Below are 72,089 nucleotides of genomic sequence, written 5' to 3'. Positions count from 1 at the left end.
CTTGAAAATGACCATCACCCGCAAGTGCTACTTCTTTTTGAAGATCTCATAGAAGACGATTGGCAAGCAAGAGCTGAGTGACCTACATGAATTTGTGGTGGAGACACAAAACCAACTAGAGATGTGTTTACCTCCTGCTTTTTTTGATATAATGCCACATCTCATGATTCACATGGTTCATCAGATACAGGCGCTGGGCCCTTGCTACTTGCATAAAATGTGGTCCTACGAGTGGTTCATGTCGGTTCTAAATCGATACATGCATAATCGAGCATACCAGAGGGCTCCATGATAGAGGGTTATAGTACTAAAGAAGTCATCGAGTGCTGTTAAGAGTACCTAAAAGTATAGAAAGAGATTGGTAAACCCGATTCTCGTCACAAGGGTAGGCTGGCTGGGAAGGGCACCTGTGGTAGAAATGTGTTCATCGACCATCATTACAAAGAGATGAGTCAGGCGCATTATAGTGTCTTGCAGAGTATACAACTGATGCAACCGTACATTGATGAACACTTGACTATCATTATGACAGAGAGAAATGGTCGTTCGGATGATTGGGTCATGAAACAGCATAAGCAACGACTAACTACATGGTTGAAAGACCAAAACATACCGTCTCAAGAAACCATAGACTCTATTACCATTAGTAGGTTGGCAGAGGGGCCATCGAGACAAGTGACATCTTGGAATGCTTATAACATCAATGGGTATACGAACTATACCTAGGCAAAGGATAGTAAATATGTGAACCAAAACAACGGCGTTCGAATAGAGGCTCTAGATGGATTGGGGCAAAAGATCTAATACTTTGGCATCATTGAAGAGATATGGGAACTTGACTATGGAAGGGATATAACGGTGGCTCTGTTTCGATGCCGCTGAATCAAACAACACTAACTGAACAAGATCGGATTGAGAGTCCTGGACCTCAAGAATCTAGGCTACCAAGATGACCCTTGTGTGCTCGCTTCACGTGTCGCATAAGTTTTCTATATGTCTGACCCACAAAGTAACCTCCCCCTAAAGAAGAAGACAAAGCACATGATTGCCTCCAGGAAACAGCATATTATCAGAGTTGATGGCATGGACGATATTGAAGCTTACAATAACTACAATGAGATTCCGCTATTCACAGACTTTTCTAAGAAGATAAGTGTTGTGGAAAAGAACCTGCCCAAAGACATATTGCCGTGGGAACAAAAATATGTCAAGGAGAAAGTCGTTACAGCGGGCTAGCTAGTTGTTGAACGTGGAGTGTTTGTGTAAGTGTGTGTTTGTAAGACTTCATTTATGCATGCGTATAAGACTATATATTTATGTTTGTGTATAAGACTATATATTTATGTATGTGTGTGAGACTACATTTATGCATATGTGTGAGACTACCCTTTGCAACATCTAGATGAATATATTTCAACATCCACTCTATTACTACTAAAACTTTATGAAATCACTTAACACTTTATGAAATGAAGAAATAGCCAAAATAAAAGTAGGAGATCTTGATGAGTTATACAACTTTTATATTCATCACCTTGACAGCTAAAATCATTTAGTGGTTTAAAATCAGGTTTTAAGCTATCATTTTCTGAAATTCTAAATTTTAACTGTTCAAATTTTATCAAATAAAAAGATGACCAAAATAAAAGTTGTAGATAGTGATGTGTTCAACAACTTTTATATTCATCACCTTTATAGTTGAAATCATTTAGTGGTTGAAAATCAGGTTTGAAGCTGTCATTTTCTGAAATTCAAAATTTGAACTGTTCAAATTTTATCAAATAAAAAGATATCCCAAATAAAAGTTGTAGAGAGTGATGTGTTCAACAACTTTTATATTCATCACATTTACAGCTGAAATCATTTAGTGGTTGAAAATCAGGTTTGAAGCTGTCATTTTATGAAATTTAAAATTTAAACTGTTCAAATTTTGTCAAATAAAAAGATGACCAAAATAAAAGTTGTAGATAGTGATGTGTTCAACAACTTTTATATTCATCACCTTTACAGTCGAAATCATTTATTGGTTCAAAATCAGGTCTGAAGTTGTCATTTTCTAAAATTTAAAATTTTGAATTGTTCAAAATTAGTGACAAAGATAGATAACTAGACTAAAATAATAGAGCATGATTTTAGAAAATTTTAGGAAAAATAATCATCACATTTGGAGTTAGTATAAGGGAGAAAAACTAGTTACAAGTTTCAGCCACAAATTAAAAAGAGAATCACACTTGTTCATCATTGATCATCATGAACAGTTGTAATTTTTCTTTTTAATCTCTGGGTTAAATTTGTAACTAGTCTTTCTCCTTCGTACTAACTCCAAATTTAATGGTTTTTTTCTAAAATTTTCTAAAAGCATGCCCTATCAAGTTACTGTTTTGATTTGATCATTCTTTTTACTTGACAAAGTTTGAACAATTCAAATTTAAAAAAATGACAAGTTCTACCAAGATTTTGAAATACCAAATGATTTCAGTTAAAAAAGTGATGAATACCAAAGTTGTATAACTCATTAAGATCTACAACTTTTATTTTGGTCATTTCTTTATCTGACAAAGTGATAGTAAACATTGTTCACAAATCAACATGTTTCTCGTATAGTTTATGAAACTATGAGTGATATGTGGATTTATGAAAAATGTTTACTAACATTTTGTTAAATGAAGAAATCATCAAAATTAAAGTTGTAGATAGTGATGAGTTCAACAACTTTTATGTTCATAACTTTTCTAGTTGAAACCATTTAAAGTTTCAAAATCTTGTTTGAAGTTACTATTTATTGAAATTCAAAATTTGAACTTTTTAAATGAAAAGTTGACCAAAATATAAGTTGTACATCTTGATGAGTTCTACAACTTTGATGTTTATAAAATTTTCATTTGAAGTCATTTCGTGTGCTAAAATTCTATTAGTTGTTTTGAAATTCAAATTTTCAATTTTTAAAATATTGTTTTTGTAAAGAAGAAAATATAGAATTATATCTATATATATAATAAAATTATTTACATATACATATATTTATATATATATAGAATAATTAAAAAACTAATATATAAATTTACATTGTGTTCTTTATATATTTATGAATTATAGAATTAGTAATTAAAATAAATTGAAAAATATTTGTTGGGCCGGCTAACTCAGGAACCGCCCCTACAAATCAATTTATAGGGGCGGCTAACTCAGAAGCCGCCCCTACAAATGAACTCCGATATATAAACCAGAGCCTATGAGCAGGCAGAAAATTTTCTAAGTTCGGGTGCTATTCTCCTCCACGACATCGGTAGGCTACCACCTCTATGCCCTACCTCCGTTGTCTCTGTGCCCTACCTCCGTTGTCTCTGTGCCCTACCTCCACCACCTCCGTGTAGTACCTCCATCACGTCGTACCTCCCCCGATCCGCCTCCAACCCCTGGTCCATCTCCTGCCCTGCGCGCCACCGTTCCCCCTGACGGCTAGGGTTTCCGCCGTCGTTCCCCTTCCCGCGGCAGCTAGGGTTTCTGTTGCCAAAGCCTATGCTCACTCCCCCCGGTGACCCTAGTGCCCTAGTGCCCGTGCGCTCTCCCTTCGCCGTCTCTGTGCCCTACCTCCACCTCCTCCATGCCCTACCTCCGTCACGCCGTACCTTCCCCGGTCTGCCTCCAATCCCCGGTCCATCTCCTACACTGCGCGCCCCCGTTCCCCTAGTGGATCGGGTTTCCACCACCATTCCCCTTCCCAGGGTAGCTAGGGTTTCCGATGATGGTGCCCGGGCTCCCTCCCCGACGGCTCTGGTACCCAGCCCACTATGCACTCCGGTGTCCACTCTCCCTCCGCCGGCCCCTGTGCTGGTGCACCCCGACGTCCCTGCTCCCTCCCCGGCAGCTGTGGTACCCGCCATGCGCTCTAGTGTTTGCTCTCCCTCTACCAGACCCAGTGCTGGTGTGCCCCGACGTCCCTGCTCCCTCCCCAATGGTTCTGGTACCCGCCGTGTGCTCCGGTGTCCGCTCTCCCTCTGCCAGGCCCAGTGCTGGTGCGCCCCGACGTCCCTGCTCCCTCCCCCGACCATTTGGAAGTCTATTGCCCACTGTTGGCTTATAAGTTGCTTCTTTAGCATGAGATCATTGATAATATTATGGTGTTCAGTCTTTTTCCCCATAATATTATGGTATGCACTAATAATTAAAGCAATGGCCAATGGAGCATGAATATTCTTTATTAAGTCAATTCTCCCATATCTCTCATAGTATACTACTGCCGTTGTTTTGTAGTTTATCTATCGGTGTTTTAGCAGTAAATGGGACATATATTTTTATACTAGTTCAAATAAGAGGTGTCATGTGTCATGATGTTGTATATTCAGGTTAATCGTGAGTAGAAGGGTTGCAACTATTATCTATTATAGGTATTGGCGTATTGCTATAGATGGGCTCCGTAGCTCTTCTTGTAAACTGTGAAATAAGGGTAAAGATATAGTCTTATCTTGATTGGTTTACAATTTGGTTATAGTCTGTTGCAAAAAATTCAATCATTATTAATGTATATATATCTTGGTTATGCCATATCTGCTAAGTCGATGAGGTAACCTGAGCCAGATTTGCTCTTAGCCAATAGACCTGCTCTACACCCTCCTAAGAGTCATTTTTGACCCTCTTGAGAGTCATTTATGTCTCTAAGCTCATACCTATTGTGCTTCTTCTCCCAACTAGATCACTAGCCAAATCACTATCAGTGTATCCCACTATTTCTTCCTCCTTTCCACCTTGAGTATACACCAACCCAAGATTCATAGTTCCCTTTAAATATCTCAATATCTGCTTTACTGCTCTTTGATGCTTCAAAGTAGACTTCTCCATGTACCTACTAGCCATCCCAACTGAGAAAGACAGATCAGGCCTGGTATGCAACAAATATCTCAAACCAATGACCCTCTTGTACTCAGTGGCATCAACTCTTTCTCCACCCTTATCTTCATCTAGTTTAGCTCCTAGATCCATTGGGATCTTGGTAGGATTGCAATCCTCCATACCAAACTGACTTAATACTTTCTTGGCATAGCTAGACCTTTTGAGTGTGAAAAAATCTTTATGCTGATCAACCTCAATCCCAAGATAGAATGAAAGTAGCCCCAAATCACTCATCTCAAACTTTGAGGTCATCTATTTCTTAAACACATCAATCTCTGTAGAATCCTCTCCTGTCACTATCAAGTCATTAGGTAAAGTTTCCTAAAAAATTCACTCCTATAGGACTACATTAGATAGCAGTAGAGAGTGCAGAGTGGAAGTGTACCTATCCATTCACAATGAGTGAAACTAGGACACACTTCTTGTAAGCTTCTACAGCAATCGCATTCAACATTGACATTGGGGCAGTAATAGCCTAAGAATAATACCTCAGTAAACATTAGATGCAATCCAAGTAGCTAACTGCATCACCAACACTATATTATTATGGTGCTTCAGTCTTAAATTGCTTTCTAGATTGGTATGCTCGCTTGCTTCCACGCACCCATCTGGTTCGTCCTCCACTGTTGCTTCTCTAGTTCTATCGGCCGATGATGCAAACTATAGCAATCTGAGGTGGTTGTGGGTATTCTTCCTGTTGGTGCTTTTTTGTCTTCTTGTGTTATCTCATGTCTTTCATCAAACCGTGGGATACGTCCATTCCCAAGCAACTGTTGTAGGCATGCCTACCTGATGGCTAGGATGGACGTGTCCCACGCTTCCATGGGAGCCATGAACTTGCCTCAGCAATTTGTGTTCTTATTTGCCACCTGGGATGATTGCAGTTAGCTTGCAAGATGATCATAAGTTAGTTTATAGTTAGCTGAGGCCTACATTGTTTGTGCCTATGATGTCCACCATTTTTTTGACTGAGGCTGATATAATTGTGAGATCCTTTTTATGCCTATGAAGATAACAGTGCCAGTTGAGTAATGGATTATGCACATTGATGACCTTGGACTTGTGAGGTACTGGAGCATTGTTTCTTCTACTTCTGCTTAGGCTTCTCATGGCTATCATCAAACCATGTGAGACATCCATGCCCAAGCAACAGCTGGGCGGTTGTGATAATCTGATGGCTGGGCTGGATGTCTCTCATGGTTTCATGCCTGTCATGATCTTGGTTTTCAACTATCTGTTTGAGGTTTGTTACTGTCTATGTTTCTTAAGCTCCAAGTTCAAGGTCAAATAAAAAGGCAATTAAATCGGAGGCAAATTGATTGAACTAACCCTCATCTTATCAACATTTTATACTTGCTTTTATCAATCTGCATCTATCTATCTATCTTTGATCCATCCATCTAGCACTGGTTCCTTCCTTCATCATGAACTACCACTGCTCTTGTTTGCAATGATATGAGATGGATGCTACTATCATATTATTCCTTCCAACTGTTGGTTGCTATGTTGATCAAATCTGACCTTGTGTTGATCAAAGCTGGCTGCTGGCGATGCACCCCCTTCTCCTTTTTTGTTTTGTTTTGGAGGTGGGTAGGTGGGGAGAGGTTTGGGGGGTTTGAGGCTTACTCCAGTGAACTCCCCCCTGTGCAGAATTGTGAATTGTTGCCATCATATTTTGATGAGTTTGCTTCTAAGGGAAGGGGTGGAGCCTCATCCAAGTGAAACTGGGCACACATCGGTCAGTCATCGGAAAGAATTTTCAATGCCCAAACATGCATACCTCATTATTTAGCACCAAAGTCGGCAAAGCTTATTCATCTCATCTCCCAGCTCTCACATTCCCATCCCATCATCTTCTACTGAGAAACCAAGAGGAAAATCATCGTCGCATCGCACACAAATTTGTCCTTGTTCGCACCTTGTATTGCTCCCTCTGTTTACTCTCTTTTTACTCTGGCTGCCAACCTCTCTGATTTGGACCAGTTGTCGGCACCTAGAGCCGAAAGAATAGAGTGATATTGCGACCGTCCCCAACTCCCAACCCAAACAAATGTCAGTTTAGTCGCTTCTCACTTCACTTGTGATTGTTATCTCTCTCATTTTTTTGTTTGATGGTTGGTGATCTGTTTAATATTAAAAACATGGATAAATCCTACTCTACACTACTCCTACTGTCTATTGTACTGCTAATCCTACTCTACACTACTACTGTCTACTGCTAATCCTACTCTATACTACTACTGTCTACTGTACTATCAACTGTAGCTGTCTGTGATGCCTGTGATGTACCCTAGTAGCATGTACCACTATCTATGATGCCATTTTTAACCTGAGCACTGAGCATATGTCATTTTCTATGATTGTTGCTGCCTATGACGCCTTTATTATGTTTCAACTGAGCATATGTCATTTTTGCCTACTAATGGGGCTGCATGCTGCACTAAGTTCAATGGTTCACTGGATTTTTGCCTGCTGCTGCTCTATCTACTACTGGTTGTTTTTTTTTCCTGATGTGTGCTGCTCTATTATGTTTCACTGAATTTGGCTACTCTAAACTAATTATATCTACTTCTGCTGGTTGGATATGTGTCTAAGTTCACTAAATAGATGTTGGATAAAAAATAATTACCTTCTATCTACTGTTGCTGGTCCTATACTTGGACTGCTACACTTACTCCTGCTATTGCTCCTACTACTTGCTAGCTACTCCTACTTCTACTTGCTACTCCTACTGCTGCTCTTCTTCTAGTGATGCTCCTGCTACTACTCCGAAGTGGCTGCTGCTCTTACTCTACTGCTACCACTCTATTACTACACTTACTCTACTCTACTACTTTCTACTTACTACTACTACTTGCTACTTCTAGCTACTAACTGTTGGCTGATGTTGCTTTTTTTGCCAAATCTCCCAGGATTTGCCTAGGACTTGTTGTCATGTCTTTTGCCATCAGCTGCTGCTCTATGTTTGCTAAGCAGCTATTGGTTTTTTTTGCCAAATCTCCCCTCTCCTCTCTTCTCCTCTCCTTTGTTTTGCCAATGATGAAATTGTCCAAGTCCATACATTATATGGAATATGAGCTGGTGATCAAGAACTTATGAGAAACTTGGCATCATTAGCAGCCGCCCCTACATTACCTTCTCATATCTTCTTTGTTATGATGCCTTGATGCTCCAAGTTCAAGATCAGATGATGATTGACATATTTCTAAGGCCTCTACTACTGCTACTACTCATTTTTTTATATATTGTTGTTTTATAGGACTACTTTGGTCTATAGACCTTTTTGATTTCTTATACCTTCTCGCGTACCTAAAGCACACTTTCTTGCATCTATTAGAACAAAGCGTGAAATAATGTCACAGACACTAGACAATGCAGCCCAATGCCCCGAGCATGATGAGCAGCCAACCTATGAGGAGCAAGCACTAGAAGACCAGCTTACTCAGGAGCAGTTCGATGACGAGTTAGAAAAGGATCTAGAAGTGATGCTTACTCAGAAGTAGTGTGACGAGGAGGAAGGGGGAGCAGAAGGAAGAGTAGGAGAGACTACTAAAGGCGAAGAAGATGATGATGAGGAGGAGGACTCAAAAGAGGGATATGTAAGTCCCAAGGATCCTTTCCCACGTGAAGCTAGAAGGAGGCCAACGAAGGAAGATTTGGACAAGGATTTTGACCTGAACGAGGAGGTAGGGAAAAAGCCTTAGCTTGTAAATTTTGCTAAAGCTTTGGCTGTGTTACCTCTGCTAACACTTTGACCGATCGTATATACAGGTCCCTCTTACAACTCAAAAAAGACAACGTCGATGTCCGCGACATCTCACTAGACAAGACGTAGTAGAGGAAAGGAGAGCAAAGGCAACAACCACAGAGACAGACATTGAGGCCTCTGCTCCACAACCTCAAGACACAACCACGACTACCAAGCCTAAGAGGAAATGAGGGGATAGAAAAGCAAATCAATATCCAGATAAGGCATGCAATGTGATAACGGAGGTCAGGCCAGCAGGGGAGATTCTTGAGCCGAAGGAATTAAGAGGATGATTCTATAATGCGATCGGGGCCCTAGTAAGAGATAAATTGAACCTAGCAATCCCTAACTAGAAAGAGGTACCAGAGAAGAAAAAGGATGAACTATGGGATAGCCAGCTGAAGCTCAATTTTAGATTTCCGGAGGGTAAGCACGAATTGGTAAAAAAATGCTTTCAAGATGATGGGAGAGTCATTCCAACGTTGGAGGTCGGAGCTCAACAAGAAGTATATCCAAAAGGGGTTAACTCCCTTCAACGAGTTCGCCAACATAACTCCTAGTCAATGGGAGGAGCTCATGGCTCAGAAGACTTCACCGGAGGCATTGGAGCTCAGTGCCTATAACACCGAGCTGGCGAAGAGGAACAAACACCATCATCATCTAGGCCCTGGTGGCTACTATGCTAAGGAAGAGCAGTTTAGGAAGATGGACGAAGAGGCCATAGCTGCTGGAAATATCGATATGACGAATTTGAAGGTACGCTCAAGAAATTGGATATATGCGAGCAGTACAGAATCATCCGACGATAATCTTAAGTTTGATAAGCCAGAGACCCAAGAAGCAGTATCAAGGATACTGAAATGCTGAAGACAAGGAGAAGAGCTCATTCAATCCTTCTAGAGAGAGGGACGAGCTTAGCCTTGGCTTGGGAAAAAAGGAGCACACAGGCCGCACTAGGGGGCTAGGGAAAAGGATGACCTGGAAGCAAGGATTCGAAGAGGACAGGCACATGTACAAGAAACATGGCAGAGACTAGGAGACTAATCTTGAGCTCCAAGATAAGGCTCTAGTTATGAAGGCGCTGGAGGAGCAAGGACTATCTACGGAGCCACAGATATTAATGACGCCGTCGAGAGAACTAGCATTAGTTGGTAGCCCTCCGAAAGTTCCTAGCAGCCAAGGTTCCACTGTAGCCACACCCCCCGTCGATCGCATACGGGAACCAACTAGTTGCACCTTAGTGATTCTCAGTGACCGATAGAACATTGTGATGGAGGTGGCAACGGGTGTGGCACATCCTCCCGGTGGCTTACACCACAATAATAAGATACCGCCGGACTACACTAGGGTCGAGGTGCATACCGTGAAGCCTGAGTTCATGCAGTGGAGGATAGACTACGCAACTCCTAAGGGGCTGGTGTTACTCGAAGATGTAATGGGGTAGTTCATCCTCTGGCACAAACGGGACATTATATTAACTGCTTCTTCGCCGCACCACCCTCTCCCAAATTTGGAGCGAGTTGTTGAGGTCGGGGAGATATTTTCACCGTCTCGTGACCACCACATTCCTAAGATGGCACATTCTTCCCCACCTCCTAGCTATCATGTGCCTGATAAGCCAAAACCTTCTCCAGCTCGTACCGAGCTGGTGCATGATGAGATGCCACAGTCTTCTCTACAAGCACAGTCGATACATGAACAACGAGTGCCTCCTAAAGAAGGTGATGCACAAGAAGATGAGGACATACTTGAATGGGAACTTCGAAAGAAGCATCCAATCACCATAAGACCAATTTATGTTCCGATGAAAGACGTCTCGTCGGTGCACAAGTGGTATTCCCATGACCAGTTCAAGCCTAAGAACCAAGTTAAAAAAGTCCCATCACGGGCTTCTGAGAAGGCCGTCACTAGCAAACTCCACCAAACAGCAAAGCAGTATCCAAATGTTGTGCCATCAAATGGTCAAAGGATTACCCGGAAACATATGAAAGAGGCAAGCCCTTCCTACCAAATCGAGACATCTAGCGCCTACCACTTGGAATGAGAAGGTTCCATGATTGGTACTTGTGTGTTCTCCCAACGAGCATAGACCTCGTACAAGCATGCTTCCCCACCGGCACATTTGGAAGCCCAGCCAGGAAAATTGTCTTTGACTTCAATGACATACATACATGCTTTCACCTCGGAGCAATGGAGATGAATCTAATTCGCACGTGGTGCTTGTAAGTCCTTGTTCCCCCGATATGATATGAATGTAATCTTTGAATTTTGTTGTAACTAACCCACGCCGTGATTTCTAGAATACAAGTGCACATTGTAAAACAAATGCCAAGTGTGAAAGCCGAGTATATAGACCCTCAAGCTATAGCACAAACAAATTTTAATTACCCTAAATAGTGGAAACTGGATGGCAAAGAGCTAGCTGCTGGAAAGACCGTTCGGGAGAAAGAGCACATCCATACAAAGAAACTAAGGGAAGAGCCCCTTAAGGTTTCGGCATACATTGCTTTGGCTTTTAAAATTCTCCAACAGCACTCTACTATATGGCTACCATACAACTTCGAGTAAGTTCAACTCTATACTTAAAGCTTTGTTTGATATATTTTATTCGATGCAAAAGAGCTTATCTAGTTCTATGATTAAATCTATGCAGCAACCACTGGATTTGTATAGGCGTCGATGTCGGGAGAACCATGGCATGGGCCTTTGATTCAATAGATAGGGACCCGGTGACATACAAAGACTTCATATCTATTCTTAAGACGTATACATATCGACAATCCTCATTAGCTTATATGTTTGTATACATACTTGTAACGTTCACTTTTGGATACTAACAAGTTGTATTTGCTAAAATAATTCGAACAGGGTATTTAGGTTCTATGTCACTAAACATCACGGAAGGCATGATCCAGTAAGAAAGGAAAAGCTAGCTATAAAAACACTATGTGCGGTAAGTGTAACTTACTTCTTTAGTACTCTATTACATGTTTGTCAAAAGCATTACTTAACATTTCCATATGCAAAACACAAAGTGTACCAAGCAAAAGCCTGGGAGTGTACATTGTGGATACTATGTATGTTCTATAATGAGTAACACCAGTGCCTACAGGAGACACCCCTTAAGGGTAAGTTTGAACATCTTCACCCGTAGTATAAAAACTTCGTACGTGGTATGAAATACTAAACTGAAACTTGTTCTCTTGTAGTGGAAAGAAGAGAAAGAAATGAAAAGAGACCCATACAAGGATGACCAACTCTTAGAACTCATCGGCGACCTTTTCAACTTCATATTGGACCAGATTGTACACGTCAAAGGCACCTACCATGATCGAGAGTCTGACTTAGGTAGAAACCTCAGTACCAACACCTTCGTGAGACTGAAAGGCTAGCTCTAGGACGTTGATAACAATGTGTATGGAATTTAACATTGGTTTTACCTTGTGAATTATGTCTATTTAATGATGGATTGTATATATTCTTGTGAATTTGACTTATAATTATAGTTTATATAATACTCCGGTGCTTGTAGTTTATATAATACTCTTGAGCGAACGCGGTTCGGAATGTTGGTCGCGGGGCATTCGGTGGGACGTTGAGCGAACGCGGTTCGGAACGTTGATCGCTCACTCGCAACGCGAATGCGGGAATACGCGGAAACAAACGGGGCGGTTTTGGTCAAATTTGAATTGTAAATTCGAATTTTTTTAGCGAAAAAACGTGAGCGGTTCTAGATTGAGCCGCCCCTACACACAGGTATTATAGGGACGGTTGGTACTACAACCACCCCTATAAATCGATTTGTAGGAGTGGTCTGGGAAACACCCCTACAAATGCATGATTTATAGAGACGATTTGGTATGGGCGGCTGGCCAAATCGTCCCTACAAATAGGGTGTGTTTAGTTGGGTAAAATTTGGGAATTTGGCTACTGTAGCACTTTCGTTTTTATTTAGTAATTAGTATTCAATCATGGACTAATTAGGCTCAAAACGTTCGTCTCGCGATTTCCAACCAAACTGTGCAATTAGTTTTTTTCGTCTATATTTAATGCTCCATACACGTATCGTAAGATTCGATGTGATGGTTACTGTAGCACTTTTTGAAAAACTTTTTTTGAACTAAACAAGGACATAGTCTTGAACCGCCGCTACGACCCTTTATGTAGTAGTGTGGCAAACTGGCTAAACCCGTCACTAGCAAGAACGTGACCGGACAGAACCTGCATGGTAATAATTAGTGGGAGCAATAACGATCCCGACAACGATGTGGAACGGAAACCATGTCGTCTTGGCCTCTTTTCTGCCGGTACAATGTGCGTTCCAGTACTGTGTTTTTTTCCTTATTTTTTGCAAAATTCATTGCATATGCTCATATGTAAGCATATCCATTTTTTATACAAGATCTTGGTTTAGGCTAGTGGCGGATCTAGGATTTTTGCATGGGATATGCCATACCATTATTTTCATATCTAAACTAGTAAAAACCGCTTACAATTCGGTAAAGTAAAAACCCTTTGAGCTCTTAGTTTTTGACAAGATGTTTCATAGACTTGTTTCCAAGAAAGTGATTTAGTTTTTCGTGGTTAAAAAACTGTACAGTTTTAAAAAGCTGTTTAAAACACTCAATGTGCTCTTTAGTTTTTCATTTAAATGGAAATATTTTTTTAAACATTTTTTTTGAAAAAAAAATAATGACGATTCCAAATCTTGAAGATATACAACCGACCAAACAATTTGCTTCTGGCAAATTTACAGCCAATGGTAATATATATACTGAATGAAATGTCTGAGTGAAAGAGACTCGCTACCGAATAATCAAAGGCTATGACCCAGACTAGCTAAAAGCATCAAGTAGAAATCAAGAAGCCCTTGCAGTAGGCCGCCACCGTCCCCTGCTCCCTGATCCGCACACTGCGTAGAAAATGATTTTTAGTAATGGTTCGATTTTTTTGTAGGGGCGGCTGGTGATGGAGCCGCCCCTACAGTGACGTGCTCGGATATCCAAACACCAGCCGTCCCTACAAATGGAATAGCAGGGGTGGCTGGTGTTACGAGCCGCCCCTACAAATGGGGTCTGATTTGTAGGGGCGGCTGGTGTTACGAGCCGCTCCTACAAATGGGGTCTGATTTGTAGGGGCGGCTCAATCACCAGCCGCCCCTGGAAATGGTATTTGTAGGGGGGTGGCTGGTGATTGAGCCGCCTCTAAAAATGGCCCCATATTTATAGCTCCGATTTGTAGGGGCGGCACAATCACCAGCCGCCCCTACAAATGCCTCCTATATAAAACAGATGCAGCACCTTCTTTCTCCTCAGATCACTCACTCCAACCCGTGAAAGAAAGGTGTGAAGGCCTTGGGCACCTCCCAAAAATTGCTCTACTAAGGGGGAAGGTTTTGGTCTCAAATCCTTTGGTGGAGAGGTTGTAGAAGGTAAGAAAATGCTATTCCACACTTTTTTTTAAGTTTTAATGGTTGGTTAGTAAGTAATTAGAGTTTTGTTTTTCTCTCTCTTCTATGGTGCTTGAGCTATTTATGAGCAAATTAGACCCAACTTTTAAATGTACTAGGGTAAATTAGGAAGGGGAACAAGATCATACCCTTATTTGGTCCATGTTTCTTGATTTTAGTGAACAATTAGTTAGTTTTATGGATGTTTCATGTGCATGTGATCTAGATCTAGGGTTTGGTTTTTTTATTAATTTTGTTTTTGTAAATTTATGTTTGATGAAATTGGACTAGGGTTTGTATGAAAGATATTGGGTAAAGTATAATTATTGCTAATTGTTGTCTTTGAAATTGTTTATTGTAATCAATAAATATGTATTTTAATTATTTATGGATAAATGGGCCATTAATTAATTTTCCTCTACCATGGTGTGTTTGTATGCTTCATATAATTATATTAGATTTATATTCATATATATCTAAAGTATATACAATTATTCTCAAATAATTATTACTTTGATTCATTTTTATATATATCTGAATAAGTAGTCCTTTAATGTTTGTTTTGTTGTTGTTGTAAAAGATGGAGTACAGGAACTCTTGGATGTATTGTTCGTTAAGGTTCAAGGCAGGTTTCCGTGAAGAGGTAAATAAATTTATTGAAGCCGCAACGAAGCATGCAACGACATTGAAAGAGAATAAGGATACAATTATTTGCCCCTGTAAAGATTGCAAGAATCGTATGGCATGGACAGATGTGACTATCATCAGATCATATTTGATTATGCGAGGATTTGTTGAGGACTACACAGTGTGGATTTATCATGGTGAAACGGTTATTGTTAACGATGAGGATGAGGAGGAATACGACGACAAAACCATAGAATCTCTGTCCCAATATTCAGCAGAGCTTGATGCACGATTGGATTTCGAGTTTGGTAATGAACAAGGTGGTGATGCTGGTGGTTGGGATGGTAACGACGAAGGTGGTGCCAATAATGATGGTGGAGCACGTGTCGGAGATGAAGATGATTTAGAGGACATGATTCGAACCCTTGGACTAGAGATTTTACTAAATAGCCCAAAAGGTCTAGAAAATTTGGAAAGAGTGACAAAAGCATCAAAGGAGATTGTGTATGGTGTTGAAAAGGGCTGTCCGACACATTGGACATTGCTATGTTTCGTGCTTGAGCTGCTCATCCTGAAGGTAAGTATGGCTGGTCAGACTATAGTTTCAATGATCTATTGCATCTCCTGTCATGGGTGCTGCCAAAACCAAACTTAGTTCCCGCCAACACATACCAAGCGAAGAAGGTCATAAGTACATTGGCAATGGGGGTTGAAAAAATACATGCATGCCGCAACCACTGTATACTTTTTCATGGCGAAACGTTCAAGTCACTGGATAAATGTCCCCGGTGTAGGGCCAGCCGGTACAAGACCAATGACCTTTACAGTGGGGATGAACCCTCCACGGGGAAAAAGAGGAATAAAAAGGGTACAAAAAAGGTGGTATAAGAATCTCAGCCCCCATAGGACACTCCATTAGGCAACGATGTAAAGCAGAGAAGAATTCCTGCCCTGGTAATGTGGTACCTGCCAGTGACCGACCGCTTGAGACGTATGTTCCTAAACCCTAAAGAAGCCGCACTCATGACATGGTGGGATGATGAGCGCAAGGTGGATGATGATAAGATTGCACACCCGGCTGATTGTAGTCAGTGGCAAAGGTTTGATGAGAAGCACAAAGAATTTAGCGATGACCCAAGGAATGTACGGTTTGGCCTAAGCACCGATAGAATGAATCCCTTCAATGAGAGGATGAGCAACCACAGCACATGGCCAGTGATCTTGACCATGTACAACATCCCAACATGGTTGTGTCAGAACAGAAAGTACATTCTCCTCACTATTCTTATTTCTGGCCCTAAACAACCAGGCATTGATATAGACGTGTTCCTCGAGCCCTTGATGCAAGAAATGGAGAGGCTATGGAGGCATGGGAGCAGATGTATGATGCGTTCTAAAAGGAGGACTTCATATGTAGAGCAATAATATTTGTTACTACCAATGATTACCCTGCGTTGTTTGCTTTGTCTAAACAGATCAAAGGGAAGACGGGATGCTTGGTTTGCTTGGATGGTACTACATGGGTGTACCTGGATGCATCCAAGAAGATAGTTTACCTAAGGAACCGGCGCTTCTTAAAGACAAGTCACAAGTACCGCGGCAAATTGTTCTTTAGATTTTATGACAACGCCCCGGAGATTGAACACCCTCCGGAGAGACATCATAACGGAGAACATGTGTACAGAATGGTGAAAAACATATGCGTCGTCTATGGAAAGAAGAATCCGGATGGGACTAACAGAGATAGAAGCACACCTCCTGTCGAAGGCGTACCTTTCAAGAAACAATCGATCTTCTTTCAGTATCTGCCTTATTGGCTAGACTTGGAGGTCCCCTATGCCATTGATGCTATGCACATGCAGAAGAATGCCTTTGAGAGTCTCATTGCTACCTTGATGGACATAGGCAAGTCAAAGGATGGTCTAGAAGCACAGAAAGACATGGTGCAGCTAAACGTGATGCCACAGCTTCACTCGGTACCTAAGGCTAATGGAAAACACACTCTGCCCGTAGCGTGCTTCAACCTAACACCAGACGAGAAGAGAGCTATATGCACTTTCTTGAGGGGGATCAAAGTCTTGACTGGGTTTTCAGCAAATGTGAAGAAGCTAGTGTCGATGAAGGACTTGTCAATAACACACTGCAAGGCTCATGATTGCCATGTGATGCTGACAGTGTTTCTACCTATTGCAATCAGGGCAATAAAGCTATAGTTCTTGAAAATGGCCATCACCCGTATGTGCTACTTCTTTTCGAAGATCTCATAGAAGACGATTGGAAAGGAAGAGCTGGGTGACCTACATGAATTTGTGGTGGAGACACAAAACCAACTAGAGAATATCGATGTGACAAACTTGATGGTACGCTCAAGGAACTGGATATATGCGAGGAGTACAGAACCATCCGGCAGTAATCTTAAGTTTGATAAGCCAGAGACCCAAGAGGCGGTATCAAGGATACTGAAATATGCTGAAGACAAAGAGATGGGCTCATTCAATCCTTCCAGAGAGAGGGGTGAGCTTAGCCTTGGCTTGGGAAATAAGGAGCACATAGGCCGCACTAGGGGGCTAGGGAAAAGGATGACCTGGAAGCAAGGATTCAAAGAGGACAGGCACATGTACAAGAAACATGGCCGAGACCGGGAGACTAGTCTTGAGCTCCAAGTGAAGGCTCTAGTTGTGAAGGCGCTGGAGGAGCAAGGACTGTCTACGGAGCCACGGATATTAGTGACGCCGCCGGAGAACTCGCATTAGTTGGCAGCCCTCCGAAAGTTCCTAGCAGCCAAGGTTCCACTACAGCCACAACCCCAGTCGATCGCATACGGGAACCAACTAGTTGCACTTTGGCGTTTCTCAGCGGCCGGCAGAACACTGTGATGGAGGTGGCAACGGGTGTGGCACATCCTCCCGGTGGCTTACACCACAATAATAAGATACCGCCGGACTACACTAGGGTCGAGGTGCATACAGTGAAGCCTGAGTTCATGCAGTGGAGGATAGACTACGCAACTCCCGAGGGGCTGGTGTTACTCGGAGACATTATGGGATAGTTCATCCTCTGGCAGAAATGGGACTTTATATTGACTGCTTCTTCGCCGCCTCCCCCTCTCCCAAATTTGGAGCGAGTTGTTGAGGCCGGGGAGATATTTTCACCGTCTTGTGACCCCCACATTCCTAAGATGCCAGATTCTTCCCCGCCTCCTATCGAGCATGTGCCTGATGAGATGCCACAACCTTCTCCAGCTCGTACTGAGCAAGTGCATCATGAGAAGCCATAGTCTTCTCAACAAGCATAACCGATACATGAACAATGAGTGCCTCCTAAAGAAGGTGATGCACAAGAAGATGAGGACGTGCCTGAATGGGAACTTCGAAAGAAGATTCCAATCAACATAAGGCCAGTTTATGTTCTGATTAAAGACGTCTCGTCGGTGTCCAAGTGGTATTCCCATGACCAGTTCAAGCCTGAGAACCAAGTTAAAAAAGTCCCATCACGGGGTTCTGAGGAGGCCGTCAGTAGCAAACTCCACCAAATTGCAAAGCAGTATCCAAATGTTGATGCCATTGAATAGTTAAAGGATTACCCGAAAACATATGAAAGAGGCAAGCCCTTCCTACCAAACTGGGACATCCAACGCCTACCACTTGGAATGAGAAGGTTCCATGATTGGTACTTGCGTGTTCTCCCAACGAGCATAGATATCATACAAGCATGCTTTCCCACCGGCACATTTGGAAGCCCCGCCGGGAAAATTGTCTTTGACTTCAATGACATGTACACATGCTTTCACCTGGGAGAAATGGAGATGAATCTAATTCACACGTGGTGCCTGTAAGTCCTTGTCCTCCTGATATGATATGATTGTAATCTTTGAATTTTGTTGTAACTAACCCACGCCATGATTTGTAGAATGCAAGTACACATTGTCAAACAAATGCCAAGTATGAAAGCCGGGTATGTAGACCCTCAAGCTATAGCCCAAACAAATTTTAATTACCCTAAACGGTGGACACTGGATGTCAAAGAGCTAGCAGCTGCAAAGACTCTTCGGGAGAAAGAGCGCATCCGTAGTGCGAAGCTAAGGGAAGAGTCCCTTAAGGTTGCGGCATACATTGCCTTGGCTTTCAAAAATCTCCAACACCACTCTACTATATGGCTACCATACAACTTCGAGTAAGCTCAACTCTATACTTAAAGCTTTGTTCGATATATTTTATTCGATGCAAAAGGGCTTATCTAGTTCTATGATTAAATCCATGTAGTAACCACTAGATTTGTATAGCTGTCGATGTCGGGAGGAGCATGGCATGGGTTTTTGATTCATTAGATAAGGACACGGTGACATACAAAGACTTCATATCGATTCTCAAGACATATACATATCGACAATCCTCATTAGCTTATATGTTTATATACATACTTGTAACGTTCACTTTTGGATACTAACAAGTTGTATTTGCTAAAATAATTCGAACAGGGCATTTAGGTTCTATGTCACTAATCATCATGGAAGGCATGATCCAGCAAGGAAGGAAAAACTGGCTATAAAATCACTATGTGCGGTAAGTGTAACTTACTTCTTTAGTACTCCGTTACAAGGCTGTCAAAAACATTACTTAACATTTTTATATGCAAAACACACAATGCCCTAAGCAGAAGTCTGGGAATATACATTGTGGATACTATATATGTTCTATAATGGGTAACACCGGTGCCTACAGAAGACACCCCTTAAGGGTAAGTTTGAACCTCTTCACTCGTAGTATTCACTCGTAGTATAAAAACTTCGTAAATGGTATAAAATACTAAACCGAAACTTGTTTTCTTGTAGTGGAGAGAAGAGAAAGGAATGAAAAGAGACCCATACAAGGATGACCAACTCTTAGAGCTCGTCTGCGACCTTTGCAACTTCATATTGGACCAGATTGTACACGTTAGAGGCGCCTACCATAACTGAGAGTCTGAGTTAGGTACAAATCCTCAGTACCAACACCTTCGTGAGACTGAAAAGCTAGCTCTAGGACGTTGATAATAATATGTATGGAATTTATATATTTAATGATGGATTGTATATATTCTTGTGAATTGGACTTTTAATTGTAGTTTAAATAATACTCTTATGCTTGTAGTCGCAGTCGCGGGGCGTTTGGCAACGCGAACGCGGTTCGGAACGTTGGTCGCGGAGCGTTCGACAACGCGAGCGCGGTTCGGAACGTTGGTCGTGAGACGTTCGACAACGCGATTTTGAATTGTAAATTTGATTTTTTTTACGGAAAAACATACTATAGGAGCGGTTCTAGATTGAACCGCCCCTACAAATACCTGTTTGTAGGGGCGGCTGGTACTAGAGCCGCCCCTACAAATCGATTTGTAGGGGCGGTTGAAAACAGCAGCTGCCCCTACAAATACATAATTTGTAGAGACCCTTGCGTAGGGACGGCTAGGCAAACGTAGCTACAGAAGCTTACCGATCGTCCCTATAAATACTTTTTTGTAGTAGTGGCAGGGACGTCACCTCGCGGCTCTGCAACCTCCTCGCTGCGCATCCTGTGCGCGATCATGTGCTTCCGGTTGTAACTGTGATCATCGTCCGCGCGGACCTCCGTCAGGCGAAGGACGTAGCCACTGCCAGGCCCGTGTACCATCGGCAACGGCGCGGCGAGCTTGACGCGCTCGTCCTCGTGGTCGAACGAGGCGGCGACCCTCCCGGCGTCCTTGGTGACCCAGTACGAGGCCGGCGTCGACGCTGCACGTGAACGTTTCTGTACCTTTTTTTCGACACAAATAAACGGCGAGGTGGCTAGCACCTTAGCATTCCGTTTAGCTGCGGACTTCGGACTTCTTGCTTCCGTTTCCAGTTCCGCAGACGTACGCGTGCACGTCATGGCCGTAGAAGTGACAATCGGGTAGACGTGGGCAGATGCCGTATAGACGTAGGCTACCAAGCTAGACAGGACGGACGGGGCGATTAGCAGCCTGTCTGGGGCTGAAACAATATACGATTATAGATTATTACTGTTAGTTGGTTCGGTGTGAGAGAAAAATACTGTTCTGACTGAAATTTACGATCATTTACGACCAAGCAAACAGGGCGCTACATCTTAAATGTTCCGTATTTGACCTCGATTTATGATCTATACTTGTATGAATTAGAACAACTTGCGTACAACAGTAGTATAAAATATGATTCAAATACGTATAAGTTCTGTTGTAACGTACGGGTATATTTGCTAAAGCTCCCTTTGGCACCGCTCATCCAGAACGGCTTCACCGGTAAAGAAAAAAAAAACTGACTTTTTTCGTTTTTTAGTTCATTTTAACCCCGGCTTACCAAACAACTTTACGGTACCATACCTCCATTTACGCAAAATAAATAAATTCGAAGCCGACGTAAACCGTACCGAAGAGACCCTAATTCAACTAGAAATCACACCTTAAAGCAAATACAACCCATCCATAAATTGAGCCATCAAAGGAAGTGCTCCTCCACTTGGCCGACCACCGGCGCGGCCGGCGCAGACCACGCCGTCGCTGGCGTGGACGGAGCTCACGCGGCCGCCACCGCCGCTGCGGACGGAGCTCGCGTGGCCGCCATTGCTGGCCCTGGTGGGTCTCCCTCTCGGCCAGCTTCTCGGCGAGGGCGTGACCATGCCGCGGCGGCTCGCCTCAGCCACCGCCGCCTGGAAGTCCTCCTCCCCAGCGCCGGCGCCGCTGGCCGCCCTCAGATCCGCGAGGGAGTCTGGCATAGGGAGTGGTACAGGCGACGCGAGCGGAGGCCGGCGCGAGGAGAGCTGGAGGCCCGCGTGGCCGCAAGCAGAGGCTGGCGTGGGGAGGCGGCGCGAGACTGCGAGCAGAGGCCGGCGTGGGGAGCAGTGGGGCAGAGTCGGCGCGGGCGAGAATCCTCGCGGGACGTCCCTATCTCTGGCCGACCGTGTGTGTTGTGGATTGGGCTGAGGATGAAGTCGGAAGGACCGATGTGGTTGGATAAGATGGAGATCTGACAAGTAAATAAAGGATGAGAAAGAAAAGAAAAAGAGAGAAAAAAGAAAAAAATAGATAAGAAAAAAAATGGAGATTTGAAGGCGGAGGCAGATCTCCGACCTCCGGGGCGCGGCTCAACGAGGCAGATCTCCGATCACCGGCTTGGTGTGGTGGCCACGAAGTAGGCCGTGGAGGTGCCGGTGGTGGCCGAGGGCGGGGCCGTGGTGCCACGGAGCTCGGTGGCCGAGGTGGTGATGGACGTGGATGTGGCGGTGGCAGCCATGGCCCATGGGCGAGGCCGGGGCTGGGGCGGCGCGGAGATCTGTGGCCGAGGTGGCGCCGTTGGAGGCGGCGGCGCGGGGAATCTCCGCTCGGCCGGGGATGCGCGACAGCCTCCCGGTCACGGCGGCGATGGTTGTGCGATAGGCGGCGGCAGAAAAAGGAGTATTTTTTAGAAAGAGGCAGAAAAGGAGATGGGAGGACTTCAGTGCGTGTTTTTTTTATGTCATGTGGGACCCACATTGCTTTTTACCATAAACGGATTCATCCTCTTGGGCCACGTTTAGTTCACCCAAAATCCTAATTTTAGCACTATGTAAAAAGAAGATTTCTCGTCACATCAAACTTGTGGTACATGCATGGAATACTAAATGTTGACGAAATCAAAAACTAATTACACAATTTGGTTGTATTTTACGAGATGAACGTTTTAAGTCTAATTAGTCAACGATTAGATAATTATTACCAAATATAAACGAAATGCTACAGTGCACTGCAGTGCCACGCAACTCCGGCCGGCGCCAACTTTGGCCACCAACTAAACGCGGCCTTGGTTGGATTACGTGGCTATACTACTTCCGTGCGACTGTAGATGCTCTAACAAAAAGATCGAAACGGCAGTAAATAATCTCAACAGTCTGTTTTGGAACTGTACTATGTTTGTTCATCATCTCACTCTGCCTCTGACGTACAGTGAGTAAGGCCATGTTTAGTTTCCTCCCAAAATACTAAATTTTTCAAGATTTTCCGTCACATCGAATCTTTGAACGCATGCATAAAGCATTAAATATAAATAAAAAATAAAATTAATTACACAGTTTACACGAAATCCACGAGACGAATCTTTTAAGCCTAATTAGACTATGATTGGACACTAATTGCCAAATAACAACGAAAACACTACCGTGTCGTTTTGCCAAAAATTTGGGCAACCAAACTGGCCCTAAAAATAGAGCATCTATGATCTATCTATTCCTTCCTTCATGTACACAAAGGCCTCGTTTAGATTGTGAAAAAAAGTGAACCCGATGAATAGTATCATTTTCGTCTTATTTGGCAAATATTGTCCAATCGTGGACCAACTAGGCTCAAAAGATTCATCTCGTGATTTTCAACTAAACTGTGTAATTAGTTATTTTTTTACGTACATTTAATACTCTATGCAAGCGGTTAAAAATTGATGTGATGGAGAGAGAGTGAAAAAACTTGAAATTTGGATGGCATCTAAACAAGGCCAAAGAATAGGGAATGAGAGGCATCCAGTCGAAAGCAGCTCTGCTCCAAGAATACTAGGTGCAGAGCTGGTTGCAGAGGTCGTTTATCCTGTCCTGCGTCGACGACGCGACGACGTACGTCTGGTTCCTGCCGCCCGCGCAGACGACGGTGAGCGTGTTCTCTTTTTTTTTTCTTCCCCCAGGGCCAGGCCATGACGACATCAACCTCCTCCGCACAACACCATCCTGCAACTTTCCTATCTGCCTCTCGAGTCTCGATCTTGTTCACCCTTTCAGCAATCCTCTGCTGTTCGTATTGCATTGCGTGCACATGATGAGCCGCCGCCGCCACCACCATAAGCCGCCGTCCAAAGGGAGCAGCACCAATCGTCTCCTTCACACCGGCGCCGCCACGGAAGAGTCGATGATGATCCACAGCCACAGGGACGACGACATGCGGCGGCCCGTCGTCCACCTCCAGCCGAACGTCATCGCTCGTCTCATGGGCATCGACGACGACGCCGTCCAGACACCGCCGCCGGCACCAAGAAAGCCTGTCGCGGGCGGCGGCGTCCAGTTCCAAGCGCAACAACAGCCGTACTACGCCTACCGCGGCGGGAACGACGACGCAGAGGACTCCGGTTGGATAAGATGGAGATCTGACAAGTAAATAAAGGATGAGAAAGAAAAGAAAAAAATAGATAAGAGGACACGTTACAGCGCACGTGAGATGGTGTGGGGGTTTGACCAACGGATGCTGCTGGGATTGATTTCTTGACCGAATAGATTAGGATAATTAAGAGAGAGGAAGAATCGAAATAGGACTATTTGATCGAGCATTAAGCAGGAAGACGAGGAATTTCAGATGCTTGTAATTTATTAAATTTTATTTACGATAATGATATGGCTCGGCTGTCCGTCCCGTAACTTCCCGTCCGGACGTGGCTGTCCTCATCCACATGCTCGCGCCGCTCGCGCCGCTCTGTGTTGTGTGTCCCCGCTCGCGGTAGCAGGACGAATTCTGCCCGCGCTGCTCGCCAGTGCCTCCCCCTGCCCGTACTCGTGCCTCCCGTCGCGGCCGCGCTCCATCCACCTGTCGCGGCCACTGCTGAGGTTTGCGCCGGCGATAAGCTCTACACCGGCGACCTCCACGCACTTCATACCATCGAGTTCCGTGCCGGTGTCGAGCTCCGTTCGTCCAAGCATCAAGGTGACATTGCGCTTGCGCTAAAAGCGCGTGTTGAAAGCGTATGTTTCAAGTGTTTTATATGTCTCAGATGTATGTTGCAAGTGTTTCGTATGGATGTTGCAAAAGTATATCAAGATGTTGCATATGTTACAATAGTTGTACATGTATGTTGCAAACATATGTTCTCAATGTTTTATTTATTTTTTAGACGTATCACGTATATTGCAAGTGTGATTATCTGTATGTTGCATATGTTTTACACATATGTTACAAGCATTTTATCTGGATGTTGCGTATGTGTTGCAATTGTTTTCAAGTGTTTTAGACGCATGCTTTAAATGTTTCATTTGTCTTCAGACGTATGCTGCAAGTGTTGTACCTGGATGTTTCAAAAGTAGATCGGGTGTTGCATCTCCCTTCTCGCTTTCTGCTGCCTCGCCTTGTGTCTCTCCTTCTCGCCTTTTGCTGCCTTACATCCTTCTGGAGGGGGCGCAGCGAGGGCCGGCGAAGAGGGTGCACCGGGGGCCGGCTGATGGGACACGTCGGGGGATTACGACGCAGACGCGAGCACATGTTGTCCCCTTCCGTCACGCGGGCAGGTCCTAGCTGCGAGATAAAATGTGAGGCTTACTTCAACATTCAGCTCTCTTACTCTCTCACGCACAAACACATCCACTGCTTTCGCTGCGGCCAATCCTTCCTGTCCCAGTTCCTGCGAGCACGGGAATAGGAAGAGCATGCCTCCGAAACCGAGTCGTCTTTGTGTTCACCTGCTCGGGTGAAGGACGACCATCAGATTTTTGGGGAGCGACTAAGCGACTGCTCGATCATTTGACAACCTCATCTTCTTCCCGACGTTCGTGGCTGTGGCGAGAGATCGACACTGCAACCTCTCTACACTGCATCGAGCGGGACAACTACTTCAATAGGCGCTATGTCGCCTAGCGCAACCGTCCCTGGTGCCGCTGGGTATGTTCTAATGCATCTCTTATCTAAAGCGGTTAAAATCATGATTATTAGTATCATCTACATGTTCATGTCATTTAGATCACACGTGCACATATATGAGGCAACAAACTTATTCTTAGTGTTTTTTTTTGGATTAAATTAATATTGAAATTGCCTAAATTTCTAACAATTTGTGGAAAAGTTTGGCAAAATTTTTTTTGGTTCTATGACATGTGAGACATGGTGTTAAGAAAGTGTGGCACACCAAAGTTACGGCAACAAACCAAATAGCAGCTTAAAAAAACTATGGCATGACTAACCTATGAGATGTCAAAAAAATGTTTTTTGTATTAGCTAGTGCTCTATAATTTCGATTAAATAAATTTAGGATAGTTTAATTTTGGACACCTAAAATACATTATATTTCAGAATAAAGGAAGTATATCACAAATGAAACAGATGCATAACAAAGGCAACAACATAATTGCACACGAAGAATGCTCAAGACAATATAATAAATTGAAGTCATCGAGCAAACATACTGAGATAGCAAATTAAGCACAGCTGACGTGGACAAACGCAACTGGTGGAGTGGTGGTACACTTATATTGTATACCTAAAAAGACTTAGCAAATTAAGCACAGCTGACGTGGCAGTCTACGGGTACACAACAGGTAGTCGTTGGCTCGATTCACAGGCCGGCAGTATATTTATTCACTGCCACGTCAGCACTTTTGTACTAGTAGTATTTTTGTGTGTAATAAACTACACTAATAACAATTTAAGTACCCCCAGTTGAACTGAAAAAGTATTGGCCGCGGATGCCCGTGTCGATAATCTTAACGCCGCCCGTATACTCGTCGGTGCGCTTCTTCTGCAGCACGGCCGTCATCGTCGGCACGCTGGCCTCAACGAGGCCGCCGCCGACGCTGGCCTGGTACGCTTGCTCCCAGCTCTGGAAAGCGATCCTCTTCATGCACGCCACGTGCAGGTACGCGTGCGTGCCGCCGTAGCCCCAGCGGTACGCCCAGAACTGCTTCTTGCCGCCGCCGTCGCAGGCGACGCAGCGGTGCTCGGCGGACTCCCAGTCCCAGCAGAGCTGGGCCTGCAGGTGGCCGCCCAGGAAGGCGCTCATCTCCATCTTGAGCGCGGCGCAGGTCGGGTGGAGGTCCAGGTCCCTGTCGAAGCAGTGGTAGACGAGGCCGGGCGCCCGGAGCCCGCAGGCGTTGCAGAACGTCTTGTCGACGGGCGGCGGCGCCTCTGCGAGGAGCTCGAACTCGACGCCGTCGCCGAACAGGGGGTGGTGCTTCAGAGTGGGCGCCGCCAGGGCGCAGGCCACGTGGAGGTCGAAGTCGCAGCCGTGTTCGCCGCACCTGTACCGCCGCCCCTGGCCGCTGCCGGGCTCCTTGCACCCGTCGCACCGGAACGGCGCGCCGTCGGTGGTCACCAGCTTCAGCGCGTGCGCCAGGTGCGCGTCGCGGGTGATCTCCGCTGGAAGCTCCTCGAACTCGAACATCCTCATGATTGCCTAGCTTGGCTTGCTTGGTTTTGTTTGATCTACGCCTGCCTGCCACTCGTATCCTGCAGCTCTGAATTTGTAAACAATAGAGCGACGACTTAACGCGTTAGGCCAGTCTCAATGGAGAGGTCATGGGAGTGTCATGCACATTAATTAGGGTGACACATCAGCATCAGAGCAATTTTTGCATGAAACGAGGAGGAGAGAGACCAATTTCGTTTCATGGCCACGACACTCGCGAGCTCGGTTTCCAACCACTCGGTAATCGCACGACACCCGCACTGAGGGGGGAAGAGTTTCATCACCGATCCCGTGCTCCACGCGCGAAGATGCGATCCTTCCCGCCCGATTCCCCAGCCGCGCGCGCGATTCCTCTCGCCTCCCGCGTGATTTCTTCTTCCTCCTTCCCTGCGCGTCAATCTCCTTCCCGTGCGCGCCTTGTTCTCCTTCCCCATCCCGCCCTGGCCGCTAGATCCAGCGCCATGGATCCTAGTCGTAGCTCCGGGCGGCGAGGCAGAGGAGGGAAAGGGGGCGGAGGCAGCCGTCTTGGAATGAAGACGGCGTTCTCTCCTACTCCGCCGGCTTCTCCGGCTTCTTCATTTTCTCCTCCGCCGCCGCCTACTTTCCCCTCTGTGCCGCCGGCCCCTCCATCTTCTTCCCCTGCGCCGGCCCCTCCATCTTCTTCCCCTGCGCCAGCCCCTGCTGCGTCGTCTTCATCCCCACCGCAAGGAGTAGGAGTGCCGCCGAGGCCAACGCAAGGAGTAGCATTGGGTGCCATGCCCCCAAATTTTCCATATGAACAAGGAAACCAGCAAACCCCAAATCTATGGTATGTGTTGATTTTGATGCCTGTAATTAGTTGATTTTGATGCCTGTAATTAGTTGATTTTGATGCCTAGAAGTAGTTGATTTTGATGTCTGCAAGTGTTTGAACTGATTGTGATTTGTTTGATCTCTACAATTTAATCTGCAATTTGTATGATATATCGTTTGTGTGCTCTGTTAAATGTTACTGAGCCTTCATGCTACTATGTTATCTTTTGTTACTGCAACTCAGAGCATGTGTAGATCTGATTTATTTGGATTCAAATGTTCAGGACTTAGTTTAGAGTTAAACTGAATCTCTCAGACATCTTTGAAAGTGACTGAATTTTTATATTCAAGTAGGTACCTACAATAGCACACACATGCATATGAAAGTGACTGAAATTTTCTGTACAGAACATACAGTCTGACAGTGTAATCACTATTTTGGGCATCAATTCCTTACTAGACAGGAACTACATGCTATATATAGCGTTATATAATAGTAAAGCATGTACTTTCTCTTTATGTGCAATACGTCTTACTGCTTTGAGGAGGACTTAACTTGTTTTTGGAAATGTCAGGTCGGTTTATCCACCAGTTGGTTTTACGAATTTCCTTCAACGACCACAGTATCCGCCGCACCCACACATGCAAGGAGAAAATTTTCATTTTGTTGGCCAGACCATGAGCTTCAACCCAATATCTCCACCAGCACCACCAAGTGCCCATGGAACAGTAACATCCCAAACTGTGAAACGAGGCACTTCAGCAAAGGAGACGGTGAATATTGACATTGAGGAAGGGGAGAATAGTGAGGCAAACAGGGCAGTAAAGAAAAGATATTGGACTCATGACGAGGAAACGAGACTGGTAATCACTGATCAGTTTTTTTATTTTTGTTTTTGTAGGCCAATGTTTTTTATTTTTCTGTCTGCAACCTGACTGTAGTGGGCCAGTGCTTCATTTTTTCATACTTTTTATTTCGTATTTTGTAGGCCAGTGCTTGGTTGAATGTTTCGAAGGACCCAATTAGGGGTAATGACCAGAAATATGATACATTTTGGAAGGAAATCACTGAGGAGTTTAACAGGAAAGGGAGTGGGAAGCGTAGAAGGGAACTAAACCAACTGAAGGTTCACTGGTCACGCCTGAAGTCATCGATCACTGATTTCAATGACGCTTGGACTAAGATAACTCAAATGCATACAAGCGGATACTCCGATGACATGCTAGAGGAAGAGGCATAGAAGATATATGAAAACAGGTTTGGAAAGCGTTTTTCGTTGGTGCATTGGTGGAAGATATTGAAAGAGGAGCCCAAATGGTGTGCACAGTTTGAGGAAAAAGAGAAAGACAAGACTAACACAGTTGATGTTCCAGAAGAACAGTCACGTCCCATTGGTAGAGAAGCAGCGAAGGCTGAGCGCAGTGGAAAGCGCAAGAAGGATAATGTTATGGAAGGAATTGTCATCCTTGGGGACACTATTGAGAAAATTATCAAGGTGCAGCAAGATCGGAAGGTGGAGTGTGAAAAGGTTACGGAAGCACAAATTCAGATATCAAACACAAATTTGAAGGCAGCAAAGGAGGAAAAGCAAGCAAAGATGTTTCAGGTTTATAATTCCCTGCTCAATCAAGATACAAGTCACATGTCTGAAGTTCAAAAGGCTAGCCGAGACAAGGCATTAGGTAAGCTTGAGGAAAAGTTATTTGCGGACTGACGATGAAAAGGCCAAGGTTAGTTCTGAACTGAAATACCTTAGTTATGGCAGTTCTGTGAATGCTGAACTATATTTATTAAATATCTAGTGAATTTTGAATGCTGTACTATATTTATTAAACATCTAGTGGCAATGCAGCACTATATATGTGTGAATGCAGCCCTATGTACTTGTGAATGCTGCACTTGCTAGGCAGTTTAATATCTAGTGCACGCATGGCAGTTTCACATCTAGTGGCAATGCAGCACTATATATGTGTGAATGCAGCCCTATGTACGTGTGAATGCTGCACTTGCTAGGCAGTTTCACATCTAGTGCACGCATGGCAGTTTCACATCTAGTGGACGCATATGAACCTATATATAGACACGAAGGCCTTCTCTCTTTTTCTCACACGAAGGCCTTCTCTCTTTCTCTTCTTTTGGCATCAAGTTCTATAGATTCTAGTGCACAGCTTTGAGGTAACTTGTCATCTTTGAACTTTCTGCGACGTCTCTTTTCCTCATCTCTTTTATTCACTTTTTTTTGTCTTATGCAAAGATGTCTAAGGAAAATGACAACCTTGATGGAAGTCAAAATCCTCTGAACTCGTTGGATGAGTTCCTTGCTGAGGGTCAGATCATAGATGATGTTCTCAATGAAGCCACGGTTGTCATACAGTCCACCATCGAAGGTCTTCAAAAACAGGCTTCTGACCATCGATTCAATCCGAGGAAGCACATCAAGAGGCCACGAGAGGAAGCACATCAAAAACTAGTGAATGATTATTTCTCAGAAAATCCTCTTTACCCTTACAATATTTTTCGTCGAAGATTTCGTATGTCTAGGCCACTTTTTCAACGCATCGTTGATGCCTTGGGCCAATGGTCTGATTATTTTACTCAGAGGGTCGATGCTGTTAATCGGCAAGGGCTCAGTCCACTACAGAAGTGTACTGCAGCTATTCGCCAATTGGCTACTGGTAGTTGTGCAGATGAACTAGATGAGTACTTGAAGATAGGAGAGACTACAGCAATGGAGGCGTTGAAGAAATTTGTCAAAGGTGTTAGAGAAGTATTTGGTGAGAGATATCTGAGGCGCCCTACTATGGAAGATACTGAACGTCTACTCAAACTTGGTGAGAAACGAGGTTTTCCTGGAATGTTTGGCAGCATTGACTGCATGCATTGGCAATGGGAAAGATGCCCAAATGCATGGAAGGGTCAGTTCACTCGGGGTGATCAGAAAGTGCCGACGTTGATTCTTGAAGCTGTGGCATCACATGATCTTTTGATTTGGCATGCGTTCTTTGGAGTAGCGGGTTCTAACAATGATATTAATGTTTTGAATCAGTCTACTGTATTTATCAATGAGCTAAAAGGACAAGCTCCTAGAGTTCAGTACATGGTAAATGGGAATCAACACAACATTGGGTATTTTCTTGCTGATGGAATATACCCTGAATGGGCAGTCTTTGTTAAGTCAATACGACTCCCTATCACTGAGAAGGAGAAGAAGTATGCAGAAGAACAAGAAGGGGCAAGAAAGGATATCGAGAGAGCCTTTGGTGTATTGCAGCGTCGATTTTGCATCTTGAAACGACCAGCTCGTCTATATGACCGTGCTGTACTCCGTGATGTCGTGCTAGCTTGCATCATACTTCACAATATGATAGTTGAAGATGAGAAGGAACCAGCCATTATTGAAGAAAATCTAGATCTAAATGTGCCTCCTTGTTCATCAACCGTTCAAGAACCGGAATTCTCTCCGGATCAGGATGTTCCGTTAGAGAGAGCTTTAGAAAAAGATACTACTATTCGAGATCGATCGGCTCATCGCCGACTTAAGGATGATTTGGTAGAACATATTTGGAATAAGTTTGTTGGTCATGCACATACTTCTGGTACTTTGTGACTATCTTTTGCATTATTGGTTATCTATTGTAGTTAGTTATCTAACCTTAAGAATTTAACTGCACTTCATTTGTATTTTATATGTGATATTTGTGATCTGATCCTGCACTACTGAATTCTTCTGAGAGCTCATGCTGAACTGTTTTTTTTTGTTTTTGCAGGATGAATTCAAGGCTGAAGGCTGACGGCTGACGGCTATCTGATCCTGCACTACTGAAGGCTATCTGATCATGCGGTACCCAAGGTTATCTGTCTTGTGAGAAGAACTAGTGAGAGGTCGTTTGCAAGGCTGAAGGCTATCTAATTTTTTTCTATCTATCTAAGTTTATTACTATCTTTAGTTCTAGTGCATGCTTGAAGGCTATCTGAATTTTGTTTCTATCTTAGTTTACTATCTTTAGTTCCAGTGCATGCCGAACTGCTTTATGCGAATGCTGAAGTCTTGCTACTCGTCGTATGTTATCTATGACTATCTTCAGCATATCTATGGTTTAATAGGATATATGATCATTTTGATATCAGCCGATTTATTTGATTTGGTCACTTGGTACTGAGTTCAGAGTAGCTGATGGTTGTGTTCTCATGATGCTTGTCATTCTATTAACAGAATGCTTGTTCAGAGTACCTGGGGTGCAGTTATCTCTCTTGTCGAACTGATGGTTTGTCACCTGGTGCTTGTATGTGCATCCGATTGAATCTGTGTCTTTTTTGTTCACCGTCTCAGTGATGGTAGGTGCTGCCGGCCTGAATGTTTGTTGCTATTTAACTGATGGTTGTTGCCGAATAGAAATGGCTACACGATTATAGAGTGCATATGATCCCAACAAACTGCAGCAATTAAATGCTTTTCTTAGCCTTGGAAACATCAAAGTGAAACGCTGCATTGTTGGGGTTGTTTCATGGATGGTTTCATTTGAGTCTTGATGACGTTTTAATTTTGGAAACTGTGCAATGACACTAGCCATTGAGACTGGCCTTAGAAAAGCAGGCGGTCCAAGTCCAACGCGTGAGACTATATGTACCCACTCTGTTACTAAATAAGTGTGGTCTCAAAACAGACACGTAGGCAAGCCAAAAAAAAAAAAAAACAGAGACGTAGACGTCCACTTTGCCACACGATTTTTCCCCAGCCACTTAGCTCAGTTGCCAGTTCCAGTCCCAACCAACATCAAATGAATCGTCCAGCGGAATGAGCACGTCTCTAGCACTAGAAGTAGTAGTTTAGTGATATATAGTGGCCTCACGAACTAAGCGTAGTTTAGTTAGTTATGTTTCTTAGCGGTTAAATCTGTGTCTAGCTAGATTCAAATCCTTGATTTGACATTAGTGTTTGCATTTGTATGAATTTATTTTAAAATTTAATGGCATTATTTTGTAATGGTTTTCGAATTAACATGGGTGTTCATATTTGTATAAATTTATTTTAGAATTTAAAGATGGTGCTTTTTCAATGATAGATGATGCCCTATCAATAACGAGATGCCATCTGTCGGGTACCATAAAACGGGGTACCCCGAGCGTGCACCAAAAGAGTCACTTAAACCCCCTCAACAACAAAGTCAGAAGGTAAGCCGTGGGTCAACCACCGGCCCCGTCCGAGCCCACCGGCTCTCCGCTTCGCGCGAGGCCTCGCACACGAGGTCTCGACGCCCTGACAAATCTACGCCTTGCGCGAGGCCTCTCACGGGAGGCCTCGACAAGGAGCCCAATCTCCGTCTCGCCCGAGGCCCCGTGCGTACAGCCTCGAACGAGACAGCAATTCACCGTATCGCTCGAGGCTGGCTTGGCAGTAACCCGCCGCTCCCGCCTCGACCAGTCTTCCCAACAGCGCGTCACGTCCCATTAATGCATCAACCACTCCCGCAATCTCAGCCGGACGACGGCTCGACACCACGGAGTGGCCGACGGGACAAGGAGTCGCATCAACGCCATACCAGCTAGGACAAGGCGCGGCGGGGATTACCGGCCACTGTGTTCTGGCGCTGTGCCCACGATCAGCGCCTGCACTACACTGCGCCCCGTAACCTCCGCCCCGAAGACAACACGGTATGGGAAGTCTAGTCCGGGTCATCATCGCCTCAGAATCAGCATACAAGATCAATCGCTCCCTCCGAGCCTCGGCACTCCACGTCAGGGCCTCGGCTATCTCGAGATTCACGTCTGCCGAGACCCCCCACCACGGTTCGGCCTAGGCACCAACCGAGCCTCGGCTTCGCACGCAGTCAACCTACAGTGACCCGCGCGCCAACCGCCGCGCCCGCTTCGAGGTAGCCCTAGAGCTCCCATGACGCACAGGATCGAATGTGACCAGCACGACGCCCCAGTACTTCGAGGACGGACCACTCCGTCGGCCATGCCGCCACAGGAATAGGCTGCAGGACTCGGACACGCCGCCTCCGCTCGCACAACGCCGTGTAGTTAGCACACGTATTACCCTTGTCCCCCCTTCAACTATAAAAGGAAAGGACCTAGGCCATTTCTAGGGGACGAACACACGCGCACATAAGCAACACCCTGTAACACACACACTCCCCCGCGGCCTGAGAGCAACGTCTCAAACAGCCCGCACCGCTCCACGCCGAGACTTGGGATTAGCTCCCTCTCTCACCAGCTTGTAACCCCCTACTACAAGCACTTTGGTGCAAGGAATACAAGATCGATCTCTCAGACTGGACGTAGGGCACCGATTGCCTGAACTAGTATAAGCCTTGTGTCTCTTTGCATCACCATCCGGGATCGGGAACACACAGTACAAATTTACTAGTTGGTTGAGGACCCTCCGGTCCGAAACACCGACAGTTGGCACACCAGGTAGGGGCCCTCTGTGTGTCAGCCTCGTCATCCCAACAAGTTCTGGATGGCAGACCCCGTACGACCACTGCGTCTCGGCATGGTGGTCCGGTTTGGGAGCCTAGAGTTCATGTCTCTAGGGCACGAGTACGACATGGTACTCCTCACACCCCGAGCCCCGTCTGCCGACGACGACGTCACGCACCCACAGCCCAGGCGCAGGCGGCGCCCGGGCGGCCGCTCTCGTCGCGCTCGCCAGGCGCGACGCAAGTGGGGCCATGTCGACACCACGCGAACCCAGGACGACACGCCACGCTCCACTGGTATCCCGTGCCCAGCTGTTGGCACAGGGCCCCTGGTTGGGGACCTGTCTGGCCTGAGCCTAGACAAGGGAGAGACGCCGGTGGCATGCGGCAACGCCCCGTCACCGAGCTCTGCTCCGCCACCCCCTGAGGCGCCGGCTCCGGCAAAGCGGAATCTGGCGATGGCATTATCTCCGTACCCCTTCGGGTTAAGAAATGCCGCCACCTCCTATGCTTATGCCTACGCTTCCATTCACGTAGAGCCCTCAGGACACCACCAACGCTTCGCCCTCGACTTTGGTACTGTGACTTCGACTCACTCCCACTCCGACTCCTCAGAGAAGGACGAGGCGTGGGCCGGAGCGGATTTCTCCGGACTTCGCGACCCTGAAGCCATGCGCCGTTTCCTGGCCGCGAGTGACTATTGCTTTGGCTACTCTGATTCTGACGATGAAGGTACTTACAATCCCACTCGAGAGTGCTTCCACGTCGGACTTGGGATGCCAAGCACGGGCAATGAGGACGAGGGGGCAGGCAACCGTACTCTGCTTCATCAGGGAACGGGCGATGCCACGCCCTCACGCATTGTCCCACCGGCAGCATGGAACGAGAACCTTGCCCTCGGACAACTCCGACGCCCGGACCTAGAGCAGCTCCGAGAGCTTTAGGCCAAGGTCGAGCAAGATCGACTCCTTCTGCAACAGCTCCGAAACACTCTCGAGCAGGAGCAGTAGGGCCGCAGAGGAGCCCGACGATGGGCTCACGACGTGCACCACCGCATCAACGACAACGAAGGGGACGATCGTCCCCCAATCTTCAATCGCGCTAACTAGAATGTCGCGGCTACAGCGATGCTAGTGCGCGCGATGCCCGAGCCCTCTACCACGGAAGGGCGATGGGTTCGTGACGACCTCCGGGATCTCCTCGAGACCACCGCGGTGCAGTAGGCCGAGAGTTCTGCCTCCCGACGGCGCGGAGCCGCCTCGGACCTCCCCTCGGCACCACATCGGCAGGAAAGGGAGGCCTCAGTTCGTCCCGAACCCGCTCGGGCGCCAACAATCAACAGGGTCCCCTCGATCTAAGACCGCCTCGACAACCGACACGAGGCGCAGGGCGACCACGAGGTGGTCGGCCGACGACGACGCCACGACAGTGAGGGGCCTACCCGAGGCTACCATTCGCATCGGGGTGGCCGCTATGACAGTGAGGAGGACCGCAGTCCCTCTCCTGAACCACCCGGCCCCTGAGTCTTTAGCAGGGCCATCCGCAACGCTCAGTTTCTAGCCCGGTTTCGACAACCAGCCAACCTCACGAAGTATAGCGGCGAGACCAATCCTGAACTCTGGCTTACCGATTACCGTCTGATTTGTCAGCTAGGTGGTGTGGATGATGACCTACTCATCATCCGCAACCTCCCCTTGCTCTTGTCAGACTTGGCGTGAGCCTGGCTCGAGCACCTTCCTCCCTCGCAGATCCACGACTGGCGCGACTTGGTTAGGATCTTCGTCGGGAATTTCCAGGGCACATACGTGCGCCCTGGAAACTCCTGGGACCTTAAGAGCTGTCGCCAGAAACCGGATGAGTCTCTCCAAGACTTCATCCGGCGCTTCTCTAAACAGTGCACCGAGTTGCCCAGCGTCGGCGACTCAGAAATCGTCCAGGCTTTTCTCTCCGGCACCACCTGCCGAGACTTGGTCCGAGAGTTAGGCCGGAACGTGCCGCGCTCGGCTGCCATGCTCCTCGACATCACCACCAACTTCGCCTCGGGCAAAGAGGCTGTTGGGGCCATCTTCCCCGAGAACGACGCCAAGGGGAAGTGGAGGGACGAGGCCCCCGAGGCCTCGGTTCCCCACCTCCCCAAAAGAAAGAAAAAGGGTCGCCAGGGGAAGCAGGCCGTCCTCAAGGCCGATCTGGTCACGGCCGCAGAACGCAAGAATCCCCGAGGCCCCAGGGGCCCCAGACCCTTCGACGACATGCTTAAGAAACCCTGCCCTTACCACCAGGGCCCGGTAAAGCACGCCCTCGAGGATTGCTCCATGCTGCGGTGTTACTACGCTAGGCTCGGGCTCCCTGACGATGACGCCAGGTAGAAAGGCACCAGCGACCGGGACGATGATAAGGACGACGGGTTCCCCGAGGTGCACAACGCCTTCATAATCTTTGGCGGACCCTCGGCGTGCCTTACGGCGCGCCAGCGAAAGAGGGAACGCTGAGAGGTCTTCTCGGTTAAGGTAGCTACTCCCCGATACCTCGACTGGTCTTGGGAAGCAATCACCTTCGATCGGGATGACCAGCCCGACCATGTTCCGAATCCCGGGCAGTACCCACTTGTTGTCGACCCGATCATCGGCAACACCCGACTCACCGAGGTGTTGATGGACGGAGGCAGCGGCCTCAACATCCTCTATGCCAACACCCTGGAGCTCCTGGAGATCGACCGGTCATGGCTACGAGGTGACGCCGCACCTTTCCACGGCATCGTGCCGGGGAAGCGCACACGACCCCTCGGGCGCATCGACCTTCCCGTTTGCTTCGGCACCCCCTCCAACTACCGCAAGGAGATCCTTACCTTCGAGGTGGTTGGGTTTAAAGGGACCTACCACACCGTCCTGGGGTGGCCGTGCTATGCCAAGTTCATGGCGGTCCCCAACTACACCTACCTCAAGCTCAAGATGCTGGGTCCCAACGGCGTCATCACGATTGAGTCAACGTATGAACATGCTTACGACTGTGACGTCGAGTGCATCGGGTACGCCGAGGCTCTCGTGGAGGCCGAGAGCCTCATCATCGACCTTGACCGACTCGGCAGCCACCTACCTGAGCCCAAGCGTTGAGCCAGAACTTTCGAGCCCACGGAGGCCGTCAAACTCGTCCCAGTCGACCCAGCGTGCCCCGACGACCGGGCGCTAAGGATCAGCGCCACTCTTGACATCAAATAGGAAGCTGTGCTCGTCGACTTTCTCCGCGCTAATGCCGATGTGTTCGCGTGGAGTCCCTTGGACATGCCGGGCATACCAAGGGAGGTCGCCGAGCACGCCTTGGACATCCGGGCTGGCTCCAGGCCGGTGAAGCAGCGCCTACGCTGATTCGACGAGGAAAAACGCAGGACCATCGGCGAGGAGTTGCAGAAGCTCCTGGCGGCCAGATTCATCAAGGAGGTATCCCATCCAGAATGGTTAGCTAACCCTGTGTTGGTCAAGAAGAAAAATGGGAAGTGGAGAATGTGTGTAGATTACACCAGTTTGAATAAAGCCTGTCCAAAAGTCCCCTTCCCATTACCCCAAATCGATCAAATCATTGACTCCACTGCGGGATGTAAGACTCTGTCTTTCCTTGATGCGTACTCCGGTTACCATCAAATCAAGATGAAAGAGTTCGACCAGCTCGTGACTTCTTTTATCACACCGTTCGGCATGTACTACTACGTGACTATGCCTTTCGGCCTCAGAAACGCAGGAGCCACATACCAGCGGTGCATGACCCAGGTTTTTGGCGAGCACATTGGGCAAACCGTCGAGGCCTATGTGGACGACATCGTGGTCAAGTTCAGAAAGGCTGGGGATCTCGTCGATGACCTAAAGATAGCCTTCAAATGCCTCAGAGAAAAGGGCATCAAGCTCAACCCCGAGAAGTGTGTGTTTAGGGTCCCCCGAGGCATGCTCTTGGGGTTCATAGTCTCAGAACGCGGCATCGAGGCCAACCCGAAGAAGGTTTCGGCCGTAACCAGCATGGAACCAATCCGAGACCTCAAGGGAGTGCAGAGGGTCATGGGATGCCTTGTGGCCCTGAGCTGCTTCATCTCGCGCCTCGGCAAAAAAGGCTTGCCTCTGTACCGCCTCTCCAGCCCCTCTAGGAGCGGCTGTAGCTTGGGCTAATCCTCCCTCGGGACGCCATACTTCCACCTCTCCGGGCAGCTCCCCACAATCCGCCCAGTGTAGGGGGAAAGTCCGCCGCCGTCGTTGCGGAGATAGAACCAGCTCGTGTACCATCGACGATTGGATGACACGAGCTAGGCCGGGATGTAGAGGTGCTGGCAGTCCTGGCGCACTTGGAGAGTGCAGCCACCAGCCCTCACCACCTTCCTCGTGCCCGACGTGCCCGTCGGCTTGGTGGTATGCCCCGCCCGGAAGAGATGGAGCCACAACTCCCAATGGGGAGCAATCCCCAAATACCCCTTGCAGACAGCGACGAAGATGGCCACCTGCGCGATAGAATTGGGGTTGAAGTTGTGGAGCTCCACGCCGTAGTAGTGCGGGAGCGCCCGCATGAACCGGTCCGCTGAAACGCCGAGGCCGCGCTCGTGAAAGGACACGAAGCTCATGACATAACCATCGCGAGGCCTCGACTCCGGCTCGCCCGATGGAGCAATCCACTCTGGCCTATTGGGGTCAGTCACCGGATGAAGGAGCCCACCGTCGACGAGCGACTAAAGCATCTCCACGGTGACGTTGGATGCATCCCAAGGGTCTGCCTCGATGACAACGATGTCACCGGCCATGAGTATGGTGGAGGGTTCAAATGCGGCGGTGAGTCTGTCTCTCTCTCTCTGGCTCGCCCTTCTCCCTTCTTCTTCCCGGTGCCCGCTGCTCTAGCGATGGCTCAATGGGGGCAGAGCTAACGCAGGCAAGGTAAGGTGGGGAGGGGCGAGGCTCATTGTGTATTTATGCAGGGTAAAGGCAAAATGGATGGGCGATGAAATCGAGGAAGTTTCCTCCAGATCCGGTACGGTTAACCCCAATCCGATTTTGTCGCCCATGTGCCCACCTTTTCCTCATTAATCGCGGGAACAGTTACGTCCCATCCGCTGACACCACATCGCGCCCGACCGCTATAGCAGCAGGCGTCGTTCCGTCTCCCCAAAAAATCGCCTCAAAAGGTGCGCCAGCCGTTGTCGAGCCGATGGGGGAGACATCCCCCCCACCCTATTCCTTTCAGATGAAGGAACTGGGCGCCGAGCCTATTACGGTCTAGGGGTTCGGAGGCTGGGCCCCTAAGGGTTTTGACAGCCGCCCCAGGGCAACAGAGTCAGGGACGACCACGGGCGAGCCCACATGGGGCTGAGGCCCAAGCAAGCGAAACGCTTAGGACACCCTAAGTCGTGTCCGAGACCGGCAGAGAGGTCTCCGAATGGGATCCCACCGTAGGGAGGCACCGAGCCACTAGGGCCCAGCGAATGGCCTTGGCACCCACTAGAGAAACCCTTTGGTACTCTTGGAGTACGTCTATGGACCACTAGCCGACCCCTAGCGAATGGGGCATGGGCCTCCACTCGGACTCACCCGATAACAGCTCACTGGAAATGCCACCGCTCGCGCCCATCGAGGGTAGCTTGGCATATTCCACCACTCCTTCCGAACGAAAAGGAAGCACCAGGGTCGTACGAAAAGCCAGGGGAACCCCCGATGGCCCTCTTGCTCCGTGCAGAGGCTAGGGGGCTCCTCCTGCAACCTTGCCGAGACCTAGCGACCTAGGCTCGCGCCTGAGGGGGCTTGGCAAAACAACCCCTCCTTCCGAATGAAAAGGACGCGCGAGGGTTGAATCAAAAAGTCAGGGGAGCTCCTGACAGCCCTCTCGCTCCATGCAGAGGCTAGGGAACTCTTCCTGTAGATAAGCCGAGACCCCGCGACCCAAGCTCGCACCTGAGGGGGGCTCGGCAAACAAACCCTCACGCGCGAGGGGCGTACAAAAAGCCAGGGGAACTCTGGATGGCCCTCTCGCTCCGTGCAGAGGCTAGGGGCTCTTCCTACAACCTTGCCGAGACCAAGCGACCCAGGCTCGCACCCGAATGGGCTCGGCAAACAACCCCTCCGTCCGAACGAAAAGGATGTGTGAGGGTCGAACAAAAAGTCAGGGGGACCCCTGACCGCCCTCTCGCTCTGCGCGGAGGCTCGGGGGCTCCTCCTGCACCCAAGACAAAGACAATCGACCTAAGCCCACGCTAGAAGTTTCGTTACAAAAATGATAAAGGGCATCGAGCCCGTTATGGCCCAGGGGTTCGAAGGCTAGGCCCCTAGGGTTTCGACAGCCGCCCTAGGGCAACAGAGTCAGGGACGACTATGGGTGAGCCCACATATGGCCAAGGCCCGAGCAAACGATCGCTCAGGATGTCCTAAGTCGTGTCCGAGACCGGTAGGGAGGTCTACGAATGGGATCCCACCGTAGGGAGGCACCGAGCCACCGAGGCCTAGTGAACGGCCTCGGCACCCACTAGAGAAACCCTCTGGTACTCTTGGAGTGCGTCTCTGGACCACTAGCCGACCCCTAGTGAACGGGGCGCGGGCCTCCATTCGGACTTACCCAATAACAGCTCACCGGAGATGTCACCGCTCGCGCCCACCGAGGGTAGCGTGGCATATCCCCCCCTCCTTTCGAGCGAAAAGGAAGCATGAGGGTCACACAAAAAGTCAGAGGAACCCCTGATCGACCTCCTGCTCCGTGTAGAGGCTCGGGGGCTCTCCCTGCGACCTTGCCGAAGCCCCGCGACCCGAACTCGCGCTCGTGGGCTCGGCAAATACGATAAAAAACTCCTCACTCAATACGAAAAAGCCCCTGGAGGAGTAAATCCACTCCTCCAGGGCCTCGGGGGCTACACCCGGCGGGTGCGCTCGCGCGCACCCACCGAAACCTCAAAAAACAAAACACAATCCCTACAGGAGCGGCTGCAAGCCAAGTCTCGACAAACCCTCAGGAAGAGTGCTCGCACTCCCCCTAAGGCTCGGGGGCTACTGTCGGGTACCATAAAACGGGGTACCCCGAGCGTGCACCAAAAGAGTCACTTAAACCCCCTCAACAACAAAGTCAGAAGGTAAGCCGTGGGTCAACCACCGGCCCCGTCCGAGCCCACTGGCTCTCCGCTTCACGCGAGGCCTCGCACACGAGGTCTCGACGCCCTGACAAATCTCCGCCTCGCGCGAGGCCTCTCACGGGAGGCCTCGACAAGGAGCCCAATCTCCGTCTCGCCCGAGGCCCCGTGCGTACAGCCTCGAACGAGACAGCAATTCACCGTATCGCTCGAGGCTGGCTTGGCAGTAACCCGCCGCTCCCGCCTCGACCAGTCTTCCCAACAGCGTGTCACATCCCATTAATGCGTCAACCACTCCCGCAATCTCAGCCGGACGACAGCTCGACACCACGGAGTGGCCGATGGGACAAGGAGTCGCATCAACGCCATACCAGCTAGGACAAGGCGCGGCGGGGATTACCGGCCACTGTGTTCTAGCGCTGTGCCCACGATCAGCGCCTGCACTACACTGCGCCCCGTAACCTCCGCCCCGAAGACAACGCGGTATGGGAAGTCTAGTCCGGGTCATCATCGCCTCAGAATCAGCATACAAGATCAACCGCTCCCTCCGAGCCTCGGCACTCCACGTCAGGGCCTCGGCTATCTCGAGATTCACGTCTGCCGAGACCCCCCACCACGGTTCGGCCTAGGCACCAACCGAGCCTCGGCTTCGCGCGCAGTCAACCTACAGTGACCCGCGCACCAACCGCCGCGCCCGCTTCGAGGTAGCCCTGGATCTCCCATGACGCACATGATCAGATGTGACCAGCACGACGCCCCAGTACTTCAAGGACGGACCACTCCGTCGGCCATGCCGCCACAGGAACAGGCTGTAGGACTCGGACAAGCCGCCTCCGCTCGCACGACGCCGTGTAGTTAGCACACGTATTACCCTTGTCCCCCCCCCCCTTCAACTATAAAAGGAAAGGACCTGGGCCATTTCTAGGGGACGAACACACGCGCACATAAGCAACATCCTGTAACACACACACACTCCCCCACGGCCTGAGAGCAACGTCTCAAATAGCCCGCACCGCTCCACGTCGAGACTTGGGATTAGCTCCCTCTCTCACCAGATTGTAACCCCGTACTACAAGCACTTCGGTGCAAGGAATACAAGATCGATCTCTCAGACTGGACGTAGGGCACCGATTGGCTAAACCAGTATAAGCCTTGTGTCTCTTTGCATCACCATCCGGGATCGGGAACACGCAGTACAAATTTACTAGTTGGTTGAGGACCCCCCGGCCTAAAACACCGACACCATCTGTGATAATTTTGTTAATCTCGAGATTCGTATGTCCCGCTTAGTCTTTCAGAGATGCTGAGGGCAGCTTCGATAATATGAGCTATTTACTAGCTCTTAGACAACTTCTTCAATAATGTTAAATTTTGGCACATAACTCATAACATGAATAGCCATGCATAACACACTCACATAATCTTAAAATACGTAGATGAGTACGTCTTGATCAAAGACATAGCTTTTCCATCTGTTATATTAAAATACGAAATAATATGCTTAGAGTTAGCTCAAAATTTACTAATGAAACAGTCATAAGGAATAACTTGTGTGTACGTGAACGTCAGTGTCTGTACCAGATTCCGTAAAAAATACATAAATAGTGACGACCCCAATACGAGACTTGGTCACCAAAACAAATGCAACATCACACGCTAAACTATCTCTTCAGTCTCCCATTCCCTAATGGCAGTCCCTTTTGAGTTTATGCCATCCCCTTTCTCATACGACCTGGTAAGGTGCTACAAGCGTACAACCCTACAACAATGGCACAAATCGTCCACGGAGAGAGTACAAAAGGCAGAGGAGGCCCTCATGGAACACGAGCCTGCCCACCTCTTCGGCCATGGCGTCCTTGTCGCCGTGTCCTGGTCAACGTGTACAACAGCATCGGTCTTCCTGTCGATTCGTCCGACAAGATCTTCCAACAACAGTCTCCGGACAAGATTGCTCCGGTGATGGCTCTTCCGCTGGTTGGGGCACCACCGCCGCCGGCTCCTGCCCTCCGGACACCACCGCTGCTGCAGTATTTCTCATGTTTCTTAGCGGTGCTTATTTCATGATGACTAGTTTTGGAGGGATGCGTGGCAGGGACAACACAAATTTTCAACAGTCCTGATTCTATCTTAGGATCTCTGTTTATCTACCATTCAGGGGTCCTGCTACTGCGTGTGAGCAAAGAACAACGACACCGCTACAATATCTCGGTTACGGGATGGGATGCCCTTGATTTGGAGCGGGTGCATTATTTCCCTCGTTCTGCAGTCGTGGTTGCAGTTTATTACAGAGGTCAGGGACATTGTGACTTGTGTGTATTCCATCTTGAGGAGGAAAGCGGTGACGGTTAGCCTTATTGTGTTGCTGTTTTCTGCTATTGGTTTTGGTGCTTTAGATCTGGTGTTCAATGATAGCTCGGACACGAGAAGGGTGTGTGACAACACAGTTTTTCACAATTATTATGGTGAGTCTCATGGTAGGATGCTACTTGCATTTAACCATGATAAACAAGACAAAGATGGTGTTGACAAGGATAGCATAATCAGAGTTGATCTCAGGATGACAGCATGGAATGCTGACGACTCTGGATCTGGATCTGGATCTGGATACGGTAAGAATGCACTGGCACATTGGACCTCAAATCAGAATAGCGATCAGTCAGGCAAAGATTATTCAGAGGCAACAGAGATGCAAAAAGGACACGACAGATAGAACAGAAATTTCGGTGAATTTCAGCCGATAAAGAATACCCTGCAACAGCATGCTGCATCTGTCAGCACCCAATAAAACTAAAACTGGCATGGTTTCCTGGATTTTTGTCATAGCTTAAGCTATCGTTGTTTTGGTTGTGGTCTTCCATGTTGCTTCTCTGTTTTGTTATGGACCCAGACAAGCAGCGCAGAGGCCTCATCTGCTCTGTTTTGAGTTTTACCAAGAGAACCTCAATTTGAGAGATGATTTCTTCAATAAGCAGCGAAACACTAATATTTTTTGAAAGATACTATGGGTTTACCTTCATAATGAGTTAGTTAAGGTGTGGACTATAAGTTTTATAATTTCTTAAAGTCATTTAGATCAATTTCGGATTTTTCTTTGGAGGAGCTTGTTGTTTTCTGTGCAAAACTAGCCTGGCCGATTTCCAAATCTGGCCAGCTGGTACTGGTGTCTTGCCCTTATTGAAGAGATTTTTGTTGGAGTTGTTGCCTATGATGTTATGAACCTATCGACAAAATTTCATGATTTTCTGAGTCTGTTTGATTGCGTTTTGATATATTTTTCTTCAGATGACAGTGGGCTGAATCCAAACCAGATATACCAATTTTGTGAACTTCCGTATTTTGAAGATATATTTTGTCTAAGTGATCCTTGTGAAGTCATGAAGCCCTTGACAAAAGATTATGATTTTGGGAGTTTGTTTGGTTGGGTTATGGTATTTTTCTTCCAGGGTCTGCAGATTAGAAACAGCAAAATTGGCCAGGTCAATTTCACCACTGTTCATCTCTGAATGATTTTATATCTATCTAGCTTAGTTCCTAGGGCCTATAGTTCTACTGTGACCACGAAATCTTGGCTAGCACTCGTGGGTTGTCTTGGGATAGGGGCCACACACTCTCATCTTGAGAACAGAAAATTCTCAGGCATCTATTCACCTCCTGGTCGTCTATTTCCGTCCTTCAATTTGTTTTGTCCAAACATCTCAAGGTTTTCAAAAAGAAAAATTGTAGAACCATAGTATTTTTGGGTCATCTAATAATTAATTTGCATCCAAACAAGACATAGTAGGTTTTATAAACACGGCCAACAATTGGACCAAACATGAAACACATGCAAGCTAAATAAAGTTGCATATCCTTCTCCAATAGTTCAGGTGATCAAATTGGAACATATCTTTTTTTCACTCGATAAAAGAAGCTTGATCACCGCTTACATAAACCGCAAGAGTACATGATGTAGCAATTGTTTTTTCGATAAGGGAAGCTCTATTAATTTCAAGATCGTTACATCGAGACGATACAAAAACCTTAAAACACTCCCGGCCTCTGCATAACCATGATGAAGCAATTGTGGCTCGTCATTTGTGCATACATACAAATAACACAAGCGTACAAGCTGAAGAAATACTTAAAAACATGTTGTTTTGTAACCAATAGATCTAGTTACCAGAGTAAATTTATCACGAGTTTTAAACTTTTAATAAGCTCCATCCATTGAAAGAAATGGATCTAAGGTTGCCGATACATGTACCAATCCTTGCCAAACAAAAACCAATAACTTTCTGAGTAATCCAGCAGACTGGACAGCAGATCCTTAAGTCCTCGAATCTGAAGCCTGTTCGAGCACATGTAGTACAGTCAGGTGTTGCAGACACTAATGGGATTCCATCAGGCTGACGTTCATTTTGTTATATATACACCGGTTACAGGCGTGTACGTATTGCAGAGGACATGTGCTAGTTTGCTCTACCTCCATCAGGGAGGACCAAGTAGTAGAAACAGCCCTGGAAATAAAGAGTGACACAAAATCAATCAGCACAAAACATAAAACTAATTCAGAAAAACAAAGTTGCAAATCAGAACCAGTAGAGGGTAGAACGTACCAATGGATGGATTGGATAGATACTGCAGCATTTGCGTGTCCACCATAATTTATACGCACATTAGGAATGTGAGAGACAAGTTGCCAGTCTGGTCCAACTCCTTGCTTGTTACACCTGGCCAAGCCAGGGGAGAAACTGATGTGCAGTTCGCGGAGAGCAGTAAGCTGTTGTAAGGACTGGGGCAGCCATTGAAGAGCAGGGCCAGGGGCGGATCCAGAACGGGGCTGCGTCCCGAGCTGAGCTGCTGATTCACGTTCAAAACAGTCTGATCTTGCTTCCTAGGCCTCCTTTTGTTTAATTAAGATCATAGTTTTTTAGGCTAAACACCACATATGTTAAAGGGGCTACATAGACTCGTCCCGGGCTGCAGCCCGGGCAGCCCAGGCCCTGGATCCGCCCCTGAGCAGGGCAATGCTGGATCTTCAGAGTACGAAGTGCGGAGAGCTGTCCAATCCACTCCGGCAGGATAGTCAGTGCGCCACATAGTCCCAAGTTGAGCACTTAAGGGAGGTGAGATGCTGAATCACGTCAGGCAGCTCCTTCATTTTGTCCCAACGACAAATTTGCAATGCAGTAAGGGACATAAGGTGCTTCGCCGATTGTGGGAGGCTGTGAATCAGTGGGGGTCACGAAGACATACAGGGATTGCAAGGAACGCTGTTCGCCAAGCCACTCGGTGGAAGCATGCCAAGGCTATGGCAATCTTTTATCCGGCAAACCCTTAGGAAGGTGAGGTTTCGAATGTTATCAGGTAATTGTTTCAGGTCATTGCAGCATTCAATATGCAAGGTTTCCAGTTCAGTGTGGTTCTGCAGGAGTTCCCAGCTAGACGATGATCCCATCATTTTTCTTACTCGTAGTTCCTTGAGACGAGGCGCTGCAGACTGCAGATTGCAGGAAGGCGAAGATTCGTCGGCAGGTGGAGGAAGTGGATGGGAGAAGCTACAAAGGGATAGCAGCTGCTCATTGCTTTCTTCAAAAGACAATGTCACCAACGATGGTGGGAAGTAGGGCTTCACATTCAATTTCGGGCAGCCTGTAATGCGAATTTCAGACAGGACAGGAAAACAGTATTGTGCTTCTGATTCTTCCCCCTGAATTTCAAAACTGCTTGTCGTAGTCCAGAGCTCCTCTAAGTTGGCCATTTTGACCAGAGAGAGGGACTCTAGCAAAGGAAACTCCAGAAGTCCTCGTATATACTTCAAGTTAGGAAATTCTTCTAGTGTCATTCTTGTTAGAGAAAGGAACTGACATAAACTGGCCTGCTTGAACACTATACGAGCACAGAAGGAAGAATCATTTAGCTTCATCATCCAACATGGCAACATGGAACCTCTGTAGCCACAGATTTTCAAGTTCTTAATTTGTGACGGTGGTTCAAGAGCATTAAGCACAGCCTGATCTTGTTCCGCATCTGATACTATCTCTTCTTCGGTTTGATTGGAAGACCAGGTCAACTCCAAACTCCATATATTCTTCCGCTTCAACATGGCCTTTTCTGCCTCACTTGGATCCTTCTGGTATTTAAGGTTGGTAATTTCCATACGTCCACTTATCATATCAAGACTTTCAAGCTCTGAGATTCTTGCATCATCTCCACCACACCCAACAGCAAACAGGCCCAGATGTCTTAATAGAGTCAGCTGACCAAATCCTGATGGCATGCATTGTAGTTTCCCACAACCCTCTACGTTCAAAACTGTAAGATTTTTTAAGTTAGATATGCCTTTAGGCAATTCCACTAGCTCGCAATTTTGAAGGTATATACACTCTAGAGTACCAACCGATGTAACCCATTGGGGAAGTACAGTAACTTTGGTTTCAGAAAAGTCGAGAGCACGAAGCATTGGGCAGGCAAATGTGCTTGGAAGGTCTTGGAGACCCCGACAACCATGTAAGTTGACTGTCTGTAAGTTGCTTAACTCACCATTGAATTCTGAAGGAAGTTGCAGAGACGAACATCTGAGTATATGAAGCACCCTTAGGTTCCCCAGTCTACCCATGGAGCTCGGTATGTCTATGAGCTTTCCACAGTAATTTAGTTGTAAGAATTGAAGATCTTGACAATCACCAATGGACTCAGGTAAACTCTCAAGATCAGTAATATGACTCAACTCTAGAGTTCTTAACTTCTTAAGCTTGCCAATAGACTTAGGTAGCATCACAAAACTTTTGCAACTAATAAAATGGAGTGACTGCAAGTTCCAACAACCTGATATAGCCTCTGGAAGTTCTGTGCATCTAAGATGATGGATTTCAAGATATCCAAGGTGTTCCAACTTCAGTATGAATTGTGGAAATAGAGTATCAACTGCATAGTCTAGAACAACACTGTGGATATAGCAAATCTCATGGTTATCAAATGATGGGTTACCTCCAGAGACATATACAGCACGGATTTTGTCTAATAGGCCCTTCTCAATCTTCTCACCTGAAGACATCAAAGATAAATATCTGCATTTTTGTGACCAGTTATATGTAGTTGTGTTCTTTGGTAGAGATGCCATCACTTCATACTGTAAAATATAACGAGGAAGATCATGAATCAGGCCATGCATCTCGCATACTACACTTTTTTCAGGCCGTCTTTCAACCGACCTTTGAAGAAATCCAACTTTCATAAGAGCATCAAAGTATTCATTTCCAATATCAAGTGCCAGTTCTTCATTCTTCAGCTTGATGAATCCATGGGCCATCCATTGTTCAATCAAGTAGTCTTTATTGATTTTGTAGCCTTTGGGGAATATGGAGCAAAATGTGAAGCACTCCTTTAGATGATCTTTCAAGTAAATATAACTCAGTTTCAAGGATGCAAACACTCTGCCTTCTATATTCTCTTCATCCCACAGATTATTCTCTCCTATGGCTCTCCAAGTATTTATTGTTCTCTTTTCATGGAGAACAGATTCAAGAGTTTTGATTGCTAGCGGCAACCCAACACATTTCTTCATGATATCTTTTCCAACTTGAATATAAGAAGAGTCCAAATCTTGTTCCACCCAACCACTATTGGTCCCTCGTTGCCCTACACAGGTAAGCAGTAAGCTTACCAGCACACTCACTCAATATAGCTAGAGGTATAAGAAGATATTGAGAACAGCTCACACACACACCGCATAAGCCCAGCGTTGGCCGAAAGCTCTGCTTCTGGATGTGGCAAACTGAACTGCATTTACTGAGTTGCAGTGGGAAGCTATATATACAACTCTACCAATCTAATCCAAGTACAAAGACATGTCAGGCTGCTACAGTGACTAGATGTGACAGCAGGGCTGACTTTGGCGCCTGTCCCTACTGTGGCTACAGCGCGGCAGGGGAGCCTTTCGGCGCCTGCCCCTAAAGCAGCTACAGTGCAACAGTAGGGGAGCCCTTTCGGCGCCTGCCCCTGTCGCGCGTATAGAGGAAGAGCAACAGATTACTTTATAATTCTTCCCCTAATCATGCTGCTAACCCTAGAACCTCCACCATACCGATCATCTTCTTTAGCTCTGTGAATCGAAGACGACCGAGCGGCATGGTGAGGACGTCCGCGAGTTGTCAACCAGTTTCGACGAACTCGATGACGATCTGCTCTCCATCGACACAGTCCATGAGAAAGTGGAACTTAACGTCGATGTGCTTGCTCCAGTCGTGGAGAACCGGATTCTTCGTGAGGGTGATGGAGGGCTGGTTGTCCACCATCAGTGCTGGTGGGTGAGCTTCCACACCGGTCAGCTCGCCCAGCAGCCGGCACAGCCACACAGCTTGGCATGCCGCTGTGGCCGCCGCCACGTACTCTGCCTCACACGTGGACAACGTCACCACCTTCTGTTTCAGCGACAGCCATGAGATTGGAGCCGACCCGAGGAAGATGAGCATGCCAGAGGTGCTCTGCCGTCCATTGATGTCCCCCGTCATGTCTACATCGCTGAACACAGTGAGTTATAGCCTACTTTCATCGGTCTTGGGGAAGACGATCACCTGATCCACCGTCCCCTTGACATAGCGCAGCAGCCGCTTCATCGCGGCCCAGTGATCCTCCCACAGCGAACGCAATGTCCGGCCTCGTGTGGACTAGGTAGCGCAGACTACCGACGATGTTCCGGTAGAGTGTTGCATCTACCTTCGCCATTGTACTAGCCTTCATCAGCTTCAGCCGCTCCTCCATCGGAGTCACTCACGGCTTGCACTCAGCCATACCGCTTCGCTCCAATAGTTTCGAGGCGTACGCGCCCTGACCGAACATGAGCGCCTCCTTCCCCTGTCTCACCTCGATGCCGAGGTAGTTTGAGAGCGCGCCGAGATCGCTCATTCGAAAACGAGCCACCATCTCGCGCTTGAAGCTATCGATGTCCTCCGCACGCACGCCGATGACGATCAAGTCATCCACATACAAGTCGACGATGAGCACCTCCTTCCCCCGTCGCCGCATGTAGAGCACGTGCTCGGTTGCACACCGCGTGAACCCAAGCTTGCCCCGCGTGGCATCAAGCTTGGCGTTCCACGCTCGCGGGGCCTGCCGCAGCCCGTAGAGCGCCTTGCGTAGTCGGAGCACCCTATGCTCCGCTCTCTTGACGGCGAAACCTGGAGGTTGCCTGACGAAGACTGTCTCCGCTAGCTCACCATTGAGCAAGGCCGATTTTATGTCCAGCTGATGGATGTTCCAGTCCTTCGCTACTGCCAAAGCCAGCAGCAGTCGGATAGACTCCATGTGCGCTACCAGCGCAAAGACTTCCTCGAAGTCGATGCCCTCGCGCTGGACAAAGCCTTGGGCGACGAGGCGCGCCTTGTGCTTGACAATGGCGCTGCGCTCGTCCCGCTTGACCTTGTACACCCACTTCAAGCCGATCGGACGACATCCTAGAGGTGGATCGACGAGCTCCAAGTCTCGTTTTCCTTGATCGCCTTCATCTCCTCCAGCATCGCCCATCGCCAATTTGCATCGTGCTCGGCTACCATGAACATGGGTGGTTCCTCTGCACTGACAAGAAGTAGTCTGGGTCATTAAGCAGCCGACCCGCTAGGCCTGAGGACCCTGTGCCGTCGACGATGTTGTCCAGCCTATGGAACCGCACCTCCTCACCGTCGTGGAAGGCATCCACGAACTCGGTTATGTCGCTTGGAGGTGAGGCGAACTCGATCTGCGTTGATGGAGTCCCCTGTTCCGCCGGAGTGGTCGGCATAACACCTGAAGTGCTTGGCAGCCCGGCTACAGTGCTTGGTACTACTCCTGGACCGCTCGTCACCACTCCTGGAGTGGTTGGCACCACTATAGGAGTGGTCGGCACCAATCTTGGAGTGATCGGAACCACTGCAAGACCTCTCGGCTCCGCTACAGGAGCGTTCGGCACCCGTCCTGGAGTGGTCGGCACCACTGTAGGACCGCTCGGCACCACTTCTGGAGTGCTCAACACCCCTCCCGGAGTGCTCGGCACCACCCCAGGAGTGCTCGGCTTAGTTGCTGGAGTGATCGGCACCTCCTCTCCAGCGTCTCCACCATCGTGGATGATCAAGTGCTTGACGACGAAGGTGTTGGTGAAGCCGCTAGCTTCCCCCATACCCGGACTGTCCCAGTCCCAAGCCGCCTTCTCGTCGAACATGACGTCGCCAGAGACAACCACCTTGCCTCCGCGTGGGTCGTAGAGCCGGTACGCCTTGGTACCTTCCTCGTAGCCTAGGAGCACCATCGGTGTGCTCCTATCCTCCAGCTTGGTGAGGACCAACTTTGCCTTCCTGACATGGCCGATGCAGCCGAATGTCCGGAGGAAGGACATGCTCGGCTTGCGCCCATACCAAGCTTCGAACGACATCACACCCTTCAGGGACTTTGTGGGCGTGCGGTTGAGGATAAACACCGCCGTGGTCACCGCCTCTCTCCAGAACTTTGTCGGCATGCTTTTGGCCTTCGTCATGGATCGAGCCATGCCGACCACCATCTGGTTCTGCTGCTCCACCACGCCATTCTGCTGTGGTGAGTAGGGCGCGGTGTGGTGTCGCACCACACCTTGATCCGTGCAATACGTAGTGAACTCCACCGAAGTGAATTCGCCGCCGCGATCAGTCCGCAGCACGTGCAGCTTCTTGCCGCTCTCCGCCTCCGCGTGCGCCTTGAACTTCTTGATCGCCTCTGCTGCCTCATCCTTGCTCGTCAGGAGTTGCAGTCACATATAGCGACTGCAATCATCCACGAGCAGGAGGAAGTACCGCCGACCACTGCTTATGGTTGGCATGACTGGCCCGTAGAGATCGCCGTGGATGAGCTCGAGAACGTCCACCACGCGATACTCAGTACCGGTCGTAGGATTTCAAGGGTCCTCCGGCGATCTCGTCGTAATGGCCCCTCTTAACTATGTATAAAATCTTATAATATATAGGCGCTAATTTTACTTACAAAACAAAATCAAATTCAATAATATATTTTTAATTTAACATGTCTGATAATTATCGAGGAACAATATAGATTAAGGAATATATTTGTAGATGTACAATAATTATCGAGGAATAATGTAGATTAAAAAAATAATATATATATGTTTTCTTTTCTCACCATGACAAATGTTTCTTAGGTAATATTATAAAATTCTAACATGTAAATTAGAAGAAAAATATGACTATGAATACAAAGTACTAGAAGTCTGAAATACTATACAAATAATTAATTTGGATTAAAAATAAAAAGGAAAAAATACATTGGGCCTAAACAACTAATCGGTGATCGCAATTCATAAGAAGCAAAGAATCAAGATGTCGTCGTCGTGGAGCCCTGCCTGATCGCCGTCCTCGTGCGCCACGTTCGTGTCTCCGGTAGTCTAGCTCTTCGCGGCGGCGTGGCTCGCCAGCTCCGCGCGTGTAAGGCGCACGTCCCGAACTCACGATCAGAGTGTGTTGTGTGCAGCATGACTCCTCGCCTCCTCTCTACCCGAGGGCTGTGGGGAAAGGAAACTAGGAAAGAAATATCAATGTTGTCTTTTTGGACCGCCTAGCCAGTTTTATGTCTCTTTTTATTAGTTTACTAATGCCTAATAGACTATAGGACCTGAGGGTTTGTATATATCTGAACTTAGGCCCCTCCTCCACTTGGGCCCTCGGCTGTCGCACATGGTGGCCTACCCTTAGGGCCGGCACTGGCGATACTTGGCCGCCTTTGGGAACGGCAGCCTTCTCTGCTTCCCAGCCAGGCAGCTGTCAGACAGGTCGCCTGCGTGCTTGATGTGGGGCAGCCCTCGGACCATCTTCTCTAGCCGACTGAGCGTGTCGAAGCTGAGCTGGCCAAACCGAGCATGCCACAGCCACAGCTCCTCCGTGTGCTGTGCTGCCAAGCAGATGGGCTGCTCCACCTTCAAGTCGAGCAGGTACAGCTGGTTTCTGGACCTCTTCACCTTGATCCGAGCAGCCCACTCCTCCTTTGTCAGCAGCAGCTTGCCGCTGTCCGTCGTTGCTGTCGCCTGCTCCAGGCGCTCGTCCACCGACTGCAGACAGCCTATCACATCCTCAACTTCTTGCGATGATTCAGCAAGCCGAATGGGTCGGATCGATTATTGAAAGAAGAAGAGCAGTGAACTATATTCGGTTTACATATGACTGCAGGTCCAGCAACTTTCGGCAAGAATAAAAAGGTTGCCGTATTCTTCATTTTTCAACTAATCTTGCGATGATACAAAAATGTCCAGGAAAGTTTATTATTATTTTTATAAAGGGCCAGGAAAGTTACATCCATATACAAAGCTCAAAAGGACATGGCACTATATATATACACTAGCAGCTAATAATTGCCTGCTCCGTCGACGTCCCCCTGCTCGGACCTCACAACTCATTCGTGCACGCACGGGCACGGCCGCACGTCACGTCGCTGTCTGCGCTGCCCTCCCACGTCACTGTAGTCACCGTCAGGTTTTAGTACACGCCACTACTGACCAGTCAGTTTTCTGGTGCAGCAACGTAGGACCTGCCAAAGGCAATGTGCAGCGCGCGTGATGAGCCAGTGATCAGAGCTCGGGGCCAGCATCTACGGCGCCGAGCTCGGCGGCAGAGACGCTGGCGCTGAGACGTGTTAGCTCGGCGCTAGCATCAATGGCGCCGAGCTAAAGGTCCATATTCTGAAATCTTTCCTCTAAGGATCTATTTATGAGAAACTTTTAAAAAAGGACTAAAATGTAAAAAATTCGGCCGTAGTGGTCGTTGATGAAGTGGCTGGTTCAACCGTTGGCAAGGACACCAGCACGTTGGTGCCACCAGTGGAGCAAACAGTCGAGCAGACCCCGCAGCCACAACCCATGCCAGTAGCCCACCACCACCACCAGCGCCTACGGCATCTGCACGGAGCGCAGTGGCTGCTGCGAGCGCCTGGCCAACGTGACCGACTGCTCGGTCGAGCGGCGCGTCGAGGTCGGCGAAGCCAGACCCCGTGTCGTCATCGAGGGAGCCGTCGTAGCCACCGAGCGGGACGGCGCGGAGAGCGTACTCGTCGGTGATGACATGGATGCAAGGATTGGCCCGGTGCTCATCCATGTAGCAGCAAGTGAGGCGGACACAGCGGAGCGGGCTTGGGTGCGTGGTGAAGATGTTGGAGACGGCGAAGACACGCAGCTCGGAATCGCCCGCGGCGGCGGTGTTGGCCACGAGGAACTGGGCCTTGTGGACGGAGTTGCGTAGCGGGAAGCTGTGGGACTCGAGGTCGACGCCGATGAATACGCGGTCGCAGGCGTCCAGCAGCTTGACGTGGACGATGGCGATGAGCCTCTCCTGCTTGACGCGTGTGACGAGGAACCCAGAGCACTCGGCCTCCTGTTTGCGCGACCTGCTTCTTCTCGACGGACTGCACGAACTCTGGCTCGAAGGAGCTGACGTAGCCGCCGAACAGGATGGCGCGGAGTGTCTCTTCCTCCGCCGTGGCTACCTAGGACGATGACGAGGGTGGCTTCTCAAGCTCCTAGGTATGCGCTTGAACTCCGTTGGAGAAATCTCCACGGGCACAGAAGCTACGGCGACAGAAATGATGGGTGTGGGTGTGAGGCAGGCGGGCGCATTGGGGTCGGAGGAAGTGACAGGACCCTCAACGTGGATCTGGTCGGTGGACGCGAGCCCCGTGAAGCCAACGTTGGTGTCGATGGCGGAGAGGGCGAGGGAGATGTAGGTGTCGTCGGCAGCTTCAGTGGCGCCCAGTTCATCAGTGAGCCCGTCACTGGCGCAGACGGCCCCTTCTAGCATGTGGGCGACCTGCTCGAACTGTCCACCCTAGTTGTCCAGAACCACCATGGCATCCTGCTGCTCCTTCACCGGTGGAGGTGAGGCCATGTCGTTGGCGGCCGGCTCGTAGACGCACTCCTCGAGGGCGGGGATAGGTTCGAACAATCCGCCCCAGTTGTTGGCAATGACATGCTGCGTCGCATCGAACTGCTCAAGGCCGCCGAAGCGGAGCTTCCCGGTGGCGCCCCACTGCTCTAGCGCGTACTGGGTCCGTGAGAAGCGCCGCTCCAACCGAGCATCGAATTCATCGAACCTTTTTGTACGAACGTCCATATCTAGAGTGGTATGGTTTAGTGGTCCTTCCTACGAATTATAGGCTTCCAGAATTTGCTAAGTTCACTGGTCAAGATAGCACAAGTACAATAGAACATGTCAGTCGATATCTTACTCAGTTGGGTGAAGCCTCTATTGAGGAAGCACATCGAGTTCGTTTCTTCTCCTTGTCCCTATCAGGACCAGCTTTCACTTGGTTTTTATCACTAGCGGTTAATTCTATTGCCAATTGCAGAAGAAGAAATATTATCAGTGTTGGTTAGAAGAAAAGAAATATCAACGTCAACAAGAAGAAGAGCGATATGAAAGAGAACAAGCTGAGTTACATTGGAATTGCCCTTTCTTCAGACATTGTTGGAACGAAGGTTTAAGATTGCCTACTAGAAATAATTGCCCAGAATGTAGCGAATAATATTAGGAGTTTAGGCAATCTCAAGTCAACCGCCGGTATATCCATGATCGAATTGAATATCAACGTAATGATGTGGATTGGCGCTTAAAAAGTTGGAGCATTCTTGATCAGCTTAGAAAGCGAGTTGTTGATCAGAATTGGGCCAATTATGAAGAAGAAGAAGATGACGAAGAGTATGTTTGGCAGGAAGGATAGTGATGTCTAGGAGGTTTAACAAGAAGTCAGAAGATGAGAGTACAACGCCTAAGGAGCAGAGAATTAGAACAAGCCTAGAAATCTAAACCACAAGTATGGCGTGCTAAACAAACAGCCGATATGGGTCAACCATCGGCTAATATTCAAATGGGTTTTCTTTTATCATCTAAATTTAAAGCTCCAGCAGATCAAGAAGTTTATTTGGATTTTCATGAATCGGATTATGAAGAGATGGCAGCCCAGTTGACACTGATACAACAAGCTATATTTGATAAACCAATCAAGCATCGACATTTGAAGGCTTTATACGTGAAAGGTTTTGTCGATGGGAAGCCGATGAGTAAAATGTTAGTTGATGGAGGTGCTTTTGTTAATCTGATGCCTTATACTACTTTTTGTAAGCTTGATAAAGGACCAGAAGATCTGATTGAGACTGATATGATGCTTAAGGATTTTTGGGGTAATACGTCCAAGACCAGGGGGGCAATGAATATTGAATTGACAATTGGAAGCAAGACTTTGCTCACTACATTCTTTGTCATTGATGGAAAGGGTTCATACAATTTACTTCTTGGTCATGATTGGATTCGTGCCAATTGTTGTGTACCATCGACTATGCATCAATGCTTGATTTAGTGGCATGGAGACAATATTGAGCTAGTTCATGCTGATGGTTCTGTGAGTATAGCAATAGCTGATCCAATGTATTGGGAATTAGAAGATTTTGAGTGTTTTTTTGGCAAGTAATGGGAAGGAGGCTTCATTAGGATCAATGATGAAGGCCAATAGCCGATCCGAGCAGTCGACTCTAAAAGTTTGTTTTAATGGATAATCCAATAGATGGTACAGATGGTAAACTAGGACATGGCTTTACGTCGGTCGATGAGTTAGAAGAAATAGATATTGGTCCTGAAGATAGGCCTAGGCCGACGTATGTGAGTGCTAAATTAAATCCTGAGTATAAACAAGAATTGATAGATTTGTTAAAGGAATTTAAAGATTGTTTTGCTTGGGAATATTATGAAATGCCTGGATTAGATCAATCAATTGTTGAACATCTGTTGCCAATCAAACCTGCATATCAACCATTTAAACAAGCTCCAAGGAGATTTAATCCAAATGTTCTTGATGACATCAAGAAGGAGATTGAGAGACTACTAGAAGCAAAATTTATTCGACCTTGCCGATATGCAGAGTGGATATCGAGTGTAGTTCTTGTGTATAAGAAAAATGGGAAGTTGAGAGTCTGTATTGATTTCAGAGATTTGAACAAGGCTACACCGATGGATGGTTATCCGATGCCAATAGCCGATATGTTGGTAGATGCAGCGGGCGGGCACAAGGTAATTAGTTTTATGGATGGTAATGCAAGTTATAATCAAATTTTTATGGCCGAGAAAGACATAGTGAAAACAACCTTTAGGTGCCCCGGTGCAATCAGCTTATTTGAATGGGTTGTAATGACTTTTGGATTGAAGAATGTGGTGCAACTTATCAGAGAACGATGAATTATATTTTCCATAAGTTGATCAGCAAGATTATTGAAATCTATATTGATGATGTGGTGGTGAAATCCAAAGGGTACAAAGAACATCTGGCTGATCTACGGGAGACTTTGGAGTGCACAAGAAAACATGGTTTAAAGATGAATCCTAATAAGTGTGTCTTTGGAGTGTCAGCTAGTCAATTTTTGGGTTTTATGGTCCACGAGATAGGAATTCAGATTGGTCAGAAAAGTATGAAAGCAATTGATGAGGCAGTACCTCCAACCAATAAAACAGAATTACAATCTCTGCTTGGTAAAACTAATTTTATCAGAAGATTTATTTCAAATATGTTAGAAAGGATTCTGCCATTTTCTCCTTTGTTGAAGTTGAAAAATGATAAAGAATTTAAATGGGGTGACATGCAACAAAAAGTGTTTGAGGAGATAAAAGAGTATATGAAATCTCCACCTATGCTGGTTTCTCTTCAGCAAGGTAATCCTTTTAAGTTGTATGTGTCGGCCGATAGCCAAACGATTGGATCGTCCTTGATGCAAGAGTTTGAAGGAAAGGAATGGGTTGTTTTGTATTTAAGTAGAAGACTTTTGGATCTAGAAATAAGATAGTCTCCTATTAAAAAGTTATGCTTATATTTCTCCTGCACTACGTTACGACATTATTTATTATCGGCTGAGTGTACAGTTGTGTCTAAGGCTGACGTGATCAAACACATGTTGTCAATACCGATATTAAATGGGAGAATGGGAAAGTGGATTCTTGCATTATCAGAATTTGATTTGAGGTATGAATTGGCTAAATCAGTCAAAGGGCAAGTGATGGCTGATTTTATTACTCAACATCATAAACCAAGCATCGGCAATGTGGAACCTATGCCTTGGACATTATTCTTTGATGGATCATAGTGTAAACAAGGGGTGGCATTAGTTTTGTTATTATTTCGCCTCTTGGGGCAAGTTTGCAGTTTGTCTTTCAAACCAAACCAATGACCACCAATAATCAAGCAGAGTATGAAGCTATTCTTAAGGGACTTCAACTTCTTCAGGAAGTAAAGGCTGAGTCCATTGAAATATTTGGAGATTCACAGCCGATTATTCATTAGTTGATCGCCCTGTATGAATGTAAGGATGATATTCTGAAGGGATATTATGATGAATATCGAAAGTTGCTTGAGGGGTTTCCTCTTATTTCTCTTCAGCATATTCCAAGAGCACAAAATCAAGAGGCCAATTGGTTAGCTTAGAATGCGTCGGGCTATCGAGTGTTCTAGGAAATTTTAAGCAGTGAAACTTTGGCTAATGATTGGAGAGTTGAGATAGTCGATTACCTCAGGAATCCATCACCGAGATTTACTAGAAAATTGAGATATAAATCGACTAAGTATATTTTGTTGGATGATCAGTTGTATTACAAAACATTTGATGGAGTTTTGCTTAAATGTTTAAGTCAAGAAGAAGCAAGAGTACTGATGGGAGAAGTACATGAAGGAATATGCGGAGCTCATCAATCGGCTTATAAAATGAAATGGGTTATTTGCAAGTCTGGATATTTCTGGCCAACAATATTAGAAGATTGTTTTAAATATTACAAGGGGTGTCAGGATTGTTAGCGTTTTGGTAATGTTCAAAAATTGCCTGCATTAGCTATGAACCCCATAATTATGCCATGACCATTCCGAGGCTAGGGAATTGATTTGATTGTCCAGATTTTTCCACCTTCAAGTAGAGGGCACAAGTTTGTATTGGTAGCAATAGATTATTTTACTAAGTGGGTTGAGGCGATTTCTTTGAAAACAATAACTTCCAAGAATATGGTTAATTTTGTCAAGGAGCATAGTGTTTACCGTTTTGGGATTCCTCAAACCATTACTACTGATCAAGGGACAATGTTCACATTAGAGGAATTCAGAGATTTTTCTGTCAGTATGGGAATTAAATTACTAAATTCTTCTCTATATTATGCTCAAGCTAATGGCTAGGCAGAGTCATCCAATCAAATTTTGATTAAGTTGATTAAAAAGAGAATTGAAGAGCAACCAAGGAAGTGGTACCTGACACTTAATGAAGCATTGTGGGCATATAGGATGGCTTGCCATGGATCGATTAAATCATCACCTTATGAGTTAGTATTTGGGCATAATGCGGTTCTTCCTTGGGAGATTTAGACTGGATCAAGACGTGTTACATTACAAAATGATTTGACAGCTGAAGTCTATAAAAACCTTATGATGGATGATTTGGAGGACTTAAGTTGTCATCGGTTGTGCGCTCTTGAAAATATTGAGGCCAATAAATTAAGGGTTGCAAGGCATTATAATAAAAAAGGTCAAGAACAAACAATCTTGCAAAGGAGATTTAGTTTGGAAAGCAAGATTGCCGATTGGGTCTAAAGACAGCAGGTTTGGCAAATGGTCGCCTAATTGGGAAGGTCCTTATCAGATTAAATGGTGTGCACCTGGCAAAGCTTATATTTTGGAAATGCTAGAAGGGAAAGAGGAGTTTGATAGAGCAATGAATGGAAAATTCTGAAAGAAGTATTATCCTAGTGTTTGAATTAATACTTGATAGCCAATTTGTTTGGTCATCGGCTCTAATAGCCGGTACCAGGAGGGTATCACCTTTAGTTCAAAAATCAGTCCTAAGGGGAAAAACCGATACGATATGTATCGCCTATAGAGTAAAAACACACACAAAGATAGTCAGATTTAAATTTCAGCAGATTTAGAAACACATTTATGAAAAGAAGCAGGAATTTTATTCATTAATAGTTTGTTCCTAGTACAAACTAATCAAAAACTTTATTGATTACATCCTAGGCGGATGTAATGTCCACGATGGCTGCAGCTACATCGTCGAAGCCCTCGATTAAGTCCTCATGCATGTCGTCGTCATCGGCCATCGAGAAGCCTAGCTCCATGGTGTGGAGCTCATGCCTGGTCTGGACCTGCGCTGCAGCTAGGGCTACTGCCATGCCATGGTGGACGCCGTGGAGGGTGATCTCCTAGACGCGCGCCAGGACATCGTGCATGTGGTTGTTGAGTAAGGGGCCGCAGGCGTTGACGGCCACCGTAGCCACGTTTGCCACCAGTTGGAGGTTCTCCAACTACACCATCAGGGCAGGCAATCATAGAAACAAAGAAACTATCAAGACAAAGGTAGACAAAAAAGAACAGAGGTTTTCTTGGGATCCATCTTACCCGCCACCATGGCGTCGGACTCAGCCAACCGCGCTCGGGCGATGTTGGTTTCTTCCTCGGCAGCAAGGAGGGTGGCTTGAGAGGCCTCGAGGTGGATCTCAAGCTGACCATTCTCCCGAGTTGCCTCGGAGTAATGGTCCTTGGCCATCCTCCATTCTTAGAGGAAGCACCGAGCATCATCGCCGATGTAGGAGTCGGAGGAGTCCGACGATGAGTCCGGCGTGGGGGCGGCAGCAGACTCAACATTGGAGGGCTCGTCGGCCCTAAGAGGAGGAGGAGGAATCCTGTTGTTCAAGACAAACCTACAAACATGTCAGAATGTAATCTATTGACAGGAGCAGGAGTCGTTTGGTCCTACCTCATGCGACAGAGTCGCTGGCTCACCGGCATCTCCTCCTCTAGGTGATTTTCTGTCACGCGCTTACCAAGGTTGTCCTCGCCTGCTATGGGTGTTGTTAGATCTTGGGAGGAGAAGAGGAAACTGCTACAGGGTGTGTGAAGATGGAAGGAGCAAGAGGATGAGAGCAGTTGCAAATGTAGATGTGTTTGAGGCCGAAGCCGTTGGCTGGTATTTATATCCACGAAGGTGAGATAGTACATATCTTGGGACGTATGAAAGTAACCCCAATTAATTGGAGGGGAAGTGCCACTTCACTAATACCAAGGGGAACGCGGTGTTGATAACTGAGAAGGATTCAAAGGGTTTTGTGATAAGAGCTATTTTCAGATTCGGTTAAGTCAGAGTGAAGTCAGAAATCAGAAATCGGCTAATTCAAATCGGCTCTTCTAGCTGAACCAAAAGGTACAGTTATCATCAGGTTTATGTGCTATAGGTATTGGAATGTAAATTATAAGTTAAGAGCATTATGAATTGCTCGTAGTGCTTTCAGCCGAATAACATCAACTTCTGCAATTTGTTGTTTATCTTCTTCGGCTGATCCGGGAATGCTTTCAAGACTGCTGCGAATGGCTTTGCCTTCTTTGACGTTGGTCAGCATTTCTTGCTTTTTCTGTTTGATAGCATTGGGGATTTGAATCAAGTTGGACTCATGACGTTCGATGGTGGCTTTCACACTTTCCAGTTCTTTTTCAAGCTCAGCACGCCTAACTCTCAACTGATTTAGTTTTGGTTCAATTTTGGAAGAAGAGTTCTTCAAATTGTCGATCAATTGTGCTAATTCTTTGGCTTCCTGTTTGTTAGAATTATTTTTGGCCATCAAAGCTTCACGATCGATCAAATTTCTTTGAGCCTTTTTCATCTTAGGAGCCTGGTCTTCGATATTGTATATAGGTATCAAGGCTTCAGCAAGATTTAGGGTCAAATTATCCTTGATAGCCAAGAAGATTCTTCTCATTGGGTGTGCATCCTAGACCAAATCGGCTATATTTCCCTCGAGCATTGGCAGCATATCTTTTAGCCAATTTTTGGTCTCATCTAATAAAGTCTCTTAGGAAGAAATGGCTGATGAGCTAATCTCACTTTCGTCTATGTATTCTTCAAAGTTGAAGAAGTAGCTCAGAGCTGGAGAATTAAGTGCCTACATATGAACAAAAAGCATCTTATTAGAAATGGCAAATAAGTTGACAATGAGATGAATGGTGAGGTGGACACAATATCTTTTCTAGAAGAAGCTCTGGTTGAGGAGAAGGAACAGCCGATGATGTGCCAACATTTTTTTTAATAATTGGTTGATTCGACTTTGGACTTTCGATGCTAGTGTCTGCAGGCATCAAGAAGTTTTTCGGTTTATATTTGTTATAGAATGACAAGAATGAGCATATGAATCTCTTACCATCGACTATTTGCTGAGTTGAAGGATCAATGGTTTGGGTATCCGCATCAATAGGATCATCTTCAACTGTTGGGATGTTAGACCTTTGCTCTTGTGCAGATGTTTTCTCAGGTGGTGTCTGATAAAGGGGAATGATCAAAGAAGAGTGAGGATTACATAAGATTAAAAGGGTTAAGGAGATACCTTGGTAGCATCAGGAGGTGAAGTAGAGAGGTTCTTATCTTCTGTTGTTGTAGGTCTGTCAGAAGCATCGGTTATTTTAGTTGTAATTGGTTCCTTAGGAGGATTAGCCGATGAAAGGTTGGTAGACGCTGATTCAAATGCCTAGGATAACAATTTGGCACCCAAGGCAGATTGAGATGCAATAGTCGATGACTGCAAGAGAGGGATTGAATTAGAAGTTGGATATCATCTTAAGAGGGAAGATAAGTTAAGTTACCTGATCAATTGATGATTTTGTTCTACAAAGTCTTTTCCAGTGGTGGGTTTCTGGGTTACACCTTGGGTTGCCTTACGTTTTGAAGACTGATATATGAGTATTGTTAGGGCAGCTGGGGTTTTCATTAACTTTTTCAGAGTGGGTGCAGTTGATTGCATTCTTGAGGCTAGACATGGTGGATATATATTCTAGAGAGAATTATTTATTTGGCACTGAAACAAACTAGTGTTTCGTATTTGGCACTCGAAAATTTGAACTTTCTTATCTGGCAACAAGTTGAAATTTCCTTTCGTAAATGGCACTGCCGTCCATTTAGGGCAGTAACGGTGTCAAGTGACCGGCCAAAAGACATAAATACCCTTGTTTGCAGCAGAAACCCATGGTGCCAAATAGGAAAGTTCAAGTATTTTCATATGGTGCCAAATAGGGAAGTTCAAGTATTTTCGTATGGTGCCAAATAGGGAAGTTCAAGTATTTTCGTATGGTGCCAAATAGGGAAGTTCAAGTATTTTCATATGGACGATATTGGCCTCAACTACTTCCCTCATCCTAGTCACTGACGGTAGGCCCCACGCGTGATCATCGTCAACTGCAGCCACCAGCAGTTCCGTACGTGTGTACCCATCAACTAATTAGCGGATTGAGATGCTGCAGGCGAACCCCGGGGTGCTACGCCATCGTGGTGAGCACCGAGAGCATCATGCTCAACTGGTACTTCAGCAACGACCGCTCCATGCTGCTGTCCAATTGCATCTTCCGCATGGGTGGCACCCTGGGCCCGCTGGTCGAGCGTGCAGGTGCCTCAGCTATTGGGGAGCCTGCTATTCCTGGTCATCGGCAAGTCCGAGATGTACGTACGGACGCTGCGGGAGCAGAGGACGCGACGGAGCACAAGGGGCCTGAGGAACTTGAGCTGCTCCGACAGCGGGAGCACCAGCGGGCCCAGGGTGGTGATGTTCGTCTTGAGCGCGTCCCCGGCGACGACCATGAGCTCACGCGCCAACGACACACCGACGCGGCCTGTGCCGTCCTCGTGCTGGTACACGCAGCCGTAGCACTCGTCCGTGGCGCCTTTGTGGGTGCGCACCATGTGCAGCGGCTGGTACTTGGGGCGCCCGGTGTCGGCGCGGCGGTTGGACAGTAGCGTGGCGGCGCCACCCATGCGGAAGATGCAGTTGGACAGCAGCATGAAGCGGTCGTTGCTGAAGTACCAGTTGAGCGTGATGTTCTTGGTGCTCACCACGACGGCGTAGCACCCCGGGGTTCGCCTGCAGCATCTCAATCCGCTAATTAGTTGATGGGTACACACGTACGGAAACTGCTGGTGGCTGCAGTTGACGATGAGCACGCGTGGGGCCAACCGTCAGTGACTAGGATGAGGGAAGTAGTTGAGGCCAATATCGTCCATACGAAAATACTTGAACTTCCCTATTTGGCACCATACGAAAATACTTGAACTTCCCTATTTGGCACCATACGAAAATACTTGAACTTCCCTATTTGGCACCATACGAAAATACTTGAACTTTCCTATTTGGCACTATGGGTTTCTGCTGCAAACAAGGGTATTTATGTCTTTTTACCGGTCACTTGACACCGTTACTGCCCTAAATGGACGGCAGTGCCATTTACGAAAGGAAATTTCAACTTGTTGCTAGATAAGAAAGTTCAAATTTTCGAGTGCCAAATACGAAACACTGGTTTGTTTCAGTGCCAAATAAATAATTCTCTCTATATTCTATGGGACGTCCTTTCTTGTCCACGCTTAGCGGATCAAATTTAGTATCCTACAAAAGAATTTGTTAGATGAATTGATAGGAGAACTTGTTAGATAATCCTTTTGAAAGAAAAAATAGTAAATTACCTCACTATCAGAAGCAAATTCTTCATCTAGAGCTAAATAGTTGGGATGAATTGGACTGCAGAAGTGGTGAGAGTGCCATTCTTGCCACCAGGAATCAAACAAATTTGAGGAGAAGGTAGCTCTTGTCCATTCATGCAGGCAAAAAGAAGGAAGGTCTGATCTAGTTGAAAAACTCTAGAAGCTTCCATCATCTCACTGATACCTTCTCTTGGCTTCAAAGTGTTCCTAAAGAATAGCCGAGGAGGTAGTTGACAAAGGCTGAAGTGACAGGCCACAAAAGAAGGATTATAGAATTCATAAGTTGGAAGGTTATTTGGGAGAAAAGAACCAGTAGCCATTTTGCCACGGCCATGGCGAAATTCGGCTGGCAGTACACAGGGTTCGATAATACAACTAAAAATTACAGCAGTTGTTTCATCTGAGCAACCTGATTCAAACCAAAATTTGACTGGCAGAACTAGTTCATTGTCTTCATCCTCATCATAAGGAAGCCAAGTCAAGATGTTTGCATTAAACCCTCTAAAAAATTTCTTGAAAAGGTGGCCTATATCAACAACAATTGTTACGGCTGATGTAGCTTCATCATAATTCATACACTGTCGAGTTTTTCCTTCTTTTCCTTTATAATCTTCAGCAAAGTTGGAGGAAGGGAAGCTCAGATTCCTAAGATTGGGTCTTACAATTTTATGCATGTACAGATTCAGCCACAATTGTATTAATCACCAAGGGCCACTGATGGTATGCATTAGTTCATCTTTCAGTAATTGAACAGACACTTGGTGCATCAGGTGATAAGTAGACCCCAGCAGATATTTTCCGAGGGGGATTTCACTGCTGGCTGCTAGACGTTCTACCATATATTTATGATTATAAGTTGGTCCGCAAGATGACCCATAGAAGATGAATTTTTCTAGCCATATGTTCAGGAAAGCTACATGCTCTCTTTCATCAACAATCGATCCATCTCCAATATAGTTCATAATATAGCTTGCCCATCCTGTGCAGTATGATATTTTGGCTAATTTCTTGGACCCATCACTTAAGAAATAATAGGGTTGCATTGATCCTGTTATTCTAAGGACGGTCAACATGTAAATATCAACCAAAGTGATGGTTATTGGACCGTGACAAAAAACAAAAGTATTCAAAGTGTTGGACCAAAAGTAAGATTCAGAAATCAGAAGTGAGTCATTCCTCTCCATTCCAGACAGTGAGAGTGTTAGGCATTGATTCAAGTCATAAATTTCCCAATCTCCAGCCTTTTTCTATGATATCCTACAGAACCAATCCCTCCATCCCTTAGAGATTTTGGGCCAGTTTCTAAAGGGAGTTTTGGTGTTCCAAAAAGACAAATCTACTACATATTGTTTGGAGGGGATTCTGTTGGTTTCTTGATTGATGAAATCGGATGGATCAGGGTCACACATGGGTCCAAGATAATAGGCATTAGGAACAACAGCTGATGGAATCAGAATTTCGTTCCTCATTTCCTAGAAACCAATTGGGATGAATTTAAGAAAAAGGAAAATACAGAGTAGCGGCTAACACTTGAAAGGCAGAAGTTTGAAGGCATACGTCAGGAACGTGATCGCTGGTTGCCATTGTAGCCAAAATGGATCTAAATCTGAGGAAGGTTACTTGAATGACAGCTTGGTAGAGAAGAGGATTTGCTAGGGTTAAGGCTTTAGCGGTGACAGCTTTGGCTGTTGAAGTTTGTTCGAGAAAGAAGGGGAAAGTAAGCAGGCCGAGCGAATTGGAAATGATACTGTTGGGGTATTATATAGACTTTGGCCTGAGAAGTCAGGAGCCATGCGTTTATTTTGGAATGAGCGGTTGCAACACGGAGAATAGATAAATAGGAATTTTGAAATAAAATTATTTTTATCCCAAAATTGGGGGGCACGTGTTTACACCAAAATTTGGGAAGAAGAATGCGGGAATTTGAAGCTCTCAGGATTGTGTCATCAAGGAATCGATTTGATGAGAATCGGTATCAGTTGATTTAGATGTAATGTCAGAATCGGCTATTTTATGGATGACGTCAGCAGACGACGTCAATGGGCTATACTTGAGTGGCGCTAGGGAGATGTGTCGGACTCTACGAATAAGGAAAATTGGGGTCCAAGTTATTATTAAGTTAGAAAGTTTTCTTTTATTCCAAGAATTATAATGAGTCGTATTTGAGTAGGATTCATATTTAGGTTCTAGGTATAAATATTAGACCCTGGTTATTATAAAATGACACGAACATTCAATCAATACAATCTTTCCGGCTTTCACCATCGCATTAGGAGTAGGAGTACTGTAGATCCCGACGAGTTCTTCAGCAAACAAGGCTGCATCGACTGATCGACCTCCAGCTTGCTTGTGAGTACCGTCATGACTTGCATTGTGCTTGTAAAGCTGCATCAGCTGATTGATCTTTTATGAGCCATAATATAAGTTAGTTATCGATCTGTATCGTAGTTTGTAAGGCTGCATCAGCTGATTGATCTCTTACGAATCATAATATAGATCAAAGTTATCGATCTTGTGTTAAATAACTTGTTGTTTAATACAATATCACTAGTTATCGAATCTGCTAAGATTAGTAAGATTTTTCTTGCTGTTTTTGGTTGATTCATCGGTTATCGATCTTGCTATAATTAATATTTTATTAATTATAACAAAATCACCCGATTGAAATAGAGATAGATCGGAATCATATCATCTTAATTGGTCATCCTTTGATCTGGTCATGCTTCAAATCTTATAATTGATGGCTTAATTCCGCTTGATCGGTTGTTTTATCTCTATTCCAGTCAAACATAGTATGCATCCAAAGACATATTTCAATCTTAAATAAACTCATTAGTTAATGAGATCTAATCTAATGACACTGCCATAGCTGCATCGATCCGGTCGAACCTCACTGGTAAGACTTTAGATTAGAAATTATCGATTAGTGTTCTTGTTCAGGATCAAGATATGTACTATGTTTGTTTGCCATGATTGCATCGGCTATTTTCGCGGATTTGCCTATACTCTCACGCATTTATCATGTTTTCATGAATCTGTTAACATATAGATGGTTTTATAGATTCTTTGGCTTTAGTTTATTATCATTATCATAGCTGCATCGATCCGATCGAACCTCACTGTTGATGATAATAGATTAGATTCAAACTGTTTGTAGATTCATTTATATTAGACAGTTGATTTGTTCGCGTGTTATACTCTTTTCATCAAACTTATTGGCTCGACACTTTATATCGATCATATTCCATTTAGCCGATGATGGTTTCTTATATCGCCTCTTATGGATGTGTCGGATATCAATTATTTAGTCGATAGCCTCTTTGAATCGCTTATCTAGCCATACATTTGGAACTATTTGGTGCAAACCCGACATATTTCACCTTAAATTATTGATAAGATTTTCTCTCATTGTCAATTGCAGGTCAAATTGACTGGCACGTCGTTGGGTTTTCAGAATCGGTTGGTTCTGTGTTGAAGCCAAGCAAATCTCTGGTCTCGTTCTACTCAGATCTTCCGGCTTGCTGTGTGTTGATCACATCACCACATTTTTGTGTCAACACTTGCACATCGCTTTGCTTTACTAGTTCATTTTTATTAGAAAGCTATGGTCACGGCTGACTAGAGAGTCCTGATGAGAGGAAAATGGTAGTTGGAGACAAAAAAAAAACTATTCATGCACTGGGCAAAGATATTTATGCTCCCACAGTTATTTGGTTTTTATTTAGTTGCTCTGATTTCATTTGCTCATTACCACATAAGTGTATTGCAGAGTCGGCCTGGAGCAGCACCATTGTATATGAAGCCTTTTGTGAAATATGATAAACTTTGTGAGATTTATGCTAATGACTTAGCAAAAGGTGCCAATGCTAAAGGGCCTAGAGATCAGTTTGAAGACCATGAAGAACATTCTTCGACAAATTTAACCAAAGGAATGAATCAAACTGAAAATGTTGTTGATTCTCATTCTCAACAACCATGTCATGGTAGTAACCCATCTACTGGAGGAAAATCTACAGCCAGTCGCAAGAGCATGGTTTTTTATGATGATGTCTTTGCTGTGGAATTCACAGGCTCAGCAAAATTACTAAAACTATCGTTGATGCTGAAGCAGCAAATGCAGGTGCTTTGAATGCTATCAAGACTGCATATTCCAAGGAACTTGATCAGGCTCCAAGGAAGACTACCAAAAGAAGGGAAATTTTGTTCAATGTCTTACCCAAATTGTGAAGGCTGCTCTTATCGTAGGCCAAAATGAAGCGAAGTTGAACTTGTTCTTTACCACTCCAGAGGAGTTCACGTCCCAGTTGATTCGTGAGGTGCTTCTGAGTGGTAAATAGGTGCTGGTTGTACAGCCTTGGTTGCTCCCTTTTGCTTGGGTAGTAGGCATGCTATATAATTACGATTACGACTACAGAGTTCTGCGGCAAGGAACATCCATGGTTCACCAGAAGTTTGAAGTCCATTTTGGTCGTGTCAGGTATCGGCAAGGAAGGTGGAAATTTTTGTGTAAATTAGTATGTGCAATATCTATTGAAACGTTCTTTCATGCTTGGGCAGAAGTACGACGTAATCTATTTTGATAGTGGTAAAATATTTATTTTGTTGCCGTGGGTAGGCTGTTGTGAGGAAAGTGGCCACATATGGTACTGTAGCAACAACAACAACAACAACAAAGCCTTTAAGTCCTAAACAAGTTGGGGTAGGCTAGAGTTGAAACCCATCAGAAGCAATCAAGGTTCAGGCACGTGAATAGCTGTCTTCCAAGCACTCCTATCTAAGGCTAAGTCTTTGGGTATATTCCATCCTTTCAAGTCTCCTTTTATTGCCTCTACCCAAGTCAACTTCGGTCTTCCTCTGCCTCTCTTCACGTTACTGTCCTGGCTTAGGATTCCGCTACGCACCGGTGCATCTGTAGGTCTCCGTTGCACATGTCCAAACCATCTCAACCGGTGTTGGACAAGCTTTTCTTCAATTGGCGCTACCCCTAATCTCTCACGTATATCATCATTCCGAACTCGATCCTTTCTTGTATGACCGCAAATCCAACGCAACATACGCATTTCCGCGACACTTAGCTGTTGAACATGTCGTCTTTTCGTAGGCCAACATTCTGCACCATACAACATAGCAGGTCTAATCGCCGTCCTATAAAACTTGCCTTTTAGCTTCTGTGGTACCCTTTTGTCGCATAGGACACCAGACGCTTGCCGCCACTTCATCCACCCTGCTTTGATTCTATGGCTAACATCTTCATCAATATCCCCGTCCCTCTGTAGCATTGATCCTAAATATCGAAAGGTATCCTTCCTAGGCACTACTTGACCTTCCAAACTAACATCTTCCTCCTCCCGAGTAGTAGTGCCGAAATCACATCTCATATACTCAGTTTTAGTTCTACTGAGTCTAAAACCTTTGGACTCCAAAGTCTCCCGCCATAACTCCAGTTTCTGGTTCACTCCTGTCCGGCTTTCATCAACTAGCACTACATCGTCCGCGAAAAGCATACACCAAGGGATGTCCCCTTGTATGTCCCTTGTGACCTCATCCATCACTAAAGCAAACAAATAAGGGCTCAAAGCTGACCCTTGATGTAGTCCTATCCTAATCGGGAAGTCATCCGTGTCTCCATCACTTGTTCGAACTCTAGTCACAACATTGTTGTACATGTCCTTAATGAGCCCGGCGTACTTCGTTGGGACTTTATGTTTGTCCAAAGCCCACCACATAACATTCCTTGGTATTTTATCATAAGCCTTCTCCAAGTCAATAAAAACCATGTGTAGGTCCTTCTTCTTCTCCCTATACCGCTCCATAACTTGTCTTACTAAGAAAATGGCTTCCATGGTTGACCTTCCGGGCATGAAACCAAATTGGTTCATAGAGACCCGCGTTATTGCTCTCAAGCGATGCTCGATAACTCTTTCCCATAGCTTCATAGTATGGTTCATCAACTTAATTCCCCGGTAATTCGTACAACTTTGAATATCCCCTTTATTCTTGTAGATCGGTACCAATATACTTCTCCTCCACTCATCAGGCATCTTGTTCGATCGAATCATATGGTACTGTAGCAATGTTAAAAAATATGTACTATGTCAGTTTCTTTGTACTATGTATGTATGGATGTATGATGAATTGATACTTCAAAAGTCTTTGTCGAATACTACTTCTATTGGCACATATATCCAATACATATGTTTTTATCTGAGTGCCATGAAAAGGGCATTTTGGTCATTAAAAATTTAATTCCCTATCCCTATCCCATTCTAAGGGCCTGTTTGGTAGGGCTCTGGCTCCTCTGAAAATGGCTCCGGCTCTGGCTCCTCTGAAGGAGCAACTCTTTTGGAGGAGCTGAAGCCGTTCTGGAAAACGTTTGGCAAAACGGCTCCTTCGCACTAGACGACGTGAACCCACAGCAAGGAGCCATGCGAAACTCGTTTTTGAGGCTTCTCCTGCACAGGCAAAAAATAGCTCCGGCTCTTGACCGACTCCCCATGCGGAGCCCTTTCTAAAACAGGCGTTTGACACAGCTTCTGCAGCAGCCGGAGCTGAAGCCCCTGCAGGAGCCCAGCCAAAGCGGCTCTAAGCCAAACATGGGTATAGGCTACCCCATCCCATACCCCTTCTCTTTATCCCAATATATTTCCCTTTCCCTATCCCAATCCCAATCAAACGTCACCTATGTGACTCGTCATGATGGCTCTTCGACGTAAAAGCTAAAGTATTGTGCTATGTGAAAATCCGTATTGTTCACGTCGCACCTGCTACCAAGTTACTTTTATTAGAACTAGAGACTTCAGCTTTTGCACTGGTGATACCTATGTGCAAGCAGCGAAAACTGGTCAAGAAGTACTATTAAAAAACAGAGAAATTTTATGATGTTTGAGAAAATATGAGCCATTCATTGAGATTGGATGATGTAAACATAGAAGCTATGAACTGTGGAACTACTCAGTATTACTAAAATGGTTGGACCGCTACCAAAATAGGTGGGACCAGTACAAAAATACGTGGGCTATTCTAGAATTTTTGTTTTATTTTTATTTATTTCGGATAAGGGTAAATCCGTAATTGCCTTGTCTACTTCCAAGGGCAAAACTGTGTTTTCATCCCGTCTGTGTCTGAATTCCCAACTTAGCCTCTCGTCCCTCCGGCCACAGCCGATCCTCATAGGTGGGAGAGAACAAGCTCCTGGTCCGCCGCTGCCGTGCCGACGGCCGCTGATTGCGCCGTGACCCCATTCCAGGCTCTCACCTCCCTCCATCCGGTGCCCCCAGGCTCGTCGTCCACATCCACCCGTGGCCCTGGACGCCTAACATCCGCCTCGTCCCCAACACACCCCATGCCGACGACGACCCGGACTGGTCTCCGATGCCGACGCTCCTCAGTGCTAGCACGCGCACGCGCATGCCTGGACAG

General features: G+C 46.4%; 4 protein-coding genes and 2 pseudogenes across 4 annotated transcripts; 3 read left to right on the top strand and 3 right to left on the bottom strand.

The window, feature by feature from the left end:
* Positions 1–25,923: 25,923 nt before the first annotated feature.
* On the bottom strand, positions 25,924–26,871 carry LOC136490179 (uncharacterized). Its single transcript, XM_066486658.1, has one exon. It carries the CDS (start codon positions 26,845–26,847, stop codon positions 26,107–26,109), a length of 741 nt encoding a protein of 246 aa, XP_066342755.1. The 5' UTR covers positions 26,848–26,871; the 3' UTR covers positions 25,924–26,106.
* Positions 26,872–26,956: 85 nt separating this feature from the next.
* LOC136490050 (formin-like protein 5) lies at positions 26,957–29,372 on the top strand (annotated as a pseudogene).
* Positions 29,373–29,785: 413 nt separating this feature from the next.
* On the top strand, positions 29,786–31,407 carry LOC136485389 (uncharacterized). Its single transcript, XM_066482284.1, has 2 exons — positions 29,786–29,833; positions 29,913–31,407. The coding sequence occupies exon 2, from the start codon at positions 29,913–29,915 to the stop codon at positions 31,263–31,265; it is 1,353 nt and encodes a 450-aa protein (XP_066338381.1). The 5' UTR covers positions 29,786–29,833; the 3' UTR covers positions 31,266–31,407.
* Positions 31,408–36,731: 5,324 nt separating this feature from the next.
* On the top strand, positions 36,732–37,190 carry LOC136488438 (uncharacterized). Its single transcript, XM_066485370.1, has one exon. The coding sequence runs from the start codon at positions 36,732–36,734 to the stop codon at positions 37,188–37,190; it is 459 nt and encodes a 152-aa protein (XP_066341467.1).
* Positions 37,191–45,606: 8,416 nt separating this feature from the next.
* On the bottom strand, positions 45,607–49,650 carry LOC136488437 (disease resistance protein RGA2-like; annotated as a pseudogene).
* Positions 49,651–50,684: 1,034 nt separating this feature from the next.
* Positions 50,685–51,290, bottom strand: LOC136488436 (uncharacterized). The gene has a single exon (XM_066485369.1). It carries the CDS (start codon positions 51,288–51,290, stop codon positions 50,685–50,687), a length of 606 nt encoding a protein of 201 aa, XP_066341466.1.
* Positions 51,291–72,089: the final 20,799 nt, after the last annotated feature.

Source organism: Miscanthus floridulus, chromosome 10, assembly GCF_019320115.1.
Source record: "Miscanthus floridulus cultivar M001 chromosome 10, ASM1932011v1, whole genome shotgun sequence".
NCBI lineage: Eukaryota > Viridiplantae > Streptophyta > Magnoliopsida > Poales > Poaceae > Miscanthus > Miscanthus floridulus.
Note: the sequence above shows the minus strand (reverse complement) of the source record. Positions and strands in the feature narration are given on the sequence as shown.

What these genes read in the sequence shown, in the direction of transcription:
- LOC136488436 (XM_066485369.1), bottom strand. Translation starts at nt 51,290, where the DNA reads ATGGGGGAAGCTAGCGGCTTCACCAACACCTTCGTCGTCAAGCACTTG.
- LOC136490179 (XM_066486658.1), bottom strand. Translation starts at nt 26,847, where the DNA reads ATGAGGATGTTCGAGTTCGAGGAGCTTCCAGCGGAGATCACCCGCGAC.
- LOC136488438 (XM_066485370.1), top strand. Translation starts at nt 36,732, where the DNA reads ATGGACGGAGGCAGCGGCCTCAACATCCTCTATGCCAACACCCTGGAG.
- LOC136485389 (XM_066482284.1), top strand. Translation starts at nt 29,913, where the DNA reads ATGTCTAAGGAAAATGACAACCTTGATGGAAGTCAAAATCCTCTGAAC.